A 72,089-nucleotide genomic window follows, 5' to 3' on the forward strand; every position below is an offset into this window, starting at 1 on the left:
TGTTTGGTTTTAGAAGAGGCAGAATGATTGGAAATCAAATTGTCAGCATCCTCTGGATAACATCAAAAATATCATAAGTATTTACTTTTACTTTATAGACATCTCAAAATGATTAGACTATGTGGACTTTAAAAATAATGAAATGTTCTGAGAGAAATGTGACTACCAGATCACTCTGTCTACCTCCCAAGGTATGCAGTCTGTATGCAGACCAAGTAGCAAGATTTAGATTAAGTATAGGGCAACCAGCCTTTTCAAGACTGGGAAAGAAATGTGACAAGACTGTACATTGCCAGTCAATGTATTTATACACTGCGTATATCAAGCAAATGCTGGCGTAGATAAATCAGACACTGGAATGGAATCAAAAGTACTTAAAGAAATGCAAAATACTATTAGATGTAGACAACACCATTCTGGAAGCTAAAAGTGAGAAAGAGATGAAGAGCCTGTTCATGAAGGTGAGAAGGGAAAGCATGAAATCTAGATGCTGCTCAACATAAAAACTGAAAAGATGTAGTCTGCTCCTAGTAATTGCTTATATATATATATATATATATATATATATATATATATATATATATATATATATATATATACCATGGATATAAAAAGTGTACATGTCTCTGTTAAAATGCCAGGATTTTGTGATATAAAAAAATGAAACCACAATAAATAATTTCAAAACTTTTCCAACCTTTAATGTGACCTGTAATCTGTACAATTCGTTTGAAAAACAAATAGGTCTGTTAGGCAAAAAATAAAAAATGTACAATGCGCTGGTTGCATAAATGTGCACACCCTTAAACTAATACTTTGTTGTGTGTGCACACTCTTAAACTAATACTTTATCGAAGCACCTTTTGATTTAACTGCAGCATTCAGTCTTCTTGGGTACACATTGCCATTAAAGGCTTTGATTAACCCCAAATAAAGTTCAGCTGTCCTAGTAGGATTTTCCTAACATTTACTCAGTTGCCTGCTACAGCAAAAGCCATGGTTCAGAAACCTTAAAAAGCTTCAAAGGGATCTCATTGTTGAAAGCTATCAGCCAGAAGGGTACAAAAACACTTCCAAAGCACTGGATATACCATGGAACACAGTGAAGACAGTCATCAACAAGTGGAGAAAATATGAGACAACAGTGACATTGCAATGAAGTGGACGTCCCTCCAAAATTGATGAAAAGACAAGACAAAAACTGGTCAGGGAGGCTGCCAAGAGATGTACAGCAACACTGAAGGAGCAGCAGGAATTTCTGGCAAGCACTGGTTGTGTACTACATACGACAACAATCTTCCGTATTCTCCAAATGTCTGGACTATGGGGTAGGGTTGCAAGACAGAAGTCTTTTCTTACACAGAAAAACATCCAGGCCTGGCTACAATTTGCAAAACAATACATCAAGTCTCCCTAAAGCATGTGGGAAAATGTGTTCTGGTCTGATGAGACCAATGTTGAACTTTATGGCCACAATTCCAAAAGGTACGTTTGGTGCAAAAACAACACTTCACATCACCATAAGAACACCATCCCCACAGTGAAGCATGGTGGTGGCAGTATCATGCTTTGGGATTGCTTTTCTTCAGCTGGATCTGGGGCTTTAGTCAAGGTAGAGGGATTTATAAACAGTTCCAAATACCAGACATTTTTGGTCCAAAACCTTCAGGCGTCTGCTAGAAAGCTGAAAATGAAGAAGAATTTCACCTTTCAACATGACAATGACCCCAAGAATACATCAAAATCAACAAAAGAATGGCTTCACCAGAAGAAAATTAAAGTTTTGGAATGACCCAGCCAGAGCCCAGACCTAAATCAAATAGAAAACGTGTGGGGTGACCTGAAGAGGGCTGTGCACAAGAGATGCCTTCGCAATCTGACAGATTTGGAGCACTTTGCAAGGAAGAGTGGGCAAATATTATCAAGTCAAGATGTTCCATGCTAACAGACCCCTACCCAAGAAGACTGAATGCTGTAATTAATTCAAAAGGTGCCTGAACAAAAAGAGCTCCTCATTAGCACTCTTCAAGAAAAATCTTGATGATTAGATGGGTAATAGGAAATTCACCCCGGGGATCACTTCTGTGGTTCTGCTTGACAGGGGCACAGGAAAATCATTTTCTTGGGTGGTGAAAACCAGGGTACCTTTTTGGCTAGGCTTGTATAGGCCCTAGGGCCAATAGCCTAGTACCTACTTATGAACCTATTAACCTATTAGTTTAAGGATGTGCACACACAACAAAGTATTAGTTTAAGGGTGTGCACAATTATGCAACCGGTGTATTGTACATTTTTTATTTTTTATATTTTATATTTTTTCCTTAATAGATTTGTTTGTTTTCAATTGAATTGTACAGATTATAGGTGGGAAAAGTTTTGAAATTATTTATTGTGGTCTCATTTTTTATATATCACAAAACCTGGCATTTTAACAGGGGTGTATAAACTTTTTATATCCACTGTAGATGTGAAAGGAGTGGCGGTGGTAACAACTTTTATTTTGCTGTGCTTGAACATACACACACACACACACACACACACACACACACACACACACACACACACACACACACACACGGTGGTAACAACTTTTATTTTGCTGTGCTTGAACACACACACAGACACGGTGGTAACAACTTTTATTTTGCTGTGCTTGAACACACACACAGACACACACACACTATATATATATATATATATATATATATATATATATATATATATATATATATATATATATATATATATATATATACACACACACACACACACACACATATATATACATACATGCATACATATAGATAGACAGATAGATCTCTTCCCAGGCTGAGACTAAAATTTTTCTGATGAGTTCAGTGCTCTACTCTGGTTAACATATTCAAAATAAATAAATAAATTAATTAATAAATAAAATAGTCAAGGCAGTCGTACAATTAAAAGATGTTTGCTTCATGGGAGGATGGGTATGTAAATGCTAGATAATATTTTAAAGAGCAAAGATATGATATTGTCAAAAAGGTTCATATAGTCAGAGCTATGATTTTGCCAGTAATATTATATGGTTGTGAGTGTTGGACTAGAAGATTGATATTTTTGGACTATGGTGCTAGAAAAAAACTTTGACAATTATATGGATGCAAACAGATAAAATAATTAATGCTTAAGGAAAAAAAAACACAGCCTGGTCACTTGAGAAGTTTGGTAGTAAAACTAAAACTCAGATTCTTTGACTATATAAAAGAATAACAAGATTCATTATAGAAGATGCTTATTCTGGGAATGAAGAAAGGCAGAAAAAAAGAAGGGTCAGGAGAAGCTGAGATGGACAAACATAACACTGGATCAGTGAATATATATTTTTTAAAAATATAAGGATGCACTTTTTGACAGATAGGCTTGGTGTTCCAATGACCTTGAATTCACAAGAAGTTGGCTGAAAAGGGAGTACAGACTGGTTCACTTACTCATTTAACAAATCTGATAAAAATAAAATACTTTAGCAGTAACTTCCAGATATCCTGAACAATTCTTAAACTTTCTGATACTGCAGTACAACATAAGCATGAAACCTGAGCAAAAATCCTACTGTTTTGACAGTGTCACTAAAAATTAATAGAGGGGATAAGTACATAAAACACCAACATTTTTTTTATTTGTTTTGTGCATTTTTACATAATATATCAATGAATGTACCAGCATATCCTTTTAACCTACAACCATTTTCTGAATAAATGTATTAATAGAAAGCATACATTTTTAAACATAGCATATTTCCATTTCCTTGTGTCTAGTATTTTATCAAGGGTTATTATCATACACAAAACATTAGGAAAGCTAAACCTGATGTATACGGTGATTTCAAGCTTGTGTAATATTAATATAAACTAAACTGTATGTATTTAAAAACACAATTGTGATATTTATATTAATCAATCAATGTCATACTGATATTTCTTACTTCCATTTTTCAGCTATGAGGGCTTAATAGCTAGAAATAAGCTTAAATGTAGGGCCGCATTATTTTATGTAATTAGCAAACATTTGTCTGCAACATTAATTATCCTTCTTTTCAGATGTATGTTACTTGCTCATGTTATGGGAAGAAGCTGTTTAATATTTGATAAATGAAAATACCTCAGATTGTGCAACTCTGATATTTCAGACATTTTATGCCTTGAAAAGCTTTTTACAGGGGCAGATCTGTTGTTATCATTTAAGTAGAAGTGATATGCTCTAATAATGTGTCTTACTTTATTATTGCTTCAAGGTCTGAAATGAATCATTCTATCATTCTGATGAATGTCATGTTTTCTTTCTGAGAGCAAAAGAAGATTAAATGATTTTATCTAGGGATTGAAAAAACAGACAGCATACAAAATGCTTATTTTCTCCACAGCATGCAGTGCTCTATATATACAACTAAAGTCAAATATTCAGGATGCTGAAAAAGCACCAAAGGATGGTTTTGTGGAAAACATTTACTGCAAAAAGCTTTATTAAAATGCATTCTACAAATGTATTACAGCAATATGAAAAAAAATCAGTTTGAAGTAGATTTTCCAAATTAAATTTGTTCCCTAGAGTTAAACATATTATTTATTGCAAAGTGTAATTACCTCAGGTTTATAGTATTTATGTAGTGGTTTGAGGGGTACAACCCTTATCATGAAAGTACCAGAGGTTTTTCTTCCTACACATAGATGGCAGTTTAAATTCAGAGAATATGATCTAACTTACAGTTCTCAAGTACTGGTTTGTGCCAGAAAAATGTGTTCAGGAGAATGTGTCATAAACAAATACAGCTTTTATCATGTGTAACAAAGCTAGTATTTTGATCTGGTTAGTTTGTGTTACTATAAAAATAAGTGGATTATTATTCTCTCTTCATTATTAGAGAGAACAACTTCCACTACAGAAGTGATAACGTACCAGTAGGTATACAGAAAAGAGTTATTATACTGTGCACACTAACAGAATGTTACAAGAGTGTGTCATTAATTGCACTTGTCTGTATGCTACAGCAACTATAGAACACTTGTAAGAAGAAATGCCTTTGAAGAGGTTAGTTTTTTTTCTAATTAAAAGGTTATACATCAGCAAATAAAATCTGTTGCTAGGGTTTTCCTTAATTTGGGATAAGGATACAAAACCATGTAGGGGCTGAACTAAATCCAAAAAACAATATATGCGGCACAGAGATCTTTGATAGTTTGATTTACGTGTAAATCGGTAAGGTTTTGTCTTACTGGGTGCAACTTCATGAACTATATCTGGATGATCACTGCTCAGCATATGGAATAACAACTATTGTAGTTTCTGCTTACGTGACAGCAGTAATTAAATGTCTTAAGAATGTTTTTTTTCATTTTTCTCGAAATTATACAACATCTGACTTGGTATATATAAGTAAAAGTGGTGAGGAACCATTTGCCAAAAATAAAATTTTATTTGTGTTTGATTTATGAAGGGGTGAAGCTTTGATCAGTTTATTTGATCCTTGTGAAGCTTTGTCCTATTTCATGTCAATAGGACACAGTGAAAGCAAAATAGGATAACAATTGTTAGAGGGTGAAATAAAGGGAATCACTGTCATGAGCGGACAGGTGATCCGCTGTGGCGACCCCTAACCGGGAAAAGCCGAAAGAAGAAGAAGACTGTACTGATGGTCAGAGTAAGCGGTGGGAGAGCCTGTTTCATTCATCTGCATTAGCAGCTCCAGTAAAGGATACAGTAGAACATTCATTTTTTAACAGAGACAAAAGGGTTTAGCCCTTATATATTGGAGTTTGTTTATACAGTAAGCAAAAATCAGCTGACTACATACATGACACCACTAGGGAGGGAGAGGAAGCTTCAAACTTAGATTCAGTAGCTTGGCAATCTAATAGTGACAGAAGAGTTTATCTCTCTAGCTATCTAAATATCTATAGATAGATATAGATATGTGTATGTATGTGTGGTTTATGGCATAAGTAAGGGTCTGTATGTGAAACATGAAATTTCCATACTGTAAATTTAAGGAAAGTTTTTTTTTTTTGATGAGTGGCAAAGCAAAGAGTCATAAACTGAACTCTCCAGTAATATAGTACATACTATTTATCACACAAACCAGGCATCTACATATTCTGTTTATTAATTTTTGAACATTTTACCTTAGAATAATATTTTCCAAGGGTGCTCCAAGTAACTCTTAATATGGTGTACATACCTGTTATTTTACATATCTGGCATTACATTTGAAAATATGAAGCAAATCCTTTAGAATATTACTCTCATGTTTAGCATGATTATAAAGCAAACAAAGAAATACACAACAGAAAATAAATACATTGTTCAGCTTGGCACGTATTGCTTTTCTAGTGTCAGATTCTGTTTCTGCCCCAAGCCAAGCTTCTGGCTCTACAGTAGCCATGTAACGTTTTGCAACCAACCAGAACTCTCCAGTTTTGAGCCACTTGGCAACTAAATAACGTTTGCCCCCATTTTGTTCCTGATTGGAGTTCTGCATTTTCTCCATATACTATTGCAGAACATCTACTAGATTAAAAGTATATGGGTTGTTGTTTGCACATTTTACTACTTATTAGACAGCTAAGTGAATGTCTCCATGGCCCCTTGCCACCAACAACAAAGGCACATAGCAGGCATCAATTTACAGAGTTTGCTGAAAGAATTCATGTAATTTACTGTCACTGCCTTCACATTTGGCAATTGGGTAATATTTAGACTAACAGCTGCTAATAGTGTTTCTCTAGCTGCAACTTGACAAAAGGTAGGTTTATGTACAGCTGTCAGACCAGTGTGCAGAGAAGGGGTATTCTCTTTGGAATCTACATTTTCTGCTTCCACTATTTTAGACATATTAGGGTAGTATAGCTTTATGCTGCTTGAGTACCTTATAGGAATGGTGCTTTATTTATCTGTTCTGTAAATGTTGACTTTGCTCCTATAAGTGTGGGCAGCAGTATATGCATTGTAAAATTCTTTGTTTTTTGCTCTGTTGTATATGTCATGCTTTGTGCACTGTGTGTGTGTGTGTGTGTGTGTGTGTGTGTGTGTGTGTGTGTGTGTGTGTGTGTGTGTGTGTGTGTGTGTGTGTGTGTGTGTGTGTGTCCTTTTGTACAACTCAGTGACATTGCTTTGCTACATAGCATTTTGAATCATACATTTTGTTGTCTGGGTTTCTGACTACTAATTGCATTTCTCAGCACAAAATGGAATACACTGTCTCTGTATTCAGCCCATTGTAATTAGCTGACAATTTATAAGATAGACTATGGATTTGTTGTAGCCAGAATTCATAGATACCAGTAAAGTTGTGGTTATAAACATGAAGTCAGTCAAGTAATGCTTAAAAATTGATAATGAAATGTGATATATATGAAAAGATGGAGGATGCAGTCCCTCAGAGTATTTGTATTACTGTGAGGTACAGCACCCTCAAACTTAGCATATATAAACAGCAAGGATGTGGCAGTCTGCAGGTCCCCATGGAGAAGGCTATTGGTGGGCAAATCCCTTTGCAAAAAATATTTTAGCCCCAACAACAAATTTAATGTTTTTCTTATGAATATAAGGTGTGTGTGTGTGTGTGTGTGTGTGTGTGTGTGTGTGTGTGTGTGTGTGTGTGTGTGTGTGTGCTTGTGAGTATGTGTGTGTGTGTGTGCATGTATGTCTGTGTGTGTAAAGCTAATTATTACATTGCTGCTGTCAGTTGTTGCCATTTTGTTGCAATGCAAGATTATGACCAGTGCTTCTTTTTCCTATCCATTCCGGGTTAGCTTACGCATTCTGCGCAGACAGTCAGTGTATCTTGTAGGTACATTTGAAAAGAACATGCAAAATGCAACTATGCTGAGCATTGGCCAGTCACCTTATTGTATTTACGTCTCTGTATTTGAGTCAGTATCTCAGTCTATATCTGTGTGTGCATGCCTAAGGTGTGGTTGGTGATCGGCCATTGTCAGCATTAGCAACAAGCTAGAAGTGAAAGTTGATTGACATTCACCCTGATTTTTGCCCACCTATCACAACCAACATCAAGACAATTCCATTACACATGCTACTTTAACCCCAAAATGGTCAAGCCCCTACCCTGTTAATCCAAACTATGCCACTACAAATATTAGAAGTTTAAGAAATAAAACTACTGAACTACAAAATCATACCTCAAGCTACTATATCATCTGTAATGAGCATATAAAGAGGAAGATGGTGGTATTGCTTTAATATTTCCCAGCAACTACCACATTTGCCCTTACAACAAACCAAAACCAAAACTCAGCTCAGCAGAGATTCTTATTACTTTAATGGAAATAAACAAATATAATCAAATAGGTAGTACTGTCCGTCCTTTTCCTCCTTGCTGGTAACAATACAGCTGCAGTGGAAAACACCCTACATTGGATACCCATAATATTTCCACAAGAAAAAATACTACTAAGGAAATCAATATTAATTGGTTGGCTATAACCTCTAACTCCCCTACATCCAGCACAAACTTATAGTTTCACACAACTAATTAATAGCCCCACACATTATAAGACATCAAACTCCTTATTACACTGGATCCTAGTAAATTCACCGCCACACATACAATGTCAGACTGTCTCAGTGACCATCTTCCAATCTATACAACCAGACATCTGTGGTCCAAATGGAGAGATGGTAAATGAGCAAAGAAAAGAGAGCAATATTGTTGGAATTGAATTAATCGTCAAGTCTTGGTGATGAGGAGGACCTTGTGTTTCACAAACTCTCACCAAGATGACACTAATATATAAATTTGTGTTTTATATAGCATATATCATGGACAGAAGTAGGTTTAAAAATAAAAAAGATAGCTGGGTGCACATGACCCAGGATAAAAAAATGCCCAATCCTTGTAGGCGCACTGGTGCCAGGGCTGGAGAAAATTACCTTGTAAAATCCTCAAGACATGGAAACATTCCTACAATGGTGCCCGGCCAGGCTCAGGGGGAGGATGGCTCTCCTGTTGTAGAAGGAAGTAGTAGTCCACAAAAATCACAAAAAACTGATAGACCAAAAAAGAGCCAAAAAGATGATGGAGTGGACTACTGAGGATAAGAAATAAATTGTTATGTATTGTTACTATTATGCAAGAAGCCCAGAATTTCCAGACATCTCACATATCCACTTAAACGGCATGTTTATAAACAGCACACAAGCTGTACAAGCTTAACCAAGAAATATTCATTATTACCATGTCATCTATTAATTGTAACATTCTAAAAATGTTCCCCTTAGATGATGCTATAAATGAATTCAATACAACTTCACTAATTATCCTAAACAGCCTTGTACCTCATAGAAGAAGAGACTAAAAACAAATAATGCAATCTGGATATCCAGAAAGAGTAGATTGCTGATGCAGAGCAGCGAACAAGCATGAAAAAGATAGCAAAAATATAAAACACCATAATATCCTGAAAACTTCACAATGCTCTCTAACTATACAAAAAAGCAAATAAATGAAGACAAAAAAGTATTATATAACAACATTCAGAACAACAGTAAACACACCCCTAAAAATTCTGGTCAGTCATTAAAGAAATCTTACATCCCAGACAAAAAAAAAAAAATCAGATCTAACCCCTCTCACAATAACTGATCATGAGAAACTGCAATCAACTCTTATTTCATGGATAGTATACCATTCTAAACCAAGGACGTCTGACATCTTATTCCAAGTCTTTCAAACTGATATGTGGCACCACATCCAGTTTCATCCTCAAACCTGTACTCTCATCCTATATAAAACTACTCTTAAACAAACTCAAATCATGCTGTACTTGAGCTGATGACCACCAGAGAAATGAGTACTTTAAAATAGCAGTCAATAGCATTGTGTGTCCTGTCTCAAACTTATAAATAGATCAATCCAGAAATCCCACATTCCCTCTTTCTCTGGAAAAATACACACATCGTCCCTCTATATAAAGGAGGAAAGTCAAGATACTACTAACTTTAGACCTATAGCAATCTTATCCAACTGTTCTAAAATTACTGACAAATGTTTTAAAAAACAATTGGTAAACTATCTCTTGCATGAACTATTATACCAAATAAAACACTGCTTCCATCCCTGCCATAGTACATAGCATTGCATATCTAATCTTTATAGATATTGTCAATAAAGATAGAAATAAGGGCAACCTTGCCTTCTCCTTATTTCTAGACTTGTCTGAAGCCATCAACACATTTCCTCACAGCAAACGTCTACTTCAAAGGTCCCCACTAGGTCTCCCTCAAACCACCCTTCTGTGATTCAAAAGCTACCTGTCCAATAGGTATCAGTCAGGAAAATGGTACTCCATCCTCTCTCCATACCTCCCAGTCACCACTGGTATGTCATAAGGCTCTGTCCTTGGATCCCTCCGTTTTAACATTCTTACCAACACATTCCACACATCAGGTCCCCCTAAAACAATAACCAGATCACTCAATAATCAAATGCATATAAACAGTCTGGCACATCTCCAAAAAATGTCATAGGAAATGTAAACAGCCACTGAAACTTGACTTTGCAACTCAAACTCATGTGACCCCCCTCCCCCAAAAAAGCTACTTTTTCCCCTGAAAATCCCCCACAAGAAAAAACAAAATGTAAACTCCTCTTTCTTAATAATCCAACCACTGAAGTTACTCACATAGCAAATTATTAGGAATGAAAGTGGATGCTAATCTTAAATTTGACTAGCATATATAAAAATGCATACAAAAACTCAATAAAACTGGCAAGGGTTAATTCATCAAATAGCATATATGCTGCTTCTTGCCACCTAAAAATGATCTATCACCCATCTGTTTGTCCATTACTAAATGCCATTCAGCAAAACTATGTTCCCACTCAGTCATTATGGTCCAATAACCAGAAACTTCTGTCTGTCCACAAACCTATCAAAATTGTTGGGCATGGTCTGTACTCATACCATGTTGCCAAGGCCTGGAACTCTTTATCTACATCCATTAGGTCAATACCCTGCCTCCATTCCTTCAGAACCATTCTGAAAGACTTTCTAGCCAGAATTTAGCTCTGTTTTTGCTCAACTCAGGATACACTATATCCCTAAATATTGGTAACCAAACTCACCGAATAAAACTAACACACAATACACTATAAAAATAAAAAAATGAAGTCACAGTTACCCAATGTGTAGAAAAAAAATTTAATGCACTAAACGCTTTCTTTCCCTTACAAAGCTGGAACTTCATTAGAGTTAAAAACACAGCAGTTTGAACTGGATTTTAAAACTTTACATCAACCAATCACAATCACTCCCCGTTAATTGCTTCCAATCCATTTAAAGGAACTATATATATATATATATATATATATATATATATATATATATATATCTATATATATATATATATATATATATATATATATATATATGTGTGTGTATATATACATATATATATATATATATATATATATATATATATATATATATATATATATATATATATATATTGTTGTTTATTTTAAATATTTACTATTTGTTCACCAGGTAAGTGGACTAATCTCTTGACCCTTTTTACTCACAACCAAGCTTAAAGAACAGAAAATACATCACTGTCTTTCCATCCACACAATTATATACAAATGAGCTCATTCTTTATTTTCAGTAAGTACTGCTTGATTTCTTCCTTACTTTAGAATATCTGCCTAAATACTTCATCTTTAAATTTTCAGGGTCTACATATTACTTTCCCCTCAAGTGTTTGGCAGTGCTCTGTACAGACTCAGACACTTGAGTGACATTTTTCCTGTAAAAGGATTCAGTACTTAATATATTGAGCTCATATCCAGGCATGTCTAAAGGTCAGTTCCCTGTGCTTTCTCCTGTCAACCTGGTGAACATGGGCATCCTGAGGCAATGTAGCAACTTGCTCATGTACACAGACATCCCTCCCCTCTTACCTCCCATCACTAGAAGTTGTGAGAGATGCACATATATAGCCAAATTGGAAGCCAAGCACTCTCCAGCCAATACTGGATTAGCCAGTCAGGAGGCGAAGGTTAACACCTGCACCACACCACATTCACCACATAGCCCTCCATAACTTACACCATCACAACCCTCACATAGTAACACAAAACACACACCTACATTTGCAGAGGCACTCAATAAAAATCTGTCCAAACAACAGAAACCTCTGAGGCAGAAACGCAAACAACCACGACATCCCAGCACAGACCATGAGGCATATAGCTCATATAAACAGTGTGCCACTTAACCAAAGCCCATAAGGCAAAACAACTTACCCAATACACTAGTCATAAGTTACTCAATAGTAAGGCACACTGATATCCCACTCGCTAAGTTGAATAAGGAGAAAGTTACGGTCGGCTGCCTGTTGCGTTCCAGGATTCGCCACATAACGCACGCACTTAGGTCTCTCCACAACAGGTACAAATATGACTCTGTCATTGTTCATGTTGGTGTGAATGTGCTGAGACGTACCTCCCTGGACTACATGAAAAGAGACATAGAGGAGCTCTTGGATCTTGTAGCCCAGGCAGATATGACCCTAACTCTGAGTAGCATCCTACCATCACCCAGAATGATACCACAGTGCACGCAGAAAATGATTGACTTCAACAATTGGCTAAGTTTCTGGTGTCATTCTAAGGGGATCCAGTATCTGTTTTCCTGGGATGACATGATCAACAGACCTCGATGCTTCACCAGAGATGGCCTGCCCCTGTCACCCCAAGGGTTATGGATACTGATCAAGGCTTTTGCCACTCCTTTTTATCTGAAGAAGGTGAAGCATTGTTTTTACCGAAAGCGCTAAGTAAAATTATTTTATCAAGTTGCCGGCTCCGTTGGTTTTTATCGGTTTCTTATACGCCTTTTGGTTCTAAGTTTGTTTTCATTTTAGTACTTGTTTGGTTCATTTTTTAGGCAATGTCCTGAAGACAAATATACCACCGTAACAGCTACAAGCAAACAAAATTTGAGGGCAATGCTACTCAATGCTAGACGTCTAAATCTCAAAATGCTCTCGCTCGAAGCGCTCCTTAAAATGGAGAACATTGACATCTGTGCAGTGACCAAAACCTGGTTCAAGGCTCCAGACAGCATCCCAGCACTACCAGGCTATAATTCATACCACACCTTTCGGCCCCTAAACTTCGACTGAATCACTAAAGATGGTGGTGTCTCCATATTCATAAAGGATATGCACACCTCCAGACTAGTAGCCCAACATAATACATCAGAGATACTTCAGGTACAACTAGCACTGAGTAAAACTGCAACCCAGGCTGTAGCCTGCTATAGATCCTCCACCATGTCCCAAGACTCCCACTCCACATTCCTAAACACACTGGAAAATATTAAGATAGAACCCAATACCCTTATACTGGGAGACTTTAACTACCCGTCCATTAACTGGGAAATTACTCATGTACCAACACACTTGCTCAATGTTTTCTGGAATTCATTAATTCCAGCACCCTAGACCAACTCATTCTTACCCCCACCAGGAGTAGAAACATCCTTGACCTGGTCATTACTAACATGGGCAACCATTGCTCTACACCAGTAATCAACTCCTCCCTGGTCAGATCTGACCACAAGCTAATCACCATGAATATCCACATTCCAATCTCACCCCCCCTAAAGGAAACAACTGTAAAAAACCTCTCCAAAGCCAATTTTGGGCTTCAAAAACAGAGGTTGCTAACTTCATGACACCCATGCAAATGGAAAATAGGTGCATGACTGAATCATACACCAATGCACTGTATAAGAACATACACAAGTGCATGGAATGGGCCATACCAAACAGAACCAAGATGCTCTCCTCCAAAAAAAGGAAGCCAATCTGGTTGCCCCCCCCCCCCACCATAAACAAACTCTACAACAGAAGGAAAAAACTGTTGCAGAAAAGGGTGAACTTCCAAGACTGGAAAAACTCCCTTGTCAGCCTCAGCAAATAACTGAGATCCATCATCAAATCCTCTAAAGCTAGCTATGAAAACAAAATTGCTGCAGATTCTAAAGACAATCACAAGGTATTCTATAGTTATGTCAAGAATCTACATGGCAATACTCAGATCTGCTCTGAGTTACAGCACAATGGCAATACATATACAGAACCAACTGATATTGCCAACATATTGGCCGACAGGTTCAGTGTGAACTTTACCCCCCTTTCACCCCCTAAAGGGTATATAACAATACCTGAGGAATGCCAAGCCCCTATTATCACAGCTACACAGGTAAAAACTGCACAGTCCAAAGCCAAGAATACAGCTTCCATGGGACGTGATAATATCCCTGGCTGTGTTCTACATGAATTACAAAGTGAACTGGCACCACATCTGAGTACCCTGCTCAATCACAGTCTCATTTCAGGCTTTGTTCCCACTGAATGGTGCACTGCTATGGTCATCCCACTCCACAAAGGGGGAGTGACTACAGACCTTGGGAACTACCACCCCATTAGCCTGACAAGTCTGATATGTAAGGCTATGGAGCGCATTATCATGGACCTTATAAATAAGGACATAAGGAATCTCGAAACTTTGGACCCCATGCAGTTTGGGTTTGTGAAAGGTAGATCATGCCTGCTCAACCAGATACACTTTTTCAAGTCTGTCACCATAGGTTCATAGGTTCATAGGTTTATACTAGGCTATCTGCCCTAAGGCATTTATAAGCCTAGCCCAAATTATTGTGGCTTACGCCACCCCTTATATGAAAAAATACTGTGCCCATTAGTTTGTTGTGCCTCTGTCCAGCAGTGACCCAGAGATGATTCCCGGGGTAAACCTACGATCTCCCATCCACAGGTCTAGATTTCTCTTGAACAGAGTCAGCGAGGTGCTCTGCCTCACATGGACCAGGATTTTATTCCACAGCATAGGGAGTCTCTGAGTGATAAATCTATCCCTCCAGCACGTCCTATTTATATCCGTGCTAAGGTTTAAGTCGCTTGCTCTAGTGGTTTTGGTGGATTTGGATTTTTGAGGTGGAGCATGTCCATTAATTCGGGTTGGACATGGCGTTGTACGTCAGGCACATGTCACTTCTGAGCAGCCGGTACGCCACTGACTAGAGCTCGAGTTTCTTCAATCTGGCACCATATGACAGATTTTGGAGTCCCTTTACCCTTGTGGCGAGGAACTTCTGGGGTCTCTCCGCCTGCTGCAGAGGTCGGGTGAGATACATCCCGAATGGGGCATTGTACTCAATCATTGGTCTGATAAGTGAAGAGTACAGGGGAACAATGACCTCACTAGATCTGGATGTGAATCCCTTCATGATCAGGTGGGCAATGTAGAAGGTCTTTCTAACCACTTTAGCAATGTGAGTGTCAAAGAAAGGCCACTGTCAACCTGGGTCCCCAGGTCCCTGATAACCTCTTCTGTGCTTAGTGGATTGCCACCTATATGGTAGCTTGGGGTTACCTTGTTTTTCCCGAAGGGTATGACTATACATTTTTGGCGTTTAACTTCAGGCCATGGCTCTGGCACCAGCTATCTGTTTCCGTGAGTCCCTTCTGAAGGATATCAGTGTCCGATGCACTTTCCACTATGGCCCAGTTTGCAGTCATCTGCAAACTTTGTCAGCCAAAGTCCTCCCATGTTGGCCTGTACTTCTGAGAAGTAGATGCCAAACAATAGGGGCCAAGGACCGAGCCCTGTGGGACACCACTTGTGACCGGCTTGGAGTCTGACACAGCGCCAGCAACTCTAACCCTGTGGGTTCTGTCCTTAAGCCAGTTTGCAACCCATCTTGTGACATATGGGTTTACATTTAAGCTGGTAAGTTTTTCTACAATACCCGAGTGGGGTATTGTGTCGAAAGCCTTTGCAAGGTCAAGGTAGGCTGTATGGACTGCCTTTCCTCATCAATGGCCTTGGTGACTATTTCAAGAAGTCGACCAAGTTCAAAAGGCATGATCTTCCCTTGACAAAGCCAAACTGGGTCGGGTCCAATGTCTGCAAGTCCCCTATATCTTTGTTTATGAGCTCCATTATGATCCTCTCCATAGCTTTGCAGACTAGACTTGTTAAGCTTATGGGGCGGTAATTACCAGGGTCCGTGAGGCGCCACCTTTGTGGAGTGGGACCACAGTTGCCGTCACGCCACTCCTTGGGCACGTATCCTGTGGTAAGGCTGAGATTAAACAGCTGCCTTATGTGCGGGTTTAATTCCTCATTTAGCTCGTGTAGCACACAGCCGGGGACACCATCCGGTCCCATTGATGCTGTGTTTTTAGCTTTAGAGAGAGCAGCTTTCACCTGCGCATTTGAGATGTCCGGGAGGCTACACTCGGCTGGGATAGTTATCTCTCCTTTAGGGGAGAGGGGTGAAGTTTGCACTGAACCTGTCTGCCAGTATGTTGGCAATGTCTGTGGGTTCAGTGATTTTTGTATCATTTTGGACTAATTCTGAGCATATCTGTGAGTTTCCACCCAGGTTCCTAACATAGCTGAAAAAGGCCTTATGATTGTCCTTTGAATCCATGGCAATTTTTCTCTCAAAATTGGCCTTAGTTGATTTTATGAGTGCTCGTATTTTTTACTAATAATGATCAGGGTGACTTCCCTTTTATGGATTTTGTTCTATCATGTAATAGCTTTCTCCTCTTATTGTAAAGTTTGTTAATGGCTGGGGTCCACCAGACTGGACGTTTGCCCTTTGTGGAAAGAGTCTTGGTTTTATTTGGGATTGCCTGATCCATGCAGTCCTGGAGGTGTTCATAGAAGGCATTTGTAAGGGCTTCCGCAGCTTGGGTTGTGGTTTCCTCTGACTCAGGGGCCTTGAAGGATACCACACCAGTCTTGAGTAGTGTGAAGTTTGCTTTAGAGAAGTTCTTCACTATGGTCTTTTTGTTTGGGGTGGGGCGGGATGTGGATTTCCAGTGAGATTAGTTTATGATCAGATCTCACCAATGAGGGATATACTTCGGTGTGGAGCATTTTGTCCCCATGTTTGTGACAATGAGATCTAGTATATTTTCTCCTCTCGTGGGAACAGTGACTAGCTGTTCCATGGCATTTGAATTTATGAACTCCAGGAACCGTTGGGCTAGAAAGTTAGGGCTTGAGTAATGTTCCCAGTCTATATTCGGTAGTTGAAGTCACCCAATATGATGGTGTTTGGAGATACATTTATACCCTCCAGTGTCTTCAGGAAGGCTGTGTGGGGTTCCTGAGTTTGAGAGGGTGGCCTGTAGCATGCTACAATTTGTAGAGCAGTTTTGCCTATTGTTAGTTGCACCTGGATGGTTTCCGAAGCTTCATGCGTTGCCACCAACCTGGAGGTGTGAGTATCCTTTATGAATATGGATACACCCCTCCTTTTGTGGAGTGGTCCGGGTTTTGGGGCGGAACGCATGATATGAGGTAAAACCTAATAGTGCCGGGGTGCTCTCAGGAGCCTTGAACCAGGTTTCAGTTACAGCACAGACATCGATGTTCTCCATACTGAGAAGGGCCTCGAGTGCGTGCATTTTGAGATTTAGACTTCTGGCATTGAGCAGCATTACCCTCAATTTCTTCCCATTTTTGTTTTCTAGGGTGGTAGGTTTAGAATTTGAGCCTTGCCTAAAAAGGCACTATGGGGTGGCAAGAGCCTTAGCCAATATCCGAATCCCAGGGGTGACAGGTGCAAGCCGTCCCTTGAAGCAGCGTGGCTTGTCAAGCATGTCATCCCAGGCAGACAGACACTGGATCCCCTTTGAATGACACCAGACATTAAGCCAATTGTTAAAGCTGATCATCTTGTCTCTATATTGTGGCATCATTCTTGGTGAAGGAAGGATACTGCTCAGGGTTAGGGTCATACCTGCCTGGGCTACATAATCAGAGAGCTCCTCTATGTCTCTTTTCATGCAGTCCAGGGAGGTACGTCTCAGGTCGTTCACACCAGCATGGACAATGACTGTGTCATATTTGTACTTGCTGTGGAGTGACCCGAGTGCTTGTGTTATGTGGCGGATTCTAGCCCGATAGGCAGCTTACTGTGACCCTCTCCTTGTTCAGCCTGGTGAGTGGGACGTCAGTGTGTCTGACTATGGAGTCACCTATGACAAGTATGTTTGGTGTTGTATTTGGCCTTAAGGGCTGTGACTGCTTTGCACACTGCTTTTGTGGTTTATGTGTTGCTTGTGGGGTGTCTTGAGGTAGCAGTTGTTTGGGTGTCTGCTTTGGAGGCCTCTGCTGTTTAGGTAAATTTTACTCAGAGCCTCCGAGTATGTCTTTGTGTGTTTATGTGTTTGATTCAGTGGAGTGGTAGCATTATGTGAGGCTGGTTTTGTGGTGTGTGTAGTTGCCTTCTCCTCCTGTCTGGTCTTGCCAGTCCTGAGTTGAGAGAGCTCAGCCTCCAGTTTGGCTAAATAGCTGCATCTCTCAAGTATTTGTGTTATGTGGGAGGAGGAGAGGGTTGTCTGTGTACATGAGGCAGTTATAACATTGCCTCAAGATTCCCAGATTCACCAGCTGGACCGGAGAGGAGATTGACAACTGACCTTTGGACATGCTAGAATAATATTGGGAAATCCTTAATTGAAAAGAAGGGCCAGTGGGGAGTGAGGGTGTAGTGCTTTTAATTTTTAGTGCTGACTTATATAATTGCTTTAGTGAGCAAGTGCCAGGTAACTTGAGTGCAATGTGATACAAGTAACTAAATGCAAAAACGACAAACAGTAACTTTCTTTCAAGTGAAACAAGGAAATAAGTACAGTAAGCAATGCAGATATCACTAGTGATCCACAGAAGCGCTGAGAAGTTGCGTATTAGGTGAATTAGCTTCCAGGGAAATAACAAGCAAACAAACAACAAGTATATAAACAAAGCTAGATTCAGTAGGCCTGGATCTAGTCTATGCTAGAGCAAACAAGGTGAACCAATTTCAGTAAGATACAGTTCAAATATTCAGGCACTATAAACCTTTAACCAGAAAATTCCCAGCTCAGAGCTGTTGATGAGGGCAAGGTAGTTCACACAGCCTACCTAGATCTTGCCAAGGCCTTCACCACCATCTTTCACTCAGGAATCAAAGATAGACTCACTAAACTAGGCATAAACCCCCTATGTCATAAGATGGATTACCAACTGGCTCACTGATAGAACTCACATTGTGAAAATAGCGGACTTTAAATCTGACTACCGACCAGTTACAAGTGGTGTCCCACAGGGATTAGTCCTAGGTCCTCTCCTGTTTGGCATCTAATTCTCTGAAGTTCAAGCCAACACAAAGGGACTCTGGCTGACCAAGTTTGCAGATGATTGCAAACTAGGAGCCATTATTCATAGGTTCATAGGTTTATACTAGGCTATCTGCCCTAAGGCATTTATAAGCCTAGCCCAAATTTTTGTGGCTTACGCCACCCCTTATATGAAAAAATACTGTGCCCATTAGTTTGTTGTGCCTCTGTCCAGCAGTGACACAGAGATGATTCCCGGGGTAAACCTACGATCTCCCATCCACAGGTCTAGATTTCTCTTGAACAGAGTCAGCAAGGTGCTCTGCCTCACATGGACCGGGATTTTATTCCACAGCATAGGGAGTCTCTGAGTGATAAATCTATCCCTCCAGCACATCCTATTTATATCCGTGCTAAGGTTTAAGTCGCTTGCTCTAGTGGTTTTGGTGGATTTGGATGTTTTGAGGTGGAGCATGTCCATTAATTCCGGGTTGGACATGGCCTTGTATGTCAGGCACATGTCACCTCTGAGCAGATGGTATGCGACTGAATAGAGCTGGAGTTTCTTCAATCTGGCAGCATATGACAGATTTTGGAGTCCCTTTATCCTTTTGGTGAGGAACTTTTGGGGTCTCTCCAATTGCTGCAGATGTCGGGTGAGATACATCCCGAATGGGGCATTGTACTCGATCATTGGTTTGATAAGTGAAGAGTACAGAGAACAATGACCTCACTAGATCTGGATGTGAATCCCTTCATGATCAGGTGGGCAATGTAGAAGGTCTTTCTAACCACTTTAGCAATGTGAGTGTCAAAAGAAAGGCCACTGTCAACCTGGGTCCCAGGTCCCTGATAACCTCTTCTGTGCTTAGTGGATTGCCACCTATATGGTAGCTTGGGGTTACCTTGTTTTTCCCGAAGGGTATGACTATACATTTTTTGGCGTTTAACTTCAGGCCATGGCTCTGGCACCAGCTATCTGTTTCCGTGAGTCCCTTCTGAAGGATATCCGTGTCTGATGCACTTTCCACTATGGCGCCCAGTTTGCAGTCGTCTGCAAACTTTGTCAGCCAAAGTCCTCCTATGTTGGCCTGTACTTCTGAGAAGTAGATGCCAAACAATAGGGGGCCAAGGACCGAGCCCTGTGGGGCACCGCTTGTGACCGGCTTGGAGTCTGACACAGCGCCAGCAACTCTAACCCTGTGGGTTCTGTCCTTAAGCCAGTTTGCAACCCATCTTGTGACATATGGGTTTACATTTAAGCTGGTAAGTTTTTCTACAATACCCGAGTGGGGTATTGTGTCGAAAGCCTTTGCAAGGTCAAGGTAGGCTGTATGGACTGCCTTTCCCTCATCAATGGCCTTGGTGACTGTTTCGAAGAAGTCGACCAAGTTCAAAAGGCATGATCTTCCCTTGACAAAGCCAAACTGGATCGGGTCCAATGTCTGCAAGTCCCCTATATCTTTGTTTATGAGCTCCATTATGATCCTCTCCATAGCTTTGCAGACTAGACTTGTTAAGCTTATGGGCGGTAATTACCAGGGTCCGTGAGGCGCCGCCTTTGTGGAGTGGGACAACAGTTGCCGTCGCCACTCCTTGGGCACGTATCCTGTGGTAAGGCTGAGATTAAACAGCTGCCTTATGTGCGGGTTTAATTCCTCATTTAGCTCGTGTAGCACACAGCCAGGGACACCATCCGGTCCCATTGATGCTGTGTTTTAGCTTTAGAGAGAGCAGCTTTCACCTGCGTATTTGAGATGTCCGGGAGGCTACACTCGGCTGGGATAGTTATCTCTCCTTTAGGGGAGGGGTGAAGTTTGCACTGAACCTGTCTGCCAGTATGTTGGCAATGTCTGTGGGTTCAGTGATTTTTGTATCATTTTGGACTAATTCTGAGCATATCTGGGAGTTTCCACCCAGGTTCCTAACATAGCTGAAAAAGGCCTTATGATTGTCCTTTGAATCCATGGCAATTTTCTCTCAAAATTGGCCTTAGTTGATTTTATGAGTGCTCGTATTTTTTACTAATAATGATCAGGGTGACTTCCCTTTTATGGATTTTGTTCTATCATGTAATAGCTTTCTCCTCTTATTGTAAAGTTTGTTAATGGCTGGGGTCCACCAGACTGGACGTTTGCCCTTTGTGGAAAGAGTCTTGGTTTTATTTGGGATTGCCTGATCCATGCAGTCCTGGAGGTGTTCATAGAAGGCATTTGTAAGGGCTTCCGCAGCTTGGGTTGTGGTTTCCACTGGCTCAGGGGCCTTGAAGGATACCACACCAGTCTTGAGTAGTGTGAAGTTTGCTTTAGAGAAGTTCTTCACTATGGTCTTTTTTGTTTGGGGTGGGGGCGGGATGTGGATTTCCAGTGAGATTAGTTTATGATCAGATCTCACCAATGAGGGATATACTTCCGTTGTGGAGCATTTTGTCCCCATGTTTGTGACAATGAGATCTAGTATATTTTCTCCTCTCGTGGGAACAGTGACTAGCTGTTCCATGGCATTGATTCTCCAACTGATGTAGACATTCTACAAAAAGGCCTCACTGACACCAATGACTGGTGCCAGAACCATGGCCTTAAGTTCAATGCCAAAAAGTGCATTGTCATTCCCTTTGGGGAAAATTCAGTACCCATGAACAACCACATAGGCGGTAGCCCACTAAACACTGAAGGTGTGATAAGAGACCTAGGGACGCAGGATGACAGCAACCTCTCCTTTGAGAACCAGATTGCCAGTGTAGTCAGAAAGTCCTTCTATGTGGCACATCTCATTACAAAAGGTTTCTCATCCAGGAAGAAAGAGGTCATAATCCCTCTCTAATCATCCCTCATTAGACCTACTATAAAATACAATGCCTCATTTGGTATGTACTTCACTAGACACAACAACTGGAAAGACCACTCTAAGAGGATCTTAGGCCTTAGACACATGACCTATATGAGCAGACTCAAAAAACTCCAACTATACTCTGTCTCTTATCGCCTACTTAGAGGCGATCTCTGCTTGACCTACAAAGCTTTGTCTGACCCAGAGCTGCTAGATATGCTACACATAAAGAAATCCCAATCCCCCTGTGCTACATGCTCCAGGGACCTAAACCTCATTACCACAATAAAAAGAATATGCTGGAGGGACAGGTTCCTAACCCAGAGACTTCCCATACTCTGGAACAAACTTTCCATTCACGTCAGGCAGAGCACTTCTCTGGCCCTTTTTAAGTGAAATCTTGATGAGTGGATGTGCAATAGGAAGTTCATCCTGGGGATCACTTCAGTGGCCTTGCTTGACAGGGGCACTGGGAACTAACTTTGGGTGGCATGATGCCAGGGAATCATCTTGGGCTAGGCTTATACAGGCTTCAGGGCCATTAGCCTAGTACACACCTATGAACCTATGAACCTATGAGTACATATCAAAATTCAGAACATAGTAAAACTGAATCTAGATTGGGTACCATTAAAAGCTACAGTCAAGTTATCATAATCAGAAGAAGAAGAAGGTAGGCACGGTGATGTCTTCATGCTGGGCCAGTAATCAAGGAGCCCAAATCCTCACCACTGATACTGGAGAGGGATGTGCACCTGGAATACAAATGAATCCATCAGTATTTCCAGATGCAGACCTCTCTACATCAAGCACAATTTCCCTTAACAGCACACAGGGAAAATACTCAGACTGGGGTCTGGATTTCTCTATATCTATCTCCCTCCAGATACCCAATAAGACTCTCCACTGGTATAGATGTAGGGTTGGGTCCTCAAGGGAGTGTCCAAACCAAGACATCCAGCAACATGTCTGTAAACCCAGTTCTTTGTGTCCCTGACACACACACAGGCACACTGAGAGATTTGATTTTACACACACACACACACACACACACACACACACACACACACACACACACACACACACACACACACACCCCTGGAAATGGTAGTTATCACTACCACCAGACACTCCACAATTAGCTACTCTAAGGGTGTTCAATTCTACTGTGTAATATTAATACTAATACAAATGGTAGTAGTTCACCAAGACAGCTAACCCTTCTGGAGTGGCCCACACAGTGCCACAAAATAAATGTAAGCACTTTCAAAGGTTAAATGCTTTCTAAAAGGGACCACACACAATAAAAGTTGTAAATATATTTCATAATAAATAATAAAAGAGCATGAAAATACTGAATATATATTCACAGCAAACCACAGAGTTCAAATCCCAGAAAATATTGAAGATAATATTGACGGACAGACTCATACAAACAAAGAAAAACAATTTCTAAACTATGCTTCATTATATTCCTGACTGACTCTAGGAGAATTACCATTCTCTAATAACTGACTTTTTTAAAGCAAGGCACAATGAAATATGTAAGCAGTCTTTCTAGTCAGGTTCCCCAAAACAGAATACTTCATCCTCAGAGATTTCTCCCCGTAAAATATAATATCCAAGATATCTTCCAGAATGACCTCATCTGGTCACCTGACTCTAGGTTCTCACAGTGCCCCCCTTACACACCAAATTTGGGAAGAAGATAAGTTTGTTATACTCATTTGTGTTGTAAGAAATGTGTTTAACAAAGCTTGTAAAACATCTTTTAGCTCTTTTAAGCTCTAGTCTTGTGCTAGACTGTAAATAATGGCCACCAGAGATCAGTCTCTGTAATCCAAAACAGCTTTAACAGTTGTAATATAGATCAAGTTGTTGAGTTTCTTTTTTGTGAATAACAGCACAAAGTGTAATACTGTTTTTTAAAGCTTAGGTGTGCCATAAGGAGGAATTGGTTTGGCATAATGGTTAAACTCTTCACCTAAAAGACACAAAATAAATGGTATGATTCTGACCTTCAGGTTTTGGTAAGGCTTAAACTGGCCCTTCAGGATAGTTAAACTAGAACTTAATTATGAATCTATGAACTTACATGATCAGATACACTTCACCTTTGTCTGCTGTCTGTGAGGCAAAACCAAGTGTATTACAGCTTTCAAAGTTGTACAACACTTCATGCTCATGGAGTTACTTTTTTTCTCTCTGCCAAAACTTCTGTGTCAATACTAAATGAGCTACAGTGTTCAAAGTTGTGAAATACTTTATTATTCTACACTCTGTCTCTCTCTCTCTCTCTTTCTCTCTGTCTTTTTCTCTCTCTTTCTGGTAGTATTTTTTTCTCCCTTCATTCTTGTCATCCCTGCCTCTGTGTCCTGTCTTGTCTACCAGCTACCTTGTTTCTGTTAGGACGTTAACCAGTATTCCTGGGACTGGTCATGGATTGCTAGGCTTCTACAGCTCAGCATGCTGATACATCTGTTTGATGGGGGGGAGGTCATGTATGACCTACCTGTTTTCCCACTTCCCTTGTGCTAATGTGGCATGGTCTAGGTGGGCATGCAATGTGAGCGAGCAACATATCTCCCCACCTCCATAACAACTCAACCAGGTCCACTTTCCACTCTGTGAGCACCTTTTCTAGCAAAGTATCTGACCTCCACCAAAGATCATTGCAAAGAGATGTCCACATACCACCCTCACAATGGAGGAGGCACAGCCATTCCTTTTCCTGCTTACATCAGTTAACCTAGCCACTAAGCATAACCAGGTCACCTAGGCTGTAGTCAGGGACTTATTCCTCTACTCGACCCAAGTGACTCCCTCTGCTAGTACTTGCAGCAGCTAACGTTCTACATACCGCAAGGAGTTTTGATCTGATCTTTGATTACATCTAAGTAAAGTAGTTCTGTGTTCTTAAATCAGGTCAAGATACACCTCTTGAGCTTTGCTTCACTTATCTCTTAGTAAGAATTTGTAGAGTTCATTTCTCAATGTATAACAACTTGGTTACAATCGGATACCAGATCATAATACTCCCTGTTGCTGAAGTTATGGATATTAGTGATTCTTGTAGATTAAAATTAATATAACAAAATGGCAGCTGTGACGTTAGAGACCAAGATAAACTTTTCAAGTTGACATAAGTTAATGTATCTGGACCGTGAAAGACTCGGCATGAGATGCACATATCAGGAATTTTTGCTGATTCTTGATGCAGTTATGACAATACAACATTGTTTTAATGTAATTTAGCAATGTATTAATGAACTTACCAGCAAGAGTATAACTGTGCAGACATGCATTCACAGGTTGGAGTAAAAAATCACATAGAAAGATATCTAGTTTGCAGACAATCACAGATATAAAGCTTTGTTTGTTCCCACATTTGTATTAAAATGTTAGCATAGTAATGCTAATTCCTATAAACTATTAATTCCAGTACTATAAATGGTGTCATAGATTATTATGTGTGTACAGTGACACCTTCTATGAAATATACATTCCATGAAATATACATTCTATGAGATAGTACCAACTGTTTGCAAAAATGTATCAAAATATGCATTATTTTGGATTGTTTGTTTAATAATACAATAATGGGCTTGACAGTTGTTCATGGGTTCACTATGGCTAATTATATTATTTAGTTGACACATAATTAATTACCAGCAGAGCATCTACAGATGCAGAATATCCCATTTCAAAGTAGCAACAGACAACACATCTCACAATTCTCCAAAGCATTTTTTGTAAGTGGACCTGTCTGCATACTTAATTTGGGCACAAGCCTCCATTACCACAGCCTCTATATATACCAGCTCTATCACTCGTTACAGGAAGGCACTGTCTTTCCTTGTGATTTTTTTGAGACTTCCAAAAGTAGGTTATATACAGTAAACAGTATCCATCACATTGGCAGCACAGGTACAACTGTATAGCCATGCATACATAAGGAAGTAAAAAAAAGATTCAAAAAAGAAAACAGGTAACTTGCACACATCCTGAGCTATGCAGTTTGGTTAGCTAATGCAAATATGAGTATTACCAATATTTGCATATCAAAAGCATTTCCTTGTTATTGCAGATCTGAATATTAGCAACATTTTCATATTAACAACCATGTCTCAAGAATGATACCCTCAGTGTTAGGGAGCAAGATGGCTTCTGGAAGATGACTTGATTTGGTACATATGATTAGAGATAGTGTCACTGTGGGAAGAACATGACTTGAATCACTGAAATGTTTTAGTGGAGAGTTATAAAAATATGAAATATTTCTATAATGTATTAATAATTCAGAAATGGAGCATGATGGATGATACACTCATGTTAGCTGGTGACCAAAGTAGGCAGTGAATTTGAGAGAGAAAAGATACTAAAAGAATATTTAAGAGAAGCACATACGGAGCTGTAACTGTTTGAGATAAAAATCATTAATGTTAACAATATTCAATATTAAGGCTAACATCTTGTGACCAGTAGGCCATGCATTAAGGAACAAAGTGACAAAGTGAACTAAATTATTAATTATCATTTGCACAAGTATGGAAATTGTGAATTTTGCTATGCTGCTATCCTATCTTAAAAATGGTGGTGGGTAAATTATCTGTGTGTGTATTTATATCTGTACTGTCTAGAATTTCTTCTACCATATACGTCCTTCACCCTCTTGGTGAAAGCTGTTTTTCATTGCACACAAGCCTGAAGCAGTGAAATTTCATCCAGTGATACATTGCATTTGTTGATCTGAATAACAGTAACGTTTACTTTGACTTTGATGTTCAGGCTGTTATGATTTGGTATACATACACAGAGGAATTTTCAGCATGGGATATATAACAATTCAGGTGTTACATTTTGCTCTGGAAAACGTAAAATATGAACTGTTTCCACATTTAGTGTCATGTTGGGAGGTCTATGCAACAACAACAAAAATAATAATAACATTAATACATGGGGATAGCATGAATATCCAGAGATGAAAATGTTATTTTGATAAAGCAGAAGACAATTAGCAGTTATTTCACACTTCCTTTAATATTATAAAAGATATGTGACCTACAGCTGTACAAAAGCTGTCATCTGACACATTGCATGAAGGCATATGACTTTGCTACTGACACTTGCCATCTAATGTGCAGGGTTTCAAAAATGAATACTGCTAATTTAAAATATGCTGAAAAACTTATATGCATAATATTCATATTTCCATTATCTCAGCATATTAGGGGCTTGTCAGGCTTCTGAAATGTCACTGAAAAGCTGTTAATGAGGTAAATAACTTTTCTGTTAAGACCATTCATCTATTATGCACACTTTTTTGCACTATTTTTGGCTCCCCCCACAAATTAACATCTGCTGCTTTTCTTAAATGCTTCTCCTGATCCACTGAGACTACCAAACTAGCCTGTCCTCCCCCAACTTTCTACAAATAGAGTTGTGCTGCTGAGAGGGATGAGGCATCTTGTGGCAGTGTCATACTGCTACCAAAGGAGTGTTTTCTCTTTTAGGCCTAACCTCTCCCCCAGATGTGCAGGTATTGTCCAACAAGTTGAAATGCAATAGACACTGTGGTGTATCATCTGTGTCTCCTTGTTCAGCTCAGCTACTGCCCGGCCCTCCTTGTAGACAACACTCCCTGTACATTCCCCATCTCCAACAAGTATCAGCCACAGTGGTGTGGCCAAGCACCTAACCATCCACTTCCATCCCCTCTGGTATGAGTGCTCTGACCTTAGCCACTCAAGCCCATCGCCGCATGGCTTTTCCAGTACCAGACCACTAAAGGAACTCAGGACATCCAGGTCTCAGTCATGACTTTATCCCACTGTACCACTTAGCTGGATAGCCTATCAAGCACAATTGCAAAGATACAGCTATAGAAGAATAGTAAGTTTTTGCCAAACAATATCCTTTCTTACATCTGCACTATAAAATAAGTATCAGCACATGCAGTTCTGATAATACAATCAGCATGTAAGACAATTTCCAGCAAAGAATGTTGCTGTTTTAACTTTTTTTTCAGAGTTATAGCATTGTGGAAATCTTGCACATAATATGAAATATGTTTTCAGAAAAATGATTAAAAAAACACACGCACACACAGGAAGTAAGAGGTTTATTATATCAAAGCTTGCTGTTGCTTAGGATTCAATTACATACTGTACAGGTATTTGTAAATCTTTACTGACTTTTTTGCAAAATGTGTTTTGCGGGTTACAGAGGTACTTTTAATTTTTGTGTTTGTTCTGGGGAGAGATATGAGGTATGTACGTTTTACAGTAGGTAAGGTCTTGATTGCGTAGAATTTTATGTTACAGATTCAATGCAGTATTTTTAGATCTGATTTGCTGATAATGATTTCTTAAAGGCTTTCTGTTTTTTGAGGAGTATTGTTTATTTTAGGATGGATTTTATTAGGAAAGCTTAGGTGTGTGGGTATATGTATGCATGTCGGTTTGTGTGCGGGTGAAAGAGAGAGAGCAATGTGTTTTGTATTGTTTTTTTTTTGTTAGAATTAGCCTAGAGAATCCTGCAGACTACTGACAAGCCAAGGATGTAGTTAAATGCTCTGTGACACATCAGAGACATAGAGCACCTCTTGCATTACAGAAGTGAAAATAAACAGGGAATACAGACCATGAGATATATAATTTCATTTTGTCCTTTATTGAGGTGTGCCACTAGGCATAAATGCTAAAGGTTTAATGCTTCAGACCCAGTAATGTGCTATGTCAAAGATGTAATAGTCATGAATGCATTTACCACCATTCCCATGATCAAGCAGTGAATAGGACCGATAGAAAATCAGCTACTTCTGCAGGCATTAGATGTACCTTTGCATCATGAGATGAAGAGTTTGATAATGTGCTTTAGTTACTCAGAGAGGATTCTGAGTGGAGTATACCAAGGCCAAGAACATCGGCAGGCATATGCTCTGTATGCACACATATTTCAGCTAAGAAGGGCAGCAGCATAAAAAAAAAAAAAGTAAAAAAAAAAAATAAAATGATGACAGTTTCTTGGCTTTCCAGATCCTTTCTCATTTCTGCATATATTTGGTAATGGCTCCTCGTCCCCATTTGTACTGTGCAGCTGTGTTGTTATTAAGCTACCTACAGCCCTGTCCGTACCTCACACCAGCCAGTTCATTCTTGTTATTCAGAAGTTAATTAGCCCCGTAAGGCTATGCTTGGGATTGGTGCACACCTTATTGTTCATGCAGCCCCTTTGCCATTAGTTTGGCCAGTAGGGTGTGACAAATTAACATTTTCCAATATACCTTGTTAGTTGATGGGTGAAGATTATGGCTTAGATCAGCAACAGCATTCTAGCATTATAACTGTCCTCATCAGATATGGCGAAAGGAGAAACGACAGCCAGTTTAGCAGGTTTGTGAATGGTTTTCACTGGGCTGAAGCTATTAAAATGGTATCATATTACTGATTAGTATATTGCATTGTTGGTCTTATCCACAACTTTAAATTAACAATTTCTGCCAGCAGCATTTTCCAGTATTTTGTCTACAGAACTGCAATGGATACTGAATAATCAGAGAGTCACTGTTTGTTCATAGGTTCATAGGTGTGCACAAGGTTAATGGCCTTGGGGCCTTTTCAAGCTTAGCCATAGGATTACCCTGGCATAGTACCACCCGACCTTAGTTCCCACTTGCCTCTGTCAAGTAGAGCCACTGGTGTTATCCCCCGGGGTGAATTTTCTGTTTCCCATCCACTCATCAAGATTTCTCTTGAAGAGGGTCAGCGAGGTGCTCTGCTTGACATGTATGGGAAGTCTGTTCCATAGCATGGGCAGTCTTTGGGTTATGAACCTGTCCCTCCAGCATGTTCTGTTAATTGTAGTAAATAGGTTGAGGTCTCTGGAGCCTGTGGTGCAGAAGGATTGGGATTTCTTTAGATGTAGCATTTCTAACAGAGCTGGGTCAGACATGGCTTTGTAAGTCAAGCAGAGATCGCCTCTAAGTAGGCAATGTGAGACAGAGAATAGTTGGGAGTTTTTTGAGTCTGTCCTATATGGACAAGGGTTTAAGGCCTAGGATCCACTTTGTGAGTTAATTTTGCAGCCTCTCCAGTTGTTTCAGGTGTCTAGTGAGGTACATGCCAAATGGGTCATTGTACTCGATGATTGGCCTAATGAGGAAAGAGTAGAGGGAGACAATGACCACTTTCTTCCTGGATGCAAAACCCTTAGTAATAAAATGTGCCACATAGAAGGATTTTATGATCACAGTAGCAATGTGGTGATCAAAAGAGTGGTTGCTGTCGACCTGTGTTCCCAGATCTCTTATAACACCCTCTGTGTTCAGTGGACTACCATCAATGTGGTAATTCATGGGAACTGTGTGTTTTCCCAAAGGGTATGCCAATACATTTTTTGGCATTGAGCTTAAGGCCATGGTTCTGACACCAGTCATTGGTCACAGTGAGGCCATTCTGTAGGATGTCAGCATCACTTGGGGAGTTAATAATAGCTCCCAACTTGCAGTCATCTGCAAACTTTGTCAGTCCGAGTCTCTTTGTGTTGGCCTGGACTTCAGAGAAGTAGATACCAAACAGGAGAGGACCCAGGAGTGGGACTCCACTTGTGACTAATTGGCAGTCTGACTTGAAGTCAACTACTTTCACACTGTGGGTACTATCTGTGAGCCAGTTTGCAACCCACCTAGTGATATAGGGTTTGATGCCAAGTTTAGTGAGTTTTTCTATGATTCTTGAGTGGGGTATGGCATCAAAAGTCTTGACCAGATCAAGATAGGCTGTATTAACCACCTTGCCTTCATCCACAGCTCTGATGACTGACTCAAAGAAGTTGACCAAGTTGAGCAGGCATGATCTACCCTTCACAAAACCAAACTGTGTGGGATCCAGAGTATGGAGATTTCCTATATCCTTATGTATTAAGTCCATGATGATGTGTTCCATAGTTTTGCATATCAAACTCGTCAGGCTAATGGAGCGATAGTTCCCAGGGTCTGTAGTCACTCCTCCTATGTGGAGAGGGATGCCTGTAGAAGTGCGCCATTCAGCAGGGACAAAGCCTGAGGTGAGGCTATGATTGAACATGGCACACAGGTGAGGTGCCAGTTCACTCTGTAGTTCATGTAGAACACAACCAGGGATATTGTCAGGTCCCATAGAAGCTGTATTCTTGGCCTTAGACAGTGCTGTTTTAACCTGTGCAGCAGTAATACTGGGTGCCTGGCAATCTACTGGCATTGTGGTTGGTCCTTTGGAGGGAGAGGGGGGTAATGTTGGCACTGAATCTGTCGGCCAGTATACTGCCAACATCTGTTTGCTTGGTATAGGAGGTACCATTGTGCAGTAGCTCAGAGCAAATCTGGGTATTGCCATGGAGCTTCTTTACATAACTATAGAAGGCCTTGTGGTTGTCTTTACTATCTGCTGCAATTCTGTTTTCATACCTAGCTTTAGAGGATTTGATGAGGGATCTCAACTTTTTATTGAGCAGATAAGGGGGTTTTTCCATTCTTGTGACTTCAGCTTATTCCGCATCAGTTTCCTCCTTCTGTTGCAGAGTTTGTTTATGGCAGGGGACCACCAGATTGGCTTCCTTTTTTTGGAGGAGAGTGTCTTGGTTCTATTGCATATGGTGAGATCTGTGCATTTGTGTACGTGTTCGTACAGTGCATTGGTGTATGATTCTGCAGTCACACAACTATTCATCATTTGCATGGGTGCCATGAAGTTAGCCAACTCTGTTTTTAGGATCCCAAAGTTAGCTTTGGAGAAGTTTTTCATGGTGGTTACCTTTGCTGGGGGGTGGGGGGGTGGGAGGGATGTGGATTTCCAAGGTGATTAGTTTATGGTCAGAGCTAACCAGGGAGAAGCTGACTACTGCTGTAGAGCAACAGTCACCCATGTTAGAAATGACCAGGTCAGGGATGTTGCTACCTCTAGTGGGGGGTAAGATCGAGCTGATCCAGGGCATTGGAACTAATGAACTCCAGGAAATATTGGGCAAGTGTAATGGTATATGAGTAGTTTACCCAGTTAATGGAGGGGTAGTTGAAGTCACCTAGTAAGAGAGTGTTAGGCTGGACCCTAATATTCTCCAGGGTGCTTAGGAACATGGAGTGCGAGTCTTGAGACATGGTTGGGGACCTATAGCAGGCTACAACCTGAATCGCTGTCTTACCCAATGTTAGCTGCATCTGAAGTATCTCTGATGCGTTAAGTTGGGCTTCCAGTCTGGAAGTGTGCTCATCCTTTATGAATATGGCAACACCACTGCCTTTGGAGCTTCATTCTAAGTTGTTGGGCCGAAAGGTGTGGAATGAGTTATAGCCTGGTAGTGCAGGGTTGCTTTCTGCTGCCTTAAACCAGGTCTCTGTTACAGCACAAATGCTGACATTCTCCATTTTAAGGAGTGCCTTGAGTGAGTGCATTTTGAGATTTAGACTTCTAGCATTGAGCAACATGACCACCAGATTGCATTTGTTTGTAGCTGTTATGGTGGTAATTTGGTCTTTCGAACACCACCTAAAAAAGGCACTATAGTGGTGGCAAGAGACTTGGCCATTATCCAGAAGCCCAGGGGTGACAGATGCAGGCCATCTCTGGCAAAGTATTGAGGTCTGTCAATCATGTCATCCCAGGCAGACAGATACTGGATCCCCTTTGAATGACACCAGAAACTTAGCCAATTGTTGAAATCGATAATTTTCTGCTTGTACTGTGGTATCATTCTGGGTGATGGCAGGATGCTTCTCAGGGCTAGGATCATACCTGCCTGGGCTACATAATCCAAGAGTTCCTCCATGTCTCTTTTCATGTAGTCAAGGGGGGTATGTCTCAGGTCATTCACACCCCATGTACAATGACAGAGTCATATTTGTACCTGTTGTTGAGCAACCTGAGTGCATGTGTTATGTGTCAGATCCTGGCACCTGACAGGCAGCTGACTATTACTTTCTCCTTATTCAACCTGGTGAGTGGGACATCAGTGTGCCTCACTATCGAGTCACCTATGACTAGTGTGTTGGCATGCTGTTTTGCCTTAGGGGCTTTGGTTGAATGGCACACTATTTAGGAGAGTTATGTGTCTCATGATTAGTGTTGTGTTGTGGAGGTCGAGTGTGTTTCGGCTTGGAGGTCTCAGCTGTTTGGGTAGATTTTTATTGACAGCCTCCATGAAGGTGGGTGTGTGGTTTATGTTTTTATGTGAAGGCAGTGCTGGTGTGTGTTCTGGAGGGCTATGTGTTCCATGTGGTGTGATGCAAGTGTTGACCTTCTCCTCTTGACCAGCTATTCCGGTCTTGGCTGGAGAGTGCATGGCTTCCAATTTGGATATATAAGTGCATCTCTCACAAGTCTGAGTGTTTGTGTGCAAAGGAAGTGGATGTATTTAATAAATCAGAAAGACTCATGGAGTTGTGGACTGATTTGGGTTAGGAACTGTGACTGGAGGACAGACCAAGCAATTTTCTATTTTTTTAATAAAATTTTGATTCTCACACTCCAGTCTCAATTTGGAAATCAAATTGGTATAAGGCAGGGGAAATCAGAGGAGTGGTTCATAATCAGTGGAAATTCTAAGTGCATCAAAAATAGCCAGGAAAGACAACACTTGTAAAACTCCTTTAGTAAGACAAAGAGACAAGCACAGCTGTATAAAAACAAGTATAAGAAGTTAATTGTTAGTAGCCTTAGCTATGTGGGTTATGTCCTGCATAGGATATAACAGTTGGCCAGCTTTCAAAGCTTCAGGGCACCTTCCATACACCCAAACCGTTAGACAACTTGAGGTGAGTGGACTAAAAGTCATGTTTTGGCAGAAATCCCTCCAGATCTTTCCTGCCAATGAGAAGAGCACTGCTTTGTAGGCTTTTGAGGACTGATGGTCGGAAAACACTGTTCCATTGCTGGGCAGATAAGCTCCTTTTCGGGAAAAAATTCTACTTTACTTTTTGTCATATAAAACTTACTTTTTCTGTAAGAGAGTTCATTTTAACCTAGAAAAAAGTGTCTCATTACTTTTATGTACTTTCAAATGGGAGTATTTTTGTTCCTTTGTGGTAAAAAGCTGTGAAAAGTTGTTTAAAATTATTTTTTTCCTTAGAGAAACTGCAATTAATTTACTTTTTGAGGCTGGAAAAACTATTCAAAGTGCTTTTGACTGTTTTTTTTTTCTGGGAAGAGGTTACTTTTTCATGACTTTCCAGTTTTACCAGCTATTACTGCTAAGCTTCCCTGGGAATCTGACATCATTTTTAGCTTGATTATGGAACAATGTACCAGTTTCTTGGTTAGACCTTCTTCCAGCCACAAAAAGAAAAAGGAAAAGATAACTAAGCATCCATTTACCACCACAGCAGACTAGTAATTTACCTTGGCCACTGGTGAGTGACTGCTGTGGTCAAAGTGGGTTATTCAGATGACTTATATTTTTCTTCAGATCCCTTTTTTATAGTCCCTATAGCCACCATGGAATCAGGGTTAGAAATGTCCTCTTCAACTGTCAGTGACCAAGGTGGGGGCAATGAGGAGACACTTTGGTCTTGAGAGAAGGGGCAGGAAAAGTATTGATATTTAGTCTAAATGTTGTGCCCATCCCTAGGAAAGTTGCTGCTAGCAAAACTGGGTCTGTTTTTTCTGAAATTCCTATGAAAAATAGATTGAAAACAAAATATTTGTCTTCTCCTATATTAGTTACTTTTGACAGGAGCAATTTATTTGTTTTAGCACTGAGTCTTCTACAGGCTTTTGACTCTTCTTATAAACTAATTTCTGGTAAGCAAAAAAAAGATTCTTATTTCCCTGAAGAGAATTAACCTGTACAAGATTGAGAAGGGGCAGATGAAGTTTTTTTTTTTCTCCTCAGGTTTCAGATTCAGGAGAGTGTTTAATTTGATTCTCCATGTGAAGGACATTCTTTCTCTGAGATATTTTTGCAGGAAGAGTCAATACTTTCATTGGCAAAATAGTGAGGTTTCTCAGTCCCTCAGAAAATAATACCATCTGTTACAAGAATTTCCAGAATGTTCACCTATTCATCCAGTTTTGTTTGCTCTGCAGTATGTTTTTTCTCACAGCCTGCAATCTCCCTGACAGCCATTCTGCTGCCCCTGAAGAAGCAGATAGATGTATACACCAGTCCCAGCTGTGACTCAGAAGCTATAGCCTTAGTAAATCTAGATGTTGGTAAATGCTTTGTTAATTCTAATTCTTCTGACAAATGTGAGAAGATTTTGACTTTCAAGAAAAAATATGTATTCTTCTGCAGTTTTAATATAAGAATTCTAAATTGCTGGGCTCATATGTTAAATATTACCCTGGCTAACTGCAAAATTATGAGAAATATATTGCCATCATCTTACTCTTTTGAGGAGAAATATACTCTGTGTGATTTGGTTTTACCTGTTTTACAATTCACTACTCAGGTTTTCCAAGGGATTCTCTACTCCCTCATCAAACTTTAGCAAAAAGCAAAATAAAAAGTCTCATCAGAATGTTGGTGAGTAGATATTTAAGAAGCAATAGCAGGGAGGTTCCAAATGAAAGCAAAACACCTCCCGGAACAAAGGGCAATCACAAAAGTCATAATAATTATATGCAGGACCTTGTTACCTCCTTCCACCCTGGCAATCCCTTAATCGAACCGAAACATCTGAGTCTCCATTTGTCTCTTTGGCAACAGATTATTTCTGACAAACAGGTCTTGAACATGATCTGCCTAGACTACAGATGGCAATGGGAGTCTCTCCTTCCTTTAGAGGTGATTTCTCCTCATTCACCAGACCAAACTCTTCTCTTTCCTCCTGTCTTACATTACATGCTGTCTCAGGAGGTAATAGAAGATGTTCCTATTCCTCTGTTAGAGAAGGATTTTCTTCAAGAATATTATTTGTACCAAAAAAAAGAAGATTCTTGTAAACAAGTTTTGGATATTTTCTTCCTGAACAAAGTTGTGATAGTGCCATGTCCAAAATGTTTTCACTTCACAACCTATCATACATGTTTCTTCATATGAGTTTCTTAGTAATCTTAGATTTAAAATATGCATTTCATCACATTTCTGTTCATCCAGATTTCGTTTTTTTCTTAAAAAGGTTTTGTGTGTCTGGGTCACATAATTAGTTATCTGTCTTATCATTTGGGCTATCTGCTATTTCAAAAGCATTCACAAAGTACCCAGCTCCCGTGACAGCCAACTGCAACCTGCAGGGTATGTAGATTTTTCCATATTTAGATGACTTGCTTATATTTGCAGAGTCTTTTTCAAAGTGTCAAGAATCTCTCTCTTAGGTAAGGGATCTCCAACATTGGCTGGGCTTCCAAGAGAACATTCAGAAGTCTTTTCTGACTCCTCACAAGATTGATTTTTCTAGGGTTCCCGCTGAACATTTCAGTACAAAGAGTTTTCTTCCATATGAAAACTGGATCTCTATTTAGATCTGTTTCTGGGGTTTTACACTAAGACTTCAGTTTCATTGAGGAACTACCTCAGTATTTTAGGTCTCATAACATCCACCATTTTCATGCTATATCTTGTAAGACTTCAAATGAGAAAGATATAATGGGATCTACAATCTCTATGATCCAGGCATCAGCACCCAATGAATTTTCAATTCCAGTCCTGCAATTTATAAAATGGGGGAATCATGTGGTAGAGACATCAAATTTCTAAGAATGCTTCAGACTTTGCTTGGGGAGCAGTATCAATGGACATAAACGTCCAAGGCCTTTGTAACCAAAAAGACAAATAAAAGCACATAAACATAAAAGAGATGCTAGTTCTTATAAATGCTCTCAACTCTCTTAACCATCTCTGATGCCGGGGACCTCTTGAAGTATTTCCTGACAATACCACAGTGATGATGTGGTACATAACAAGTGAGGTAGAGTCAGATCTTATTCTCTGTGCAGATTAGCCATGTTAGCATGGGATACAGCTTTCCAGCACAATCTCACTCTACAGGCATCTTACATCCCATCAGAACAAATTTGTTTGACAGACAAGCTGAGCAGGAACAGGACAGACCTTCATGACTAGAAAACAAAAATGGGGTCTTCTAAGATTTGATTCATCTGTGGGGAAAAGCTCAAGTAGATCTTTTTGCCTCCTCGCTAAACAATCAACTGGGAAAGAAGGCTTGGAAGACAGATGCCTTTTATTTTACCTGGACAGGAATGTTCCAGTGTTCTTTCCTAATCTTTTAATTTCCAGGGTACTTCTGAAAGTTCAGAAGGACTTGTCAAAGATAATTGTGGTGACTCACTTCTGGCCCAGGCAACAATGGGTGTCCCTTCTTCTGGAAATGGTCTGGAGCAATTACCTCAAGTTCCTTACAAACTGGTTTTAATCACACAAGATCAGGGGTGTCTGATACATCCTGACCCCAAACAACTGCACCTGATTGCCTGGATGATAGTAATACCTTATATGCACTTTTTTTCTGAAGATATGCAAAAGGTATTAATGGAGGCAAGAACATTTGCTAGCAGAAAATCATATATTAGCAAATTTAAAAGGTTTTCTAGTTTGTCCCCCCCCCCCCCAAAAAAAAAAAAAAACAGCACCCATTCAGGGCTAGAGTTTCTCTGATTTTACAGTATTTGAGTTAGTTCGTACTCCTCAGTCAAGGTTTATTTGTCTTCCATTTCAGCAAGTCTGTGATGGGCCCCCCTCTTTCAATGCAATCTCATGTGAAAATGTTTTTGAAAGGGATTCTGCATAATAACCTGCAAGAAAACAGGCATCTCCTCTTTAGGATCTTAATTTTGCTTTAGAAAACAAACACAATTTGAACCAGCTCATCAGACTGACTTGAGGTTCCTGACATGGAAAGCAGTCTTTCTCATTGCTTTGACCTGTGCAAGAAAAGTATTGGCAAACTGTTATGCTAGGTTATCCTCATGTCATTTTCCACAACGATATGTTTTATTTGAGAACTAATCCTTCCTTTATGCCCAAAGTGATATCCAGGTTTAGTTTAAACCAAACTATCCATCTCTTTGTTTTCTTTCCAACCATAAAAATAGCAGAGAAAGGATACGTCATGGCCTGGATGCCCACAGGTAACTCGGGTACTATCTTGACAGAACAAATCTTCAGAACTTCTCAACAGTTGTTCATTACTTGACCAACAAGACAGCAGCAGCCAGGCAAAGCTGCAAATCCAACAATACCAAAAAATAAATAAATAAAACACCAGTAAAGCACGAGGAGAACACCTAGTTAAAAGTGTTTAGAGTAGTTAAACTTTCGTATTCGCTATTCATCACACAGACTTCAGAAAGTGAATACCAAACAGCCACCTCTCAATTTTAAATAAAAAATAACCAATCAATTTCATTTACCAATTAATTACAATTATTTTCAGCATCACAAAGCTCCATAGAAAACATTTTGTTAAAGAAACAGCATATTTTACAAGTTTACTTCATAACTATTTGCCTCCTTCTGTTCAACCAAATTTCTGAAACTACCTCCCCTTAAATCCTTTTGAACAACATGTAAAATGGAGAAAATTAATTTTTTCCATCCTGTTTTTCAAAAAAAAAAACTTTATATTGACAACATAATTAAGACCATTTTACAGGTTGCTCAAAAGGATTTAAGGAGATGTAGTTTAAGAAATTTGGTTGAACAGAGGGAGGCAGAATGGCAACTTAGGCTTGCCTCTTATGTTTCTCCTGGTCTTAATGATGTTGTCAATATAAATTTACAGAATATGTTCCCCAAACAAAAACTACCACAAACCAAAAAACAGCAATGCTAAGCAGGCTGGATTCCAATGGCAATAAAGACCCATCCAGATGTAAAAAAAATATGGCAAACTGAATTTATTAAAAGACTTATACAAAATATGGATTTAGCATTTTCATCCACTGACCGTGGACTTCTTCCAAATCAATTAAACACATTTTTAATCACATTTAAATAAACACAACCAACCAATCGCCGAAATCCTGTGAATTAAAATACCATGACATCATCACATTAATAAACCTACTACATTCTTTAGCCTTAAAGTGACCTTAAATCTGTGACACAGATTAAATAAAATAAATCACATGTAAAACCACACTAATATAGTGATTTATTTTATTTAATCTGTCTAACTTTTAGACGTCTAGGTTTCTCTGTGTTTCCATATTTAGATGACTGTCTCTTAACCTCCACAACCAGGCATCTGCTAATAAAAGCCAGGGATACAACCTTGCAACTGTGCTCCCACCTAGGGATTACAATAAACTAAGAAAAATCTGCCTTAGTGCCTTTTCAGCATGTGGTATTCATAGTTGTAGAATTAGACTCAGCACAAATGACAGCGAGACTTCCACCAAAAAGCATCCAAGTTCTAAGACATCAGGTGACATACGTTTTAAGAAGGAAGAAAGCCCAAGCAAAGGTGGTCCTAAAAGCTCTGGGGATCATGGCAGCAATGATAGTTTTGATTCCCCTAGCACATCTGCATATTAGAATTCTTCAGTGGGTGCTATTCACTCAGTGGTCAATGCAAGAACTGCTGATGTCTCACAAAATAATCATAAAAGAAACCTGTAAGAAGGATCTTCAATGGGTTTCACTCCACTGAAGTGACTCTAGGTTGACCATTTGTTCTCCCCAACCAGTGGCCACAGTAACCACAGATGCCACTCAGATGGGGGGCATTATCTGGGAAAGACAGTCCAAGGCAGGTTCAGGAGGCCCACTTGCACATCAATGTCCTAGAGATGAGAGTGGTGCTTTTAGCATTTCAAACATTTCAGGACTCTCTTTCCCTGGGAACTATTGGAATCCAGGCAGACAACATGTCAGGTGTATGGTAGATAAACAAACAAGGAGGAACCAGATCTTACCCCCTTTGTCAAGAGGCCCTGAGAGTATGGCAATAGGCAACCTCCTCCCAATGTTTTCTGATAGCAATGCACATCCCAGGGAATTCCAACATGATAACGGACAGAGTCAGCAGAGCAATTCTGATGCCTGACCTCGTGGTAGAGGGGGACTGCAGAATCAGGGTGAGATAGACTCTTTCTTTGGTAGGCCCTTTCAGCGCTCCTGAATAGAGGCCCAAATGTTCAGCTCTGGAGGCAGTCGGGGATCACTTATCTTTGTATCTAGAAATCTGGCAACAAGGGAAAAAAACAAATAGGTATAATGCATCATATCCAGAGGTGACACCATCCCTTTGTCCTTCCTGTCCCAAAGATAAAAAATGTTCCAGACGTTCCACCCAGTCAAAAGGAACAGGCAACTCTAGAAATTTAAAAGTTGCTAGACAAAAGAGTCATCCACGAAGTCTGCGCAGACCAAGTAATATCCAAAACTTACTCAAGATTCTTTTTAGTTCCAAAGAAAACTGGGGACTGGAGACCAATTCTGGATCGCAGCATTCTAAACAAATCAGTAAAAAAGAACAAGTTCCAGATGTTGACACTGCAGTCAATACTCCTATTCCTGGGAAAAGACAATTGGATGTGTTCTATAGATCTCCAGGATGCATATAACCACATAAAAATGGATAGGTGATCCAGGAGACACCTGCACTTTCAACTGGGTGCCAGTCACTACCAATTTTGAGATCTGCCCTTTGGCCTTACTACAGCCCCCAGAGTGTTCACCAAGTGTATGGCAGTAGTAGTGATTCACTTGAGATGTCTAGGATTCTGGGTGTTTCCATATTTAGATGACTGGCTCTTAACACCACAATCAGGTATCTACTAATAAAAGCCAGGGATACAACTTTGCAACTTTGCTCCTACCTAGGGATTACAATAAACTAAGAAAAATCTGCCTTAATGCCTTCTCAGCATGTGGTATTCATAGGGGCAGAATTAGACTTAACACAAATGACAGTGAGACTTCCACCAGAAAGGATCCAAGTTCTAAGACATCAGGTGACATACCTTTTAAGAAGGAAGAAAGCCCAATCAAAGATGGTCCTAAAAGCTCTGGGGATCATGGCAGCAGCGATAGTTTTGACTCCCCAACACGTCTGCATGTGAGAATTTTTCAGTAGGTGCTATCCACTCATTGATCAATGCAAGGACTGCCGATGTCTCACAAAATAATCATAACAGAAACCCTCAAGAAGGATCTTCAGTGGGCTTCACTCCACTCAAGTGACTCTAGGTTGACCGTTTGTTCTCCCCCAACCAGTGGACACAGTGACCACGGATGCCTCTCAGATGAGGGGGGCATTATCTGGGAAAGACAGTCCAAGGCACCTGGCAGGTCCACGAGACCCAATTGCAAATCAATGTCCTAGAGATGAGAGCGGTGCTTTTAGCATTGCAAGCATTCCAGGATTCTCTTCCACTGGGAACTATTGCAATCCAGACAGACAATATGTCAGTTGTATGGTATATAAACAAACAAGGAGGAAACAGATCTTACCCCCTTTGTCAAGAGGCCCTGAGAGTATGGCAATAGGCAGCCTCCTCCCAACATTTTTTTGATAACAATGCACATCCTGGGGAAATCCAATGTGACAGCGGACAGAGTCAGCAGAGCAATTCTGATGCCTCACAAGTAGTCCCTAAAACAGGAAGTAACAGAAAACATTTTCTGAAAATGGGGACAGCCTTGCTATGACCTCTTTGCAACATCTATGAATGCCAAATGCAGCAGCTACTTTTCCCTCATCCCCTCCTCCAGGGAGTCACCAAGGGATGCACTTGTTCACGATTGGCCCCTGGGCCTCCTCTATGCCTTTCCTCCTTTCCACTAATTCCCAAAGTCCTCCAGAAAGCCAATTGTTTGGGAAGGGACTTGATACTCATCACTCCATACTGGCCTCAACAAATCTGGTTCCCCTTCCTGTGGCCTCATCTTCGGGAGGAGCCATGGATTCTGGACCCAGTTCCAGACCTTTTGACTCATGCATCAGGAACACTCCATCCATCCCTTCAGACCCTCAAACTGACAGCTTGGCTCCAATTCCAATGATAGCCAGGTTTCCAACCCTGTCTTCTCCAGTTAAACACATTATAATCTCTTCTCATAAGGCTTCAATGAGGAAGATCAATAAAAGCAAATAGAAAAGATTCTCCTTATCGTCTACCCATAAACATGTCAATCCCTTTTATGCTCCAATTAGTTTCATTATGGATTTCTTAGTATGGCTTTTCAATTACAATGCAGCTGCAGCTACTATTAGGGTTCAGTTAGCAGTGATCTCAAATTTTCACTTGGGAGACTAGGGCTCCAACATAATGTTGCATAAACTATGCAACGCTTTCCTCAAGAGTACTTTGTTATTAAGACCACCTATCAGAAACCCTCCAGTGCCACGGGACCTAAGTTTTATCCTATCCTGCATAGTTCTTCCTCTATTTGAACCAGCATCATCTTGCAAATTAAAGATTTTGACCTGGAAAACAATTTTCTTGACAGAAATCACTTCTGCTAAAGTGGGGGGCAGAGTTGCAAGCTTTGTCCATAAAACTCCCATATTTGTTTTTTCCATAGACAGAGTATCTTTGTGAACAAACCCTTTCTTTTTACCTAAGGTGGCTTCAGAGACAAATTTGAAACAAACTATAAAATTACCAGTTTTCTTCTCAAATTATGAAAACAAGGCAGAATACATGTTACATCAACTGGATGTACATAGACAGTTACATTTTTACCTACATAGAACTGCAGAATTCCAAAAATCTGATCAGTTGTTTGTTTCCTTTTCAAATTCAAAGAAAGGATCCCTGTCTCTAAAGTTACACTTTCTAAATGGCTTTCAGACTGTATAACCTTTATCTACAAGTCTCAAAATAAAGAACTTCTAAAAGTAATTAAGGCCCAGTCTACAAGAGCCATTGCAATTTCTTCAGCCTTTCTAGCTAAGTTATCAATTCATACCATTTGTGCTACAGCAACATGGGTAAAACCACATACTTTTATCACTCATTTCAAAGTTGATTTGGCCTCCAGCAATAGAGTCTGTTTTGGATCCATGGTTCTGAAGAATATTCTCCCATGAGCCACCCAAGATTCAAAGTGCTAAGAACGCTGTCCCAACCTAGTAAGAATGAAGGTGAGATAGGACAACATCACATAAAGAAGTTATGTACTAACCAAAACATTCCATGTGTGTTGTCCATGTTTGCCTTCATTCTTATATCCCACCCTCCTTCGCCCTTCCCTTCTTTTACTCCTAGAAGACCAGGTCTATACAAATTGGATTATCTTGACCTCTGTCTTTCTTCATCAGCCTTTGGATTCTTCATCGGAATACTAATAACTTTATAATTAGGGCAAACAAGATCTGGAGATGGTTCTAGTGCATGCTGGGATAGGGATTTATCCACAAGCTTGCAGAGGGTCTCGAGCTTGAAAATAAAGGCTGAGATGGCTCCAAGGATGGGTTCCAAACTAACCTTGTAAGAATGAAGGTAAAGATGGACAGCACACATGTGAACATTATGGTGAGTACATAACTTCTTTTTTCCATGTGTAGAAGGTGCCCTGAAGCTTTGTAAGCTGTCCACCTGTTATATCCCATGCAGGATAACCTAATGTAGTGTAGGCCACTGCAGCATTGATAACTACAACATATACTGTTATAGCAACTTTACTTACACAACAGTATTTTTATTGGTTCATAATATATACTACTTATCCTGCACTAATTTACAAGTTTGTAGATAATACAAATCCAGAATCCTTTCGGGGAATTGGTAAATCAAGCTGTTCAAGGTGGATTTGTGCTTTAATGAAATGTGATTGTAGTGTCCAAAATATTTAATGTTAAAGCAAGACTGACTCCAGGATTTAATAAAATTCATGTAGGTATCATTTAGAGTCTACATGGAATGTATCCATGTTAGTTGTCTCAGTTCCCCCTTGTCAGCACACCATGCATATTAATGATGGAATGTTGCCAAAGCAAAGTCAAAGAACACAGTTATTGAATCAGTGTAGGAAAAGGTGTAGTGCTAAATATGGCTGCAGATGAGTATAAGACTCCCTGCAATGTTCTTTTGTTTTATTTTTATTTTATTTTTTTTTAAAACAAAAGCATGTTTGCGTGGCATGGTACAGAGCGCAGGAATGTCAAGTTGCACTCACATATAAGATAGCAGACACCTGCCAGACATCTAAAAATAGAAACCAGATGTAATTAATTATTTATTTAAAGGTGTGTTTAAGCATGTCTAAGCGTGTTTGTTCAGTGCAGCGCATTGTTCACCACTGCTTATAGGTAGCTCAGTGGTATATGTGAAGGTATACCGGATTTCTTAATATCCTTGTAACTAAATAGGTAGAGATACAGCTTCATATTTAGTTGGTTCAGGGTTTGAATACAGGGAAGGGAAAATATGTATTTAATTTTGATATACATATTATGCATTTTTTTTATAAAAGATAGTCCCACTGCACTCTGCTAAGCTCTGCTCAACTGTGCTTAGATCTGCTAAGCACTGCATAAACATGGTAATGGCTGACAATGATTGTGCACTGCTCGGTTCTAGTTGGCTGGTTTACATACTGCTAAGCTCTACTATGACTATGGTTCTGACAATTTACAAGCTTCTCAGCTCAGCTGCGCTGGTTTGCATGGTGCTAAGTGATGCACCACTTTTTTGAATGTTGCCCAATGACATGTAAGGTTGGGAAAACAACCTATATTAAGCCCAATAGGCAGAAATACAGCAGAATCAATTGGAGTTCTGTCAACTGATGGTATACTATGACTGGTGGTGGTGAAGGTGTGCACTTTCAGGCATAGCATTGGGGCATTATGGAGTCCAGGGTCATGGTTGGGCTCCTCATGAAAAACCATGATGACAGGCTGCTGCAGGACAGTTTCCAGGGCTCAGAGTGTAAGGCAGAAGGCTGGCCAGAGAACTTACCAGTGTCACTTGGTATCTCTCACACTGGTGAGCAATGTCATCAGCACCATGATGACCTGAGAAAAATCAAAAGAGAAACTCTTGGACACCTGGGTCCAAGAAGTGAGGCAGGGAATGCCCCACAAGTATGTAAGTACTTTTTCCTCTGTTTTCCAATATGTAATCTGAATGTCTGCAAAACTGGTATGCATAATGGTATGCTACTCTCCCAACAGCTGCAACTGAGAGGGCTCACGATGTTGAGTCACATGCTGGACACTTGGGCAGGTTGTGCCGTGAGTGCGGTGAGTAGAGACGTATTATGCTAACTGTAGTGAAATAAGCAAGGAAGAGTAAAGCATCAACTGCAATAAAGTGTATATAGTAAAGTTTGTAGTGCAATAAATGTGGACTTAGAGAGCTGTAGTGCAATAAATGAATAATGCCAACTGTACCACACTAAAAACATGAAACAATACCAATAACTGCATTCAAGTATATGCAGAAAAGTTTATAGGGCAGTAAATGTAGAATTAGAGCTGTATTACAATAAATGAATAATTCCAACTTTACTGCAATTAGAACATGAAACAATACTAATAACTGCATTAAAGTACATACAATAAAGTTTGTAGTGCAATACATGTGGAATTAAAGTTGTATTGCAATAAATGAATAACGCCAACTGTAGTGCAATAAAAACATGAAACAATGCCAATAGCACCATGGAAAATTGTGTACATCAGGACTGTGTTGTTGTAACCATTGCAGTAGAGCTGTATGCATTGAGGCTGTAAGGTAAGGAGCTGCAGTCAAGTATAGCACTGTAATAGCCGTAGAATGCAAATCTAATGGCTGCAAATTGCATTGGTTAACTCATATAAGTACTGTTCAAGGGTGTCTCTAGGCCAGTATTGGTGACATAATGCTCTGTCATCCACAGACATCAGGATATAAAGGTATATGGGTGAGACAGCCCACTCCATGAGCTGATATTGTTTGTTGACTTAACAGATATGATACTGAAATATAGCTTACCTACTGTCTGCATTATGCTTTTATTTCATGCATGTGCTTTCTACTATCACTGCAGTCTGGTATTACACTGTACTAGTGCTACAGGTCATATTTTAGATCCAGGTGGGCTCTAGACAAATTTCAGTCAGTCAGTAATCAGCAGTGACTCAGTAGCTCAGTTTGTTAAATGCTCTGTATACAGTAAATTTTGCCACACAAAGTCCAGGGTTTGAATCGAGTGGTATGTAGCAGTAAATATTACAGCAGCAGTCACGTAATGCTCACATTTTATTTCTCCACAGGAACTACAGGCAAATGGGTGAGGTAGCCCATATTCTGAGTAGATAATTGTGTGTTTAGATATTGCAGGCTGTTAAATCGTTGCCAAGAATATTTTCATCAGCAATGTTAAGTCAGAAATAAAATGTGTAATCCCATTATGGCTGTATGCCTGAAGTATTGGTTAAAAGTTATTGCAGTCAATTAATACATTCTATGCAGATGTCTCCTGCAGTCACTGATATTGGGTTCTATTCCCATGCTTGCCAGTCAAGCCACTGTTTAGTGTCTGTACTGTACACATACATGTCTCTCAAATGTCATGATTTTGTGTTATGTAATTTATAGTGCATAATTCGTCTGTCACAAAATTACCATGGAAATGATTACCTAGATTGCAAAGTATCACCAAATCAGTCCACAGAAGTGCTCTGTATAATTTTGTACCCTCAGTTGTTATTGCTTAGCCCATAGTGTCCCATGCAAATATATTGAGAGGTATGTACATGCTACAACAGATACTGGAGACTTGTAGTCACTGTACACATAAACAAAATACAGACCTGTACAGTAGATAGTAGTACTGTTGTCAAGGAAATAACTTGCAAACTTAAAAATGGACTGTTTTTCTCTCTCTCTCGCTCTCTCTCTCCCCCTACCACTTATCTTCATTTATTTCTTATTGTTATTCATTAATTATGGTTTACTATTAAAATATGTTGTTACATTAACTGCATTTTGGGACATTTGTTTTATTATTATGTATTATAATGGTTGCATATTAACATATCTTGTTGAATTACCTATTTTGTTGGCATTATGCTGAAACTGTTACTGGCATGCTTTTAACATACTGACTGTTCTGTTATTTATTGTTGTGTTTCACATAATATGCATTAATATGTAATGTTCTGCCATGCTATTATTCCTAACAATGATTTGTTCACAACTAACCTATACTTATTGCTATACCTCCATTACCACAGCACATCAGGGTAAGCCGGTTCCAGATGATCCACCCATCTCACCTCAACTGGCCGTGGAACTGAGTCCTGGCACGTATGGGGCCCAGACTGGTGGAGCCCCCTCCGCTGCTCTTGTACCATCTGTGCCATCAGGTGAGACCTCCTCAGGGGATGGGGCCTGGCCTCTCCCTGGGAGCGGTGGCAGAGGGGTCATTGTTACCTAAGATCAACTGCCAGTAATGATGCACAGGATTGTTCATCGCAGCTATGAATGCTGTCTGCTCCAGACTGAGAGCAGGCTGGCCAAGCTGGTGGGGCAGCCTCAACATGGTGCACACCCTGCAGCACAGTCACCCTCATATCATTGAAGGAGCAGTGTCAACAGTCCCATGGGTGGAAATGTAAGTCACGCTGCTGCTCCGGTCCAGAGGAAAGTGTGTCTTGGATTCTACAACACCCTCCCCATCCACGGTGTTCACCCACCTCGTGTATCACACACTGCCCCTGTCAGCTGTCTTGTCTGTCTGCGAATGCATCCTCTTCTACCCAACTTATCTTCCCACACATACCTAAGTCCATTCCCTAGCATTCCACTCTCCCCTTAATAAAAAATAAATAAAAAAAAATAAAATGGGCACCTATTCCCAAAAAAAAAAAAAAAAAAAAAAAAAAATCACCCCATACATAGCTTCCATTTTTCACATGTCCACTGGACACAAATAATTTGATCCAATTGGTCTGACAATGCAGTCATGTTGTCCTTACCCCTCTGGGGTTTCAGAGTTCAAATTCATCTACAAAATTTGTCGACGTGCACAGCTGTTGCTGTACAAGAAATGGATAGCTATGGTTCTTTCCTACACTCTTCCTGCATATCCCTCCTTGCCTTTCACTATGTTTTTCCCCTGCTTGCCCCCATTTCACCACTTTCCTATATCTCTTTTTTCTTTTCTTTGTATTTTTTAGTGCAGAGCCGTACGGCGTGCTATGCAGCTTCCCTTAACTGAGCTAAACAGAGCTTTAATGAATAAATGTGTTTCTAACGTTGTTAGACACATGCACAAAATAAACACCTCTCCCACATGTCTAACAATGTTAAGAGACATGTACAAAATAAACACCTCTGCCATGTTTTGAACCCAAGTCCATCACACCCACAGCACACTGCATTAACCTGCCATGCCACACAGCACTTAATTAAGACAGGTGTTTGCAGTCATTAGGCATGTCTCAGCGGAGCTGCGCCCTGTGCCGCACAGCACAAAAAGGAAATTAAGCATTAATGGGAAAAATGTGAGTATAACTTGGACTCTGGTGCAGTAATACACCACTAGTAGACAGGCAAAGACATGAAATGGATGTAAGTGAGGCCTGTGATAGCAGGCAAATGTGCCCTTGTATCAGTAACTTGTAGAAAGACAACTGCTAAGGCATCAATGGCAAAGAACATGTTCAACTTGCACCCTGGTCCAGAAATACAGCCATAGAAAGCACTGCACATACTGACTGATGCAGACAATGTGTGTCACAGCCTGTATTTCTATACATATACCTTGCAAATACATCAGTTGTAGCAGTGACTCAGTAGCTCAGTCTGTTAAATGCCTTGCATGCAGTGCATTTTGCCACAAACAGTACTGGGATCAAATCCAGTCTTGTGTTACAGTTTAATTACATTATTGTGAAGACAGCAATTAATGACTGAGTCATGCAATCTTCATCCACATAGGTTACTGCTAATTAATGAACTACTATCCAGTTGTGCAAGTCAAAGGCCTACAGGTAGGGATACACTGTACACATCTGTATAGCATAACTATATGTCGCCTACTACTCTATTATTAGCACTGTTACATAACAGATGTACCTTAATCACATGCCTTGATTGGACTGTAAAGGGTACTCTTACCCTGGCTCTGCTGTAATGATAGGGCTGTCACAGCTGCCACAGTAACATGTACAGCTTGTTGTCCTCCAAAGTGTTCACACTCCCCCTATGTATTCTAGGCTGCAGCAGCAGCTGCGTCCTGTAGCACACACACCTGTATGTAAAGATAGCTACTACAGACCTACCATTCCTCCATACCCCGTAGCATAAGGAATCCGGACACAACCATACTTAATTGGTGGGACAAAGGTCCAGAGATTGGGACATGTTTTACAGTTTGCTCCTACATAAATAGTAAGTTAATAGAATAACAGCTATTGCATTTGCATGCATATTCAGCCAGGTATGAAGTCTGACATTCAAATATGTGTCTTCCATTACTCACTTCAACCCACAATGTTTGCCAGTGAATTGCCAGATTACCACAATGTCATGGGACACTGACCACACATATGAGGCGAAACTGTGGACATACTGCATAAATCTCTACAGTTCACAGTTATGGTACCTACCCTCTAGGATACTGTTCTCTCCACACCTCAGCAATGTCCATCTTAACAGCTAAGAAAGGAGCCCAGGTCTACATGAAGGCTTTATATATTGCACTGTGGTGACATTTCATTGGCTAATGATAGTGCAATTCAGCTGGTTTGGCTGCAATCACCATATCAGAGCCACAGACTGGTGCAGAGGCAAGTACCTGCTAATGAGCAGTACCTTAAAAAGGCAAGTAGCTGGTTTTGGGGAACAAGTCTGTATGAGACTTACCTCACAGAAAGAGCATATTTTTGAAAGATTACCGGAAGCAAAGTTCAACAAAGGAGTACTGCACTTATCCAGGCATTGTAATTGTTTTCTCCATGTAACAGGATGCAGATGGGAAGATGGAGGTATGGGGAATAAGGATTACAGTAGTAAGCCTGTCTTAGATCTATGGTAATGACATGTCGTTGATACTCAGCTGTCCTACACCTACAGGCATGCCTCTCAAACGTCCCTGATTTCCACTCATATTTTAGCTCTGTCCCTCTTATTACCTCCTACAATGGATGGCTGTTGTAGGGAAGCTAGTGAATTACACGTAATACATAGTGACAATAAGTAAGGGTGTATACTCCTGTAAAGTCAGACAATGTAGACTATTTCACCTCATCTCATTCTGTCAATGTCTCACATAAATAGTTCTAATATTTAAAAAGTGTCCCTGATTGTCCCTGATGTACTCTGGCTAAGACCATAATTCTGTTGTTCCCTGTCTGGTTGAGAGCTATGCCTAACATATCTGTCAAGCTGTTACAGCAAGAAATCTGAACAAAGCTGTAATTAATGGAGGGACAAAGACCCAAAATTAGGGACACTGTAACTGTTGCTCATACAAAGTAAGAAATTGAATAGAATGACAGATATGACAGTAGCATAACTGTGTTCTGAAGGGTATGACATCTTAAAACCAGATGTCTGTCTTTATTTTCTGACATCAACTATCAATGATAGGCCAACCTTTTGTCAGAAATCCACAATCTTATGTGAAAATGACCAAAAGTATGAGGCAAACATCTTGACATTCTGCATCTGTATAGCTCAGAGGTATGATGCTTATAGGGAATGTATTCTACAGCAGGTTTGCATTGTTTTCTGTCATTGTGGTACACTGGTGTTCCTAGACTGTTCCCATATAGTGTTGTAATAGCACACTGCTATTTGTCTGGTAGTGGCCATATGACACAGTAGTGGGAGGTTGCCTGCAGTGGACACACCACTGCAGTTTTGGAAGTAGGAACATACAGCGGAATCGGTCATGGCACACAGGGACATAACCTCGTACTGCTACTGTCTTGCTGGGATCCACGCACGTAGTATGTTGCCTGACTGTGGGGTATGATGTGTGAGGGAGCAGTGGGTAGTGCAGGCCATTATGGGCATGCTGAATCTGTACATAGTGAACATCCACGTATCTGGTCCTATAATTTGTTCCCCTTTTGTTGTCTTTCAGGAACCATGTATTGCAGACGACATGCCCCCTTCTCTGATGCAGAGAATGAGGTAATAGTGGATGCACTAAGGCAGCATCATCAGATGTTGTTGTCCAGAGGGAGGCATAATCGTGAACAATGGGCAACATTGTGGGCAGACCTTGTGCAGGATGTCAATCAGATTGGCCAGCAGGACAGGACCTAGAGCAGGTGAGACACAGAGCCAAAAATATAGTGAATGCTGCATGATGAAGGGCAGCTGATGTTGCCAGGAATCATGCCACCACCAGTGGAGGGCCAATAGTGGTACAACCATTCTCAGCCACAGAGGAATTCTGGTGAACCTAGGAACGCATGACAGCTCCCAGGCATCCATCACACCATACATTGTGGAAGTGGGTGCCACAGTGCCCCCAGCAGAGGAGCACCCAGGTAAGCTTACTGTGTCCACCATTTTAATGCTTTATCAGTCATTGTGGCAGCCTGCACATACCTGTACATGGGTGTCAGGTCTATATGCATTAGGGGGTGAGGTTTAAGCTCAGTTGTGCACACATAATCTGAATCTCAGCAATACAGCCAGTGACAGTGGCTACTGTACAAGTGGATATATGCACATATTACCATGTAGTGCTACAACATATAGTGGTGCTGACAATACCTCTCCATCACCCTTTCATAGGTCAGTCAGGAGTTGCCCATGTTCCTGTACCTGGTAAGCATGATACTGTTGTTTTACAGATCATATATACCCTATGAAAGTTAAGGGCTGCCATATTGCACTATGTGCAAATGTTTTGTATAGACAGATTAGAATATATGTATGTACCATTCTGGAACAGTTGACTACAGTTCCTAGACTGGGTAATCACAGATGTGTATTTGAACAAACATTAACATGTTTGCACTTATAGTTATGACTGCCTACGCAGCCTGGTATACATGAGGGAAGTAATCCAAGATGCCTGTTCAAACACAAAAGATAGATGTTACATACCCGAGGCAGTGACACTAGTACTGGCATATTATTGTCAAGATAGATGCACTGGGTTTAATGTGCAGTTCTATTATGTATAGTGTCATATTGAATACCTTGCAGATAAATTGTACTTGAAACTTAAATTGGATGTAGCTGGTGTGCATGTTATAAAGGCTTTGACTTGTATGTGTATGTTGTTGTGGGGTTGTCTGTTGTGCATGGGAGTAAAGATGAGAAGATGTGAAACTGGTAATGCAGCTGTGTTTCCTTATTTGTATGTGTCTGTGTGGATTAACATACATAAAAGTGCAAGTAGTAATGAACTGCTGACCAGAGGGGGGTGGTGGATTGAAGTCTGTCCCCCTCACAACCTGATGTCAATGTCTCATTGTACTCTGATGATGATGGTGGCCATAGTGAGGGACAGGGTGAGTTGTCGGTGGCTGAATCTGTCCCAGAGGTTGACATCCCTCTTCTGTCCTATTGCCTCCACACACAATCAGTATGCCCACGCATACCCAGTCCCCAGAGACCACAGATGTTGAGCATTCAGAGGGTGGACATATAGAACAGGGAAGTGTAGCAACTATGGCTCCAGTGAGTGTAGACACTGGCCATAACCAAAGAGTTAACAAAGACCCACAAAGGAAGATTGATAAGGGTGCTTGTAGGAGACCTGCTGTCCATCCAACACCTTTTGCCATTGTCACATCTCGAGTCACTTGATATATGTTTTGGGCCATCATGGAGGCACACGCACATTCTGAATGGAGCACCAGATGTATGCTTAGGGTTATGGATGCAGCACATTCTGACATCCATGACTGTCTCCACCTCTTTGGGGACACCCTGGATTGGTTCACTGATGCAGTGTAAAGACGGTGGGTGAGGAGTGTCTGTAGTGGACTGCACATTGTCTGTGCTGGAATGTCTGGCCAGAATTGGGCATCAGACCTGTGGACATATGTCAGCAACACCAACTGCTGAGAGTCCACATGGCTGTGCGCAGTTATGCTCCTGTAATGGCAGTACCTCCAGCACTACAGAGGAAAATGTGCTGTCCGCACCATGACATGGCAGGCCATGGGCACATTGTCCTGGGTGGCCCACAGTGGACACAGATCCAGCAGACAGCAGTCCACATCAGGTACTAGCACTGTCTCTGAGCTTGGACATGGTGGTGGCAGCACAACTCCTGGCAGAGCCAGTTCCCATACTCCTGACCAGAGATGGTGAATTGTCCACTCTACCATGCACAGTCCACAGCTATCCAACATACACATGTGTAGATCTAGCACTGGGCTTGACTGTGTAAACACACACACTCAAACACCACTGTCACATGCAGTTCACCTAAAGACACATACAGCACCTCTCCATGGCCCATCTAACTCCCACCCCTTCCTGACTCACACACATGTTGTCAACTGTTTGGCAGAGCCCAGGCCTCCAGCACCCCCACACCACACCCTGTACATGTGATCATACCTGTGCCACATCCCTGTCATCCTTGCCATTGATGCAGGGAAATGAAGCTATCCTTCTGATGCACAGGGTAATTATATTACTTGGCATGTATGTGTGTAATGCAGTATTGTTGTGCCATGCCACTTGTTGTTGTACACAACAGATGCTGTATGCTGATGTGTTATGATTACATACCAAACTTTGTGTACCTTATGTTGTATGCTGTTGAACTGGTGGTAGTGTTACAGGATGACATGTGTTTCATGGACCTGTGTATGTTTCTTTTCCAGGAGTGTGAGGGAATAAACTATGGACACATGGCATCAATACAGAGGCAGAGGATGGCTTGGCAGCACAACAGAAATATGACCTCAGCAAGGTACGGCAGTATACGTGCATGGCTCCCTAGGTCCATACAGTGGATATAAAAAGTGTACACACCCCTGTTAAAATGACAGCTTTTTGTGATATAAAAAATGAGGTCACAATAAATCATTTGAAAACTTTTCACACCTTTAATGTGACCTATAACCTGTACAATTCGATTGAAAGACAAAGACATCTGTTAGGGGAAAAATATAAAAAACAAAAACATGCATTTAGCTGGTTGCATAAGTGTGCACACCCTTAAACTAATACTTTGTTGAAGCACCTTTTAATTTAATTACAGCATTCAGTCTTCTTGGGCACACACCTGCCATCAATTAAAGAGACTCTGATTAACCCCAAATAAATTTCAGCTGTCCTAGTAGGATTTTCCTGACATTTACTCAGTTGCCTGCTACAGCAAAAGCCATGGTTTGCAGAGAGCTTACAAAGCATCAAAGGGATCTCTTTGTTGAAAGGTGTCAGTCAGGAGAAGGGAACAAAAAAAAATTTCCACAGCATTGGCTATACCATGGAACACAGTGAAGACAGTCATTAAAAAGTAGAGAAATGGGACAACAGTGAAGTTGCAAAGAACTGGACATCCCTCCGAAATTCATAGGTTCATAGGTTCATAGGTTTATACTAGGCTATCTGCCCTAAGGCATTTATAAGCCTAGCCCAGTGTTTTGTGGCTTACGCCACCCCTTATGTTAAAAAATACTGTGCTCATTAGTTTGTTGTGCCTCTGTCCAGCAGTGACACAGAGATGATTCCCGGGGTAAACCTACGATCTCCCATCCACCGGTCAAGATTTCTCTTCAACAGAGCCAGCGAGGTGCTCTGCCTCACATGGACCGGGATTTTATTCCACAACATAGGGAGTCTCTGGGTGACAAATCTATCCCTTCAGCATGTCCTATTTATATCCGTGCTAAGGTTTAAGTCGCTTGCTCTAGTGGATCTGGTAGATTTGGATTTTTTGAGGTGGAGCATGTCCATTAATTCCGGGTTGGACATGGCCTTGATGAAAAGACAAGACAAAAACTGGTCAGGGAGGCTGCCAAGAGACCTACAGCAACACTGAAGGAGCTGCAGGAATTTCTGACAAGTACTGGTTGTGTACTATGCATGACAACAATCTCCCATATTCTCCATATGTCTGAGCTATGGGGTAGAGTTGCAAGATGGATGCCTTTTCTTACACAGAAACACATCCAGGCCTTTCTAAAATTTGCAAACCAATACATCAAGTCTCCCAAAAGTATGTGGGAAAACGTGTTATAGTATGATGAGACCAAGGTTGAACTTTTTGGCCACAATTCCAAGAGTTATGTTTGGTGCAAAAACAACACTTTGCATCACCAAAAAAGAACACCATCCCCATGGTGAAGCATGGTGGTGGCAGTATCATGCTTTGGGTTTGCTTTTCTTCATCTGGAACTGGGGCTTTAGTCAAGGTGGAGGTAATTATGAACAGTTCCAAATACCAGTCACTTTTGGCCCAAAACCTTCAGTCATCTGCTATTAAGCTGAAGATGAAGAGGAATTTCACCTTTCAACACAACAATGACCCCAAGCATACATCCAAAGCAACAAAAGAATGGTTTCAACAGTAGAAAATTAAAGTTTTGCAATGGTCCAGCCAGATCCCAGACTTAATTCCAACAGAAAATCTGTGTAGTGACCCGAAGAAGTCTGTGCACAAAAGATGCCCTCACAATCTAACAGATTTGGAGGGCTTTTGCAAGGAAGAGTGGGCAAATATTGCCAAGTCGAGATGTGCCATGCTGATAGACTCCTACTCAAGAAGACTGAATGCTGTAATTAAATCAAAACGTGCTTCAACAACGTATTAGTTTAAGGATGTTCACTCTTATGCAACCAGCTTATTGTATGTTTTTTATTTTTTATATTTTCCCCCTTGACAGATTTGTTTGTTTTTCAATTGAATTGTGCAGGTTATAGGTCACATTAAAGGTAGGAAATGTTTTGAAATGATTTATTAGTGTCTCATTTTTTATATTACAAAAACCTGGCATTTTAACAAGGGTGTGTACACTTTTTATATCCACTGTATGTCTAGAACAGTCTTACAGGGGCAATGGGTTCAGTTCACATAATCATGCATTCATACTATGTGATAAGTTCTGCTAACCCTGATACGTGTCACCTGGGCTCTCCAAACTTATATCTACAAGGTGTGGTGATGGATTTGACACATCTACAAATATCCTGTGTCCAGATGTTATGTTCCCAGGGTTTAACTCTCAGACACATGCGTATACACCAGCTGACATACCAGTCTGTACATGGCATACACATTTGGCAGCATGCCTTGCTGTCCTACTATTGCCATAAACCTTGTTGTGGCAGACAGTAGGGACATGGGCAGGGGTACATCAGGGTGTACAACACCCAGACTGAGCCAAGCCATCTCACTGTATTGCCTGTTCAGGCAACATGTACAAAGCACCCACTTAGGCATCCACGATACTGTCAATGTGGGGGCCTACTGATGGCAGACATATGCAAAATAGGGACATCTAACTCCAATAGATGTTCTGTAAGCAGCAGTGCTCAACAGGGCACAGTCATGGATCCTCTACTGCTTAGTCTACATGCCTGCACAGTACATGCAGGTACTAATTGACTGTGGCTAACAGTGTTGGCTGCTGCCTGCTGCAAGAAAGCACTTGCACAGTCATTGTGTTATGTTGGTCTCTTGCATGACAGTATTACAAATACATGCCTAGTGACATAGGGCCATAAACCCCAATCGAATTTATATATATATATATATATATATATATATATATATATATATATATATAGGTACTATCCTTTCCATCAGGGATACCTATGTCCCCGGTTAATAGCATGGCAGTCCCTACATGTGGTGTACATATGTAGAGGTGACAGGTAGCCACACAGGTGTACAGCTCATGTGCCACACGTCAATATGTCTGTACAGTGGTGTGGCAGGATTCATATGGCATAGCAGTGGTCACAGTCACTGGTAGGTGATATACCCATGCCTTCCATATACTCCTCCCTCTGCATGCCACTACCTGGCCACAATGGCCATGTGGTGATGTACTTTCCAAACTGTTTTGGCACATGCAGATGACAATATGGCCCCTCACAGAGTCCTATCACATCATCAATATGTGCTCACCACTGTTCATCTGCAATGAGTGTCAGTGTTGCCTGTGCCATTCAGCATACTCATAGGTGATCTGTGCCATGTATATAGGCCAAGATGTGACCCTGCTTGATTGTATATGCTGCCTATTTCTAGGAAGCATACTAAATGGATTAGTAACCCTAAGGACATTAAGCCACTATGTGACATTAGTAGTGCATGCTTGTTGGTGACATTTGTGTAGCAGACGTAAAGCACTCTTAACACAGACCTTCCATACTAGTATGGTATAGAGAGCACCTCGGTGCACTTCTGCACATGCCATCTGTGTGATTGTCTGGGCAGATGTCATCTCAGAACTGGGGGTGTGGCTGCATCTTCTGTGGACTTGGGCAATATGTGCTGTTCCTGTGACAAGGGGTAAAGATGTTTCCAATTCTGATGGCTGTATGGCCATTATGCTAGTGATGTGGACTTCTCCTATTGCTCTGTGACATGATGTATAATGCAGTCACAGCCTGATATGCACACATGGCCACATTCAGTCTAGCAGCAGTTACACTCACTGCATACAGGGCTCACCATGGTGCACAGTTAGTGCATGTTGGCTGCATGCACAGTGGGAAACTTACCTATGTAGTAGTACACAGTACATAGGACAATACCAGATGCACACGCCATGCCTCATTTCTGCTAGTTCTATACATGTAGGACGCAGAATGCTTGTTGATATAAGCAGGCCATGTTGTGGTCATTCATTTGGGAGGCTGCATCACCCACACCAGTAAAATAATGCAAAACTGTATGCAACAAAGGTTATCATATGTCTGTGGTACAGGTATACACACACAGAGTGAGTTGGCTGGTGTGAGATTAGACCCCCTACTTATCTATTGTTACACACTATAACTCGTACTGCTTATCACATGTGCCACAGAATTTATCTAATATTTGACTGTCAGCCAGTGCTCTTAAGGTGGATGACATCAACAGACTATGCAGAGGAGGGCAATTTAGAGGGCAGCAGCTAGTTACAGGGCCAAAAAGTGCATAACCATTGCACAGGGATAGCCCATGAGGGCATGTCCATTGTGCTGCAAGGGGATATATTTACACACACACACACACACACACACACACACACACACACACACACACACACACACACACACACACACACACACACACACACACACACACACACACACACACACACACACACACACACACACACAAACACACACACTGAGTTGACTGCTGTAAGAATAGAACCCCTACCTATCTACTGTTACACACTATAGTATGCAGTACTGACTTTTTGCATACATCACAAATTACATTGCTGAATATGTGATCACAGGCACTGTACTTCTGGAGTGCACAAAGTAGTCTTGTGTTGGACAGCACGTGCGGCCTACAGCGAGATATTGCTTGGTATTTTTGTTGTATGTATTGTCCTAGGAGTAGGGTACCTGTTAATATCCCTGTTATGTGTGTACAGTCACCAGTATGGCCATATGTGGCTGGTTGCAGTTATATAGGCAAACATTTCCTCACACCATTGCAATTCCCTTCATTCCCTTAACTGGCTTGAACTGCCCAAACTACTTGACTTTCACCAACTAACCACAGCACACAAATTAATATTCCAACCCTCAAACTGCCCTGCACTATCCAACATACTGCAACCATATTCCCCTCCTAGACCTCTTAGATCCTCTCACCAAAACCTGCTGACAATTCAGAAACCCAAGTGCCCAGCTGGCCAGCTACTCTTATCCTGTACCCTAGCAAAAAAATGGAACTCTCTTCCCTCCAGCCTACGGACCTGCAATAACCTCAATAGCTTCAAATCTCAACTTCATTCCTACTACTTACTTAATAGGAAATGCAACTGCTATCTTCCTCCTTTGCCTCTCAAACCCTCCTCTCTCCTTACCCCTGGCTAACCTCTCCTTACTTCTCAACCTCTCCTCTCCTAACCCACTCTTAATTATTAATTTGTTTCTTATAACAAATTACTTTCGCCAACTTCTATACTATATACTCTCTTCTTCTGAACTATTTGTTCATTCTGCTGTTTGTTTATTACATTGACATTGAATCAAACTGTTTTTGTCTTTTGGTTGATCTTTTTATTATGTACTATGTATTTTTTATACTATGTATGTTTTACTTTGATTTTAAAATGTATCTAATTAGATTTGTGGAGCTTTTCTCCCCGGGCCTCCACTGAAAACAGGCTCCCTGAGCCCAGTAGACCTTCCCGGTCATCAAACTGGAAATAAATAAATAAATAAATAATTTGGCCAGGGACACTTTTACCTTTTGAAGGCATCTATTGGAACCATTATACATTACACCACCTGCTCACCTGTGTCAGAGTTCATGGGTGACATTCTGCAGGCACAGGGGTCTGACGGTGAGTGGAATATGTTCTGTTTCAGCCTTGGTTTGGGTCCTCAGGGCAACTGCAGCTTTCATAGGATATGTGAGGGATTCATGCATCTGCACATATATATATTTAAATATGTATAACAGGGATGTCTCTATAAATGTCCCTGTGTGTATGTTATGTATATGTGTTATATAGATATATGTATGGTATATATATATATATATGTGTGTGTGTGTGTGTGTGTGTGTGTATCATCAGTATTATATGTATTTGGGGTAATACTTACATACTGCTACATACAGTACTCATGTTAGTGGGGGACAGAGACAGACAGAATGTACACATAGCTGTCTGTATGTATAGATGTATTTCCACATAGCAGGTCTTTGTGATGGAGAGGCAACAGAATTGTGCTCAAGTAATCTAAATGGAGGAGCATGGCCAGTGTGAATGTCAGTACTTACAAGGTAACTCCAGGCCAGAGCTACCTGTACTCCACTCCAATATTTTGTGTGCTACAGACATTGGCAGCTGCACCTGTTTCCACATTACAGCACTTCCCTGAACCTGTACTCGGCATTCACCAGCTGTCTGCTGTACTTAATATGTGACTGGGGTACATAATGTAATACCACGCACAAGGTGACAGTCTGCATACCTCTCACTGTGCAGGTTTTTGCAGAAAGTCCAGCATTTCGCCCCATATGTCTGATCTGTTCCTCATACATTTGCGGTGTTCTGGTAACTTATTGTATAATGCAGTCACTGAATAGTACTACTTACAGACACATTTGAGTTACGGACTTTACATCCTGCAGATATTCTTTTGTGATGCAACCCACTGTTATACCAGCCACCTTCAAGGTTAATCAGAGCATGTGTAACGTCTGTCTATAGTTATGGCCCTTTGTCCCCCCATTCTCTCTGACTTTGTCCATCTTTCTTGCATTAACAGATTGCAGGGTCTGACATTCTGTGGGAATACCACCATATGACTACCTCACATGCAAAAGATGTGGATGTTTTCAGATTCAAACCATCAACACTATCACCCCCATACTACCATCCCTAGCCCTCTGAGCCACACAAGCCACCAGACAGAGATGTATCAATCTTTACACAATCAACAGAATACAGACATACATTATCATCCCTGCATTACATGTGACACCCAATGTGTGCCCAGGTTCTATGTCACAGCCCTGAGGTTTGCTGGTCTGCTGATATATCATTGCTGATGTACTGTTACAGCAACTGTATGGGAAAAGTGAAGTTATGTGGGGTGGGAGATGAGCAGCTCATGATCTGCTGGCATAGACAGTTGTGCAACTGTGCTGTGACCTCCACTGTTTACCATCTCCCTTGACTAATGTAGTGGATTCTCCAGCCATGTGGCCTAGTGAATATTATGGAGCACATACTATTGGACTGGGTACCTCTTGTCCCATGTGGCTGTTAGATCTCTCCAAGTAACCCAGTAGCTCACTATATTCCCGTGCATACATGCAGCAGGTCCATACATATGCTATCATATTCTAGTACCACTTACTAGTGGTGCATAGGTGAGTGAATTACCTTGCAAATGCAGTAGTTGACAGACCTGTAGTTCAGGGCTGACTCTGTCTGATGCATGCAGTACACAGCCAATACATGGTTAGGTATAGGTTGTGTGAGCTGGCTGGCATAATTTTTACTATATGCATGCAAATCAGAGTAAGGTGTCAGTCCATAGAGCCCTAGGTTGTCAGTGCATGTGCTATGCATTGTCTTTTGGCTAAAGCCTACATCTGCCTACAGGGGCTTCCTCGGGAGGTTCTTCCTTCGAGTCCTCCTGTGGCTGTGACTGTGGGGACCTAGGCACTTGTTGGGGGCTGAGTGTCCCTTCCATTTGCTGATCCTGTCGCAGCTTTTTCTGCAGGATCATACTGTGTAGCATGGCACATACTGTAAAAGTAGCAGACTCCAAGTCAGACTGCCGACCAGTCATAAATGGAGTCCCACAGGAATTGTTCCTGGGTCCTCTCCTGTTTGGCATCTACTTCTTGGAAGTACAGGCCATCACAGAGGTACTCTGACTGACCAAGTTTGCTGACAATTGCAAGCTGGCAGCCATTATTAACTACTCAAGTGATGTAGACATCCTACAGAAAGGTTTCATTGAGACCAACGACTGGTGTCCAATCCATGGCTTTAAGCTTAATTCCAAAAAATGCATCATCATTCCCTTTGGGAAAAACTCAGTTCCCACTAATTACCACATTGATGGTAGCCCACTGAACACTGAAGGCGTTATAAGAGATCTGGGGACACAGGTTGACAGCAACTTCTCCTTCCACCACCACATTGCCACTGTAGTCCGAAAGTCCTTCTATGTGACACATCTCATTACCAAGGGTTTTGGATTCAGGAAGAAAGAGGTCATAATCTCTCTGTACTCTTCCCTCATTAGACCAGTCACTGAGTATAATGCCCCATTTGGCATGTACCTTACTAAACACCTGCAACAGCTGGAAAGGCCACAAAAGTACTTCACGAAGAGGATCCTAGGCCTTAAACACTTCCCCTACATGGACAGACTAAAAAAACTCCAGCTTTTCTCTGTCTCATATCATCTATTAAGAGGTGATCTCTACTTGCCTTACAAAACCATGTCTGACCCAACCCTGTTTGAAATGTTACACCTAAAGAAATCCCAATCCTTCTGCACCACATGCTCTAGGGACCTCAACCTCTTTACCACAATCAACAGAACATGCTGGAGGGAGAGGTTTATAACCCAGAGACTGCCCATGCTCTGGAAAAGACTTCCCATACATGTCAAGCAGAGCACCTCACTGGCCCTTTTCAAGAGAAATCTTGATGAGTGGATGGGAAATACAAAGTTCACCCTGGGGATCACTCCAGTGGCTCTTCTTGATAGAGGCACTGGGAACTAACAGCGGCATGATGCCAGGGCACTTCACTGTACTAGGCTTATAAAGGCTCCGGGGCCATTGGCCTAGTAAACAACTATGAACCTATGAACATCTGTGAACATGTAGCTGGAGAGTACTGCAAGGCTCCTCCAGATATACTGAGGCACCGGAACCATGACTTCAATAGCCCAAACACAGACTCTATGATGTTCCTAGTTTGTGCGTGTGACTAATTATGGCATTCTTCTTTATGGATGTGTGTGCATTTATCATGGGTGTTATCATCCATGGTTCCAGTGCATAGCCAGCATCCCCCATTAAATGTTCATGTGGAATGCCCCCCCTAGCAAACATCTGGTACAGCTGCAATGCATGCCAGATATGGGAGTCTTGATAACTGCCAGGGCTGCCAGCACACACATTCATGATAATGCCCTGGACATTGCACATGACCTGGCAGTTGATGGAGTGATACTACTTGTGGTTGACGTAGATTCTACATTCCTCACTGGGTGGTGCCTTGATGTGTTCATGAGTACAGTCTATGGTACCTAATACCTCAGGGTACTGTGTTACATGGTAGAAGTATTGCATATTGCTGGCCCTCACCTCAGGGGTGAGGGGAAAATAAATGTGCTCACTGGCATGTGGTAGCATGGCATCTAGGAACTGGTGGAGTACCCTGGTGCTGATGCCTGCAAGACCCCCATCATATCCCCAGTTGGTCTTTGGAAAGTACCTGTGGCTAGTATCCTTAGTGATACACATACCTTTGTGTCCACCAGGATGGGTTCCCCTCTGTTGGCTCTGGGTCTGAGTTGAGGGCTGCAGAGCTCAGTGAGTTGTTGTAGTATGTCGTTGTCCACCCTGTAGCACTCCACAATCTACAGCTCATGTAGCTCCTGGAAGGTTACCCAGGGCCTGAACACTCTTCTCCTTCTCAGTCTAGGACTATTGTCAGCAGTAGCAGCATTGACCTCAGCATCTAGCACATGCAGATGTAGCAGACCTACAGCAGCCCTAGCATTCCTTCAGTTAAAATTCCCAAGTGTGTACTCTACTGGTGCAGAGTTTGGGGGAGAAATCAGATTGTAAGGTGTATGCAACCTTTATTGGGCTCTGCTGTAGGTGTAGGCTGTGTGATTGGCTACCTATGATGCATTCCACCTGCCAGGTACATCATTAAAAAAATTTAATGGCTCTAGTTTAAGTGAATCAGTAATTAATATATCATTGGCTTTTGGATACACTCAGCACTGTGGCACGCCACACAAATATGTAGAAACAAGCACCGCAAAGGTAAACAAAGCTCAGCAATCATTTTACACCCCCCCCACCCTGAAAGGGCATGCTCAGCACTGTGGCATGCAGCACAAACATGCTGAAACATGTGCCATGAAGGTAAGCAAAGCTTAGCAGTGTACACACACCCCTGCTGAGCACATCGACCTGCTGTGCAAACATGGGCAGCTGAGCTCCACTGAGCTTACAAGTCTTCAGACACACTCCCTGTTGATATCAGCTACCTCTTCTGTGGACACCAGCACAGTTCTGTACCTACACAAAAGGGATAGGGGGACACGGATACCCATTTGTGCTATTCAGTAGCCCCAACTCATTTGCATAGGGTTCTGTGCACACAGCCTGGATACTACAAGGTTCCAGGCCCTACCTCGTTAGCAGCAGCACCATTCCACCATTGTGGATACTCCACCCAAGATCCCATACTACATTTCTATCACATACTATGAAATTTGTTTTTTTCCACTATTTGTTTTTTTATTTCTTTCATAACTTTATTTTTGCGCACTCCGGTGCGCTGTGCAAATATAATCAGATCATTAAAAATAATAACATTATTTTAACTTATTTCCCTTACATCTTTGGACACATGGTGGACAGTTTTGCAAATATGTGTGTCAACTATGCTATTTCTGTCTATCTGACTACACTTTTACAGCCCCTGTTTTCTGGTTAAAATCCTGTACACGGCATTTTTACGTGTATACTACAGACACCAACACGGAGTCTGCAGGACTGCCTCTCTGCTTGCTGGATCACTCTACCTCCTTCAGTTGTATGAAATTCACCTCCTTATAAGGTAATTTGCATGCCACAGATACCTCTGTGATGGCGCATGTGTGCATGCCACCCAGCTCTGTTTACTGGATTACAAACCTGCTTACTTACGTGTAAGCAAAGTGCCACAATGCCTACACAGTAAATAAGACTGTGTAGGTTTTTTTAAATCCCCCCCCCATTGAATTTAAGACTAAAAGTATTTAATAGCTTTTCTGTAAAGATAGATGGCAGTTTAGAGCAGAGAGTAAGCAAGTCTCATACTGAAACTGATGTGCATCTTGAAATTGTCATGTAGTGTATAGAGCAGCACCAGATAATATATTTTTTGTAAATGATAACATCAACACCTATTAAGCATGATTATTAAACATTTCTGGAGTCTATACCTTTCCAGGATTGCAAATTCTTTATTGCTAAATTTTCGACACCTGCATTAGAAAATAAATTACAGAGGTAAGGATGGGATTCTAAATAAGATATTATAGCCACAGGCCCTCATAAATAAAGAAGAGAAAAGAATAATAAAAAACTACATACTCTGCTGTATTGATATATGTTTTGGAATTGTAAATTTATGATGTGAATGCCTTGCCGAATGCATTTGTTTTGGTGCACAGCAGAAGTATATGGTAAACATATGTATGACAGATTATTCCAAAGGATTAAGAATACCAGCTGATGAAGAACATTATTTTGTGATCTTACATTTTAGTCCTTCAGTCTCACCTTGCAAATTCTGGGATTTTGAATGAGTCACCTATTCATACTGTGAAACTAGGTTTTCATTGAAAAGAGATGAGAATTAAAATTGAATAAACATATTTGTAAACAACATATATTTATGCAAAAGGATAGTGTTGTAGTCAGCAGGAAAAACAAACCGGATTTGGAACTGTGCTAATTAAAAGGAGTTGTACAGTTTACCAAATGAGCATAAAATATTTTTATATCTTTTATTTATGTATTTATTTATGTTGGCCATCGATGATAGTAAACCTGATCCCAAAGGACTGATTTCAGTCCCAGACCAAAAATTATATACTGTACAACAAGTTCAAACTTGATTACATATGGTAGTACATAAAAAATTTTCTTACTATTACTTTTATTTTTTCTTACTAATGTCTCTTAGTTTTAAGTAGAATGGTACAGTTGATATTATCCTATACTAAAGACTAAATAAGATGCAGCTGGTGATATATATGAACTAGTATGAAGATGGATTCATGTTGACTCACAGAAGTTAATTTGGACGAATGGTAAAAAATGAAAACTGTTTGTCAAAACTACCTTCAATGAACAACTCAACAATTTTTTTGCAGGAAGACCAAGCCATGTAGAGGAACATCCTTCACAACCCCTGGACTTATATATACCAACTCCAAGGTTGCACAACATTGGAGAAAGAAGCAAACTTCACTGCCATCAAATGTAATTTTAGTGAACAGCACTCTCTCATTTTGCATTCGCTGAAATTACGTTTGATCACATGACATGCTCCCTATGAAGATTATCATAAAGTTTACAATAACAGCAGATGTAGAATATAATCACCAGTTCCTTAAATACATCACAATACAGGAAATGACATCACATCAATCCAAATTGTTGACAACAATATTTTTTAAATAATGATGTAAAAATGAAATGAAAATAAGATAAAATAAGATAAAATACACATACACTTGTAAACACAATATGTATATAATCATAACTGTACTTTATATACATTATATGTATATATACACACACACACACACACACATTTGTGTGTACACACACATAAAAATATATATATGTGTGTGTATACATGTATAAATGTCTACCTATACATTAAAAAACACTTTAAATTAATGGACTCATTAAGGCCAGGTGGCCTGTCGGCCCCCAGCACAAGTTGCCATAGTGTCTCCTTACATTCTAAGACATTGTTAAAATCTTCCCCAAACTCACTAGTGTTTATTTTTTCCAGTAATGAAAATTGAAACTTCTTAAAGTCCCTACAAATTAATGAATGTTTGGCCAAGGAATTAAACGTATCTTTGTTCTTTATAGCTAAATTGTGCTCGTAAATTCTCCTCTTTAGAACTCTTTTTGTTTTACCTATATAGTAGTGTTCACATGACACACAATTGGCAATGTACACAACATATTCAGAATTACAATTATAATAACATTTAGCCCAAATGGTGTAATTAAGGGACTTTATAAATACACTGGCACTATTGCTGATAAATCTACACTGTCTACAGTTGTTACATGCATATGTACCCCTCTTAATACTAGCTGCTCTTGTCAAATCCTGATGTCTGTTGTGATCTGTCTCGAGCATAGATTTTAAATTAGTCACCCTTTGATAGGTGAAAGTGGGTTTTACCGCTAAAGTGCCAACCAAATCTTTGTTCCCTAATACCACTTTCCAATTGTTAATGATAATGTCTCTAATAGGCCACATTTCATTGACAATGGGTAAAGGGAACGCAATGTTATAAGTACCGTGGATATCTGAAACAGTGGATCCAGAACTTATGCCTATCTGACTAGACAAAAGAATAGGTTTAGCAACACCCTTCCTCAACAGAATGACCTCTTGTTCTATTTTTTGAATCCATTCTGTCGCATAACCTCTATACATAAATAATGATCATAAAAATCCAATTTCACTTAGAAATATGTTGTCATTGGTGGTGAGCCTACTCAAATGAATTATTTGGCCCTTAACCACACCTTTTTTCATATGTGTAGGGTATAAACTATCCTTGTGTAGGTACTGATTAGCAAAACCTTCTTTCCTGTATATTTGACTATTAAATGTGTTGTTAACTTTATCTACACTAAGTAAAACATCGAGGAAGGGGATACTATCCCGAAACTCACTCATTTTGAAAACCAAAAAATATGTAGTGTGATTCAAATCTACCACCACATCAGAAAATTCTTCCAAAGTACCAGTCCACAAAAAAAGCAAATCATCTATAAATCTAAAATATGAGAGTACCTTACTGAAACCTGGGTGTTTGACCAAAAACTTAAGCTCCCAGTTTGCCGTAACCAAGTTGGCAAATGCTGGTGCCACCCTAGCTCCCATTGCTACTCCCGAAATCTGTTTGTAAATGTGTTTACAGAATCTGAAAAAGTTGTTATCTAAAACTATCTCCATAAGACCACAAATGATGTTGACCATAACATTGTCAACTTCAGAAAATAAAGTAAGGTATTCCCTAAGATATTCCAACCCTTCTGTTTGCTTGATGGAAGTATAGAAAGACTTGACGTCAAGTGTAGCAAAACTCACAGAACTAGATGAAATGTCTAAATGCCATAATTCATCCAATAAATGCCAGGAATCTCTGATGTAAAATTTGGATCTCTGCACGATAGGGTTCAGTATATAATCAAGCCAAATAGATATATTCTCTGTTTTGGAATGTTTTGCTGAAATGATCGGTCTAAAAGGTGGGTTGTACTGATCAACATGTAGTTTGGGAATACCAAATAAAGTGGCCAGTTTAGGATGTTCAACCAAAAGATATTCATAACTCTGGTGATCTAATTCACCTTGGCTGAACATATCAAACAACGATGTGTCGACTCGTTGAAAACTTTTCTTCACATCTGTCACACTAACCACTTTGTATGTGTCACTGTCACGTAACATATCCAACATTGAATCGTTATATTGGATAGTATCCATGACCACAATTTTACCCCCTTTGTCAGCCTTCATTGTTCTAATGTCTGAATTCCTACATAACTCATACAAAGCTCGCTTTTCAGGTGATCTGAGATTGTCATCACTTAACTGACCATTCATCCTTCGAAACTCATTTTCACATAGATTTTGAAACATTTGAAGGGTAGTGTGCAATGGAGGATTTAAAAGTTCGATCATCTGTAGATGACCCCTGAAATGCATATTCAAAAATTACCACCAGCTTCAAGGAGGGTGCTACAAAACTGACCTGGGGAGAATTTGAGGTTGCCCACCCAATTGTCAAGATTTGCATTAAAAGCGGTATGGTTACTGCTTAACAATTACCAGAAATTTGTTCCAGTGGTGGAGGATACTTTGGGATAGGAATCTTATCACACCAATGTGACTTATACAAATAAATGTTGATGAAGTTTAATTTCTTTAAATATTTGAAGAACTATTTGTTCTCAAAGAAATAAGAGGAAAAGATGATCAAAAGGCCAGATACATATCCCCACAGAAAAGCCTGTAAGAAACTGAGAATAGAGACATGGCTACTGATCTGGCCCGACTCAGCTGACAACCTCTTTGAAACTGAGTTATATGTTTAGATGTAAATGCCACAAAGGATATAATATTCAGTAACAGGTTTGATGAGATATGAGTAAAGGTCAATTAAGACTTCTTTGGATCTATGGAAGATGACTTTGTAAACTAGATGAGCCCAAGAGAATGTTTTCCTACGTAACTATTGTTGTGAAAAGATGGTCAAAAAGATAATTATTAGCAAGACAGCAGGCATTTGAATTCTGAATGCATCGATGCAGATAAGTTTTGAGGCTTTTTTCCCAGTGGTGACCAACATTTGCTCATCCCACATGAACTCTTTAAGGATTCCAGTCCAAAGGTCGCATAGAGTTGGAGTACAGGATAAACATTATTGTTTTATTCCCTAAAGTTGAAATGTGTGCATGTGAATTTCTGACATTAGAAAATGTGACATAGCCCATTTATTGGATACGAAATAAAATAATGGGCAGGAAAAAAAACTAAAATAGAAAAAGCACTTAAACATATTTTGGGACAGATATAACTGTAGGAAAAATGTAACTGTCTACAGACATGACTAAGACATATTTGTTTTAAAAATGAAAAAAATATGTCACTGGAGATATCAGCTATAGAACACTGTGGAGCAAAACAATGCTGTGGCATTTAAAGTGATTGTTAGATTATTGGCTGTTCTTTTTTTTCTTTTATAACTATTACAATCACGACTTTGCTACTTTACTGTGTGTACCACTGTAAACAACTGAATGTATGTAAACACAAATGTCAATTGATTGTATATATCTGTGATCCTTGGGATCCCTGGTAGTGGCTGAAGAGACAATTGACCAGTCCATCTACCAAGTCAACAAACAGAAAATAAATAAATAATGTTTGACTGTATGTATGTATTTATTTATTGATTTAAGTATGTCATTTGTTTGCACAGTTTCATAAAACTGATACCTACCCAAGGAGCACTGACTGGTAAAATTAACAGCTTTCTACAGTGCAGTACCATTCCTGCAGTATTATTGCCATTACAGACATTCATTGGTCAGCTACCTGATTCTGTCTGCCCTCACTCAGGAAAAAAAAAAAAAAACAAGATATTTAAATTCTCTACTAGAGGTGGCTGCTGTCTTCTGCACTTACTTCCCAGTAATAATATACAGAAGCTATCACCAAACTGACAAGCAGCACAAACAAGCAGTAAAAAACTTTTTACAATCCAATGTTAAACACTTTTGTCTCTCTAATCACATGACTTCATCAGAACATGAACAGCACACTGAAACAAGCTTTTCAAAACTAACTTTTCATCATATATGTTTGATTCATCCAATCAGAATTATAGTCTTGTTAAAAAGTTAAATAGGCTACTCTCTCTAAAAGAAACATTGTCACTAATAAATAGTATTATACAATTCCCAACCTGCATGCCCTCTTAGCAATCCACTCCCCAGACATTATGTGTCTTACAGAAAGCTGGCTTAAGCCAAATATTGCTGATAATGAGATATTACCTCCAGGCTATAACATACACTGATTAGACCACACTACTAAGAAAGGCGTCAGGATAGCAGTCCTTTACAAAAATACTCTGTCAATAGAGACACCGTACAACCACCCATATTTAATAATGCAGAACTCCTCATAACCAAACTACAGATTAACCATAACAAATGTTTGAACATTGTCTGTGCCTACATTCCACCAGGTAATAATATAAATATCCTAGAGGATATCCTTTATTGGTTATCCACTACCTACCCCCAAGAAACCATAGTTCTTGGTGACTTCAACACCAACTGGCACTCCTGCTCCTCTGAAGACCTCAACACCAGTATAAATTTATGTGGGTTTATGCAAATAATAACCTCTCCCACTAGGATCAACAAACCTACCAACAGGGAAAGTATCCTAGACTGGAAACTTGTCTATAACTAACCCCAACTGTACACAGCTGGGACTCTCCCTGATGACCTTAGCGATCACCTATTAACCTATATCATAAAACACAAGGCAGAGACCCCCCACCAGACCATATACAAAACATTCAGAAACAAGAAGAACTTCAATCCCCTTAATTTCCAAAACAAACTAAAGGCAGTGGACTGGTCAATACTAAAAAAAATCTGCCATTAGAAGAGGCCATACCTTACTTTAATACTAAATTCCTAAGTATCCTTGATTCCCATGCTCCTGCACGTACTATAAAAACCAAATCACATACTGCACCATGGCTCACAAAGGATAACAAGTCAAAAATCAAAACTAGAGACAGAGCCTGGGCCAACTGGCGATCAACTAAAGCCCTGCTTAACCATTTAAAATGCCACCAATTCAGGAATGAAACAAAAAAATCCATTCTGCTAGATAAAAAAAGCTACTATCAAAATCTCCTATATATACACCAAAACAACCCCCAAAAGTTCTGGGCAGGCTTAAATCATCTTCTTCATCCAGGACAATCAACCACCCCAACCCCTTCAAACTTCACCCATAATCCTTCAGAGATCATAGCTGGTGCCTATAATAACTTTTTCACTGAAACAATCCAACCCTGGCAAATTAACTAACTTCCACAAACTCCATCCCTACCTCTAATCTACCCACTAATCATCCACTATTTAGCTTCCAACTCATCTCTACCACTTTTATCAAAACCCTAATAAAAAAATTAAAACCTGCTACCATTTCTGCTGACCTCCTCCCTGTAGACTACCTACAAAAAGCTGCAGATGCCATTGCATACCCCATACCTATCCTAATCAATAAAACCTTATCCGAAGGTGCTATCCCCTCCCTCTGGAAAATATCCCACTTCATCCTGCTCCATAAAGGTGGAAGTTCCACAGACGTATCCAACTATAGACCCATTGCCATTCTTTCACCACTAGCCAAAATAATGAAGAAGTGTTTACACAAGCAACTAATGCAATACCTTACACAGAACAACCTACTGTCTAACTCTCAGCATGGCTTTGGGCCACATCACAGTACCACATCTGCCTCCCTTTCCTTTACTGATGCCATTAAACAAAACAGGAATGACAATAGGCTATCCTTATCCCTCTTTCTTGACCAATCAAAAGCCTTTAATATGGTCAACCACAAACGTCTCATTCATTCCTTAAAATCATTCTCCATGAACAATCACACACTCCAGTCCTATCTGTCTGGCAGACAACAGGCTATATTATGGCAGGGCAAACTATCCAGGCAGCTGCCTCTCACAGTTTGTGCCCCTCAAGGCTACATGTTAGGACCACTACTCTTTTCTATTTTCATCAATAACCTTCACAGTGCTATCCTCAAAGCTACCTGCATTCAATATGCAGATGATTCCACTCTGGTCTGCTTAACCTCCTCCCCATCTTACCTACAAATCTTAATGCAAAACACATTTAGCACTACTGAAAACTGGCTCTCCAACCAACATCTACTGCTGGACCCCAATAAAACAAAACTTCTTCTCTTTACCCGCACTAGTAGAGCCATCCCATTCCCTTTTCTGTTA

Source organism: Protopterus annectens, chromosome 1.part1 (assembly GCF_019279795.1).
Source record: "Protopterus annectens isolate FY-2018-M chromosome 1.part1, PAN1.0, whole genome shotgun sequence".
Classification (NCBI taxonomy): Eukaryota; Metazoa; Chordata; order Ceratodontiformes; family Protopteridae; genus Protopterus; species Protopterus annectens.